Source organism: Thermobia domestica, chromosome 14 (assembly GCF_964235325.1).
Source record: "Thermobia domestica chromosome 14, izTheDome1.hap1.1, whole genome shotgun sequence".
Lineage (NCBI taxonomy): Eukaryota > Metazoa > Arthropoda > Insecta > Zygentoma > Lepismatidae > Thermobia > Thermobia domestica.
The window spans coordinates 37,830,039-37,902,127 of NC_137467.1; the positions used below are offsets into that span (position 1 = coordinate 37,830,039).

The 72,089-nt window shown below is 35.3% G+C and overlaps 1 protein-coding gene across 3 annotated transcripts; it reads right to left on the bottom strand.

Annotated features, from left to right (window-relative positions):
- Positions 1-2,606: 2,606 nt before the first annotated feature.
- On the bottom strand, positions 2,607-42,254 carry LOC145669634 (uncharacterized). Of its 3 annotated transcripts, none has more exons than XM_081737872.1 (2): positions 41,681-42,250; positions 2,607-14,417 (listed from the first exon to the last, which is right to left on the bottom strand). In XM_081737872.1, the coding sequence occupies exons 1-2, from the start codon at positions 42,031-42,033 to the stop codon at positions 12,911-12,913; spliced, it is 1,860 nt and encodes a 619-aa protein (XP_081593998.1). In that variant the 5' UTR covers positions 42,034-42,250; the 3' UTR covers positions 2,607-12,910. The 3 variants fall into 3 exon arrangements, with proteins under 3 accessions (XP_081593998.1, XP_081594000.1, XP_081593999.1); XM_081737874.1 differs by lacking the exon at positions 2,607-14,417 and adding an exon at positions 28,888-29,013 and having other exon boundaries at positions 41,681-42,253; XM_081737873.1 differs by lacking the exon at positions 2,607-14,417 and adding an exon at positions 32,893-35,025 and having other exon boundaries at positions 41,681-42,254.
- Between the last annotated feature and the right edge of the window lie 29,835 nt (positions 42,255-72,089).

Genomic DNA, 72,089 nt, shown 5'->3' on the forward strand with positions numbered 1-72,089 from the left:
TAACCATATTGCGAAGTGGTAAAGTAATCATCAGAAAAATGGACAACGAAACAATGCAGCAGGAATCAAATACTAGTGACAAAGGTGAAACTAGTGTAACACCAGGATTGACATCGGAGGATCGAATCTTGTTAGCTCTACAGCGACAATTAATGCAGATGTCTATCGAGATAAAGCAGACCATAGAACAGAAGTTCAACGAATTTAACAAGACCATGGAACAGAAGTTCAACGAAGCTAACAAACAAAATGAAGAATTAAAGCAGACCATGGAACAGAAGTTCAACGAATCTAACAAGACCATGGAACAGAAGATAGAACTGAGGTTTGACGAAGCTAACAAGCAATATGAAGAAAGTTGTCCGAAGAGTACTGATGAGCGAAACATAGATGGTGTGACGACACAGCACGTCATGGATAGGAACTATCACTCAACAAAAACAAGGAATGAGAAAAGGAAGGTAAAATTAAGTGTTAAGATGAGTGAAATTCGAGCTATGAGCAAATTCAGTGGTAAGTGTAATGAAAATGACTTTTTGCTGGCAAATAGAGATGCCACCCTTAGAAATCAACACTTCAATCCTCGATTGCACAAATCTGTTGTAGAGTTTGTTGTAAATGACTACAACGAATTAAAGGTCGTTAATCCTTTGCAATCGGAATCGAGAATAATAGCATCGATTCGAAATTTGCTTCCATTTAAATTGCAACAGATCTTATTTTCCACACAGTGTATGAGTTTCAGCCATTTATTGATGCTTGTCCAATGCTACGAAACTCAATACCATGCCATGAATCCACAATCAGGAATGGGTAAAAATAAGAATAATTCAGATCATTTGGTGCCTGTTCGGAATTTAAATATCCGAAGTGTGAATAATACAGAACATAACCTAAGCCGAGTATACTCTAGCAATCAAAATGAGCAAAATAGACAAGGTTATGTAGGGAATCCGCCTAACCTAATTAAAAATAGACAAGGTTATGTAGGGAATCCGCCTAACCTAATTAAAAATAGACAAGGTTATGTAGGGAATCCGCCTAACCTAATTAATCGAAGCAATTCATACGTTAGACCATATAGTCAAAATAGGTTTAAAAATAGACGTAATGTATGGCGAAATTCCAGAAATACAGCGAATTACGCGGATAGACGTAATTGGAGATCAAGAGATGGCACTTCATATCCAAATCAAAATCACGATGAAAGACATGTACAACATAATGTAGAACCTAATCATGATTGTGCGGTACAATGCACTTTATTAGATTCATATGCAAGTACGAATGTAACCTGATTACCGTCAATGAAATTAGGTTAAACCCATATTAGTTATAGATTCTTGTGAATTTTCATTTTAAAGTTTATGTGTTAATATCAATAATGAAAACGATTCTTAAAAATACTTGAAATGCTTAAATAGAGTTTTAAGTAGACTGGAAAATTGATTTTCAAATGATTTTTATTCTTTCTTGTTAATGTGAAGAATCATAATTCGATTCATAAATGATTAAAAGCAAAGATTATTTATATTAGATTGATTTGTGTTGAAAACTTAATTGTCAAAGATTATGTTAAGTAGAAGATCTATTCTATAAAACTAATTATTCAACGACTACCTTGAATGAAATTCTTCTTTATTATAACATCTTAGTGCTACGATGTATACCTTTAAATGCAACATCTGACTTATTTGTTATTTAATGCGCCCTTAAAGATTAATATTATTTGTAATCCACGTTTGTCCTTTACATTCTTTGAAATCGTACCTTTCATCGATTAATTAAATAAGCGACGATATTTTTAATAAGAAAATGTAATAATAATATAATGGATAATAATGAAATAAATATAATTAATTTAATTAAAAATAAATATTGATGAAATGTAAGATTTGTTTAATGTATATGTGAAATGTAATGAATAGATATACAAGGTGCGATCAAAATATGATGGACATATGTAATGTGAGAGCACTAATGTAAACGGACCAGTGGTTCTTGAAGATAAAAGCCAAGCCTACTCATGACTTTTATATTCAGTCCCTTTGTCGAGCGACATTTTTATATAACAAAATACTTTGGTTTGAGTAATATTTACCTGTACCTTGGGCAGAAAGTACTCATACATGTGCACTATACTTAGTAGAATGTTAATTTCATATTAACAAAAGAAGAATGTTTTTAATATATGTAAGATTGGTATTATGGGATAGTTGTTGCTATGGACATGTTTTATGGTTACCTAGTCAGTGAGTTTGTGTACTTAACAGTTTCAAGGAAAATATATTATAAGTTATATCAAATAATAAACCAGTTTAGCACCGTTTATAGACGTTGTCATTTTTATTAAAAAGGTGAGATTAATGGTATTTAAATATCGAAGCTAATATTTTAATGCCAAAGAAATACTACCACTTCGGATTTTTACCTCAGCAAACGAACCAGGTTTACGACTATTATTTTGATAAGTCGTTATAATTTGGAGAAAGGAAAATTTAGTGAGGGGGCAAAGTTATAAATTTGGAGAACAGAATTCCAATTGGAGAGGAGAGTAGTAAATTTCGAAGGTGAATGTTAAATTTGAGTGTGAATAATTTGTTGTGCTCTGGCCTTTGGAGAAATAGTCGTCCCTATACTGACTTCTAGGTTAGTTGGAGAATACCTTCACAGCTGAACCAGTCCAAGTTAGTTTTTGATTGATTTTGTTCGTAGGTTTACGTCAATTTCTTCACCGAACTTATACCAGGTGTGTCCCTAATGTCATTTTCAGACGAAGACACTGAGTGGCACGTGGTTGTGGAGCACCACGAAGCAACTTCAGTTGCCGTCACTGACCGCTCTTGCGCAACTATCTTGAGCAACTCTGTGTCCATCACTCGAGGAAAACATTACTTTAAATAGTGGCTTTCGAATGGGGACACTGCAGGGATTGTGAATATATATATATATAAACGAAACATGTACGCTTGATTTAGTCGCGGGTCTTTCACCGCTCCCCAAAAGCGGAAATTTTTAACACAGTAGACAATAATAATGATAAGAGAAGCTTATTTTATGCATACCTTTATTTCGTATTTGTATAAATTTTAATGAATTTTAATTTTGCATATGCTGTGAAAGAAGACTTCAATTTCTACAAATTGTTGATCTTTTTTGTTGTTTCAAATAAAGTTACAGAGAATGATGAGTTTGAGTTTTACAATATGCGTTGGTACAATAATAAAAGAAATTCGTTCTGAATTTTCATCTGTAATTGTTTATAATTCAAACACTAAGAACTTCATTAAGATTAATAAAATAATCGGATTGTTGAAATTTATCTAGACTGATATTATGACAAGGTGTTGAGGGGCACATCCGCAGAAGGGGTGCGGAGGAAGTGCAGTGCACCATACTCAACCGACTCTTCGATACTGTTTACTGTAAGTACAACGTTAAAATTCCATTTATCTTCGACGACCAATGATTGAAGCCAATAGACTTACTAAATCAATTATTATTTTGAGACTGTTTGATTTGACTTCAGTTATTATTGTTATTATTATTATTCAACTTTTGCACTTTTCTTCGTCTTGCTTATTAAATTTTCGTTCAAAGTGCGCCCCAATCCCGGGTCTAGTGCTAAACCCAACATTGCCTAGTCGTTTATTATATTTTGTTATTTTGATGTCACTTATATTAATCATCAGGTTTTCAGCAACCTCTAATGCCAAATGAATCATTTCCGGATATTCTATTATTATTATTATTATTATTATTATTATTATTATTATTATTATTATCACGTACCGGAACTTATACGTCCGTCCGTTACTCCCACGATAAATCTTGAACAAATTCCAATTTTTTATATTCTGTTTTTGCAACAGATATGTTGAGCTATTATGGTATCTGGTCCAAGTTAGTTAATGGAGGCAATTGATGAACGGAACGTGGTAGAAATCAACCATTTCCGGTTTTAACGTTGCCATTATAGAGTGAAAGCCGTAATAGATAGCGAGAAGGGGTTTCTTCAATCGATTAAGCGTTCCAAGAGTAATTTCCATGTTCATCCTTAATACTGTATTAAAACCGGAAGTGGTAAAATTCCAGCGCGACTTCCGGTTTCAATATTAATCTACACAGAGGAAAATCGATAAAAAAGCGAGAAGCGATTCCCTTAGATTCAACTTAGCGCCCTAAGAATAGTTCACTTATTCTCTCTTAACACTTTGTTCAAACCAGAAGTGGTATAAATCAATTACTTCCGGTTTAAACGTTGATCACTATCAGGTAAAAACGGTAATAAATAGGAAGAAGCTATTTTCTGTAATCAATTGTGTTCCAAGAATAATATTCCATCTCGACTCGAACCTCTTTACTAAAACCATACGTGCTATAAATCTACTGAAATTTTTGGTTTCCATATTAATTTGAAAAAAATGCTGGCGTGCTCTTCTTTATTGTCTTTACATGAATTATTATTATTATTATTATTATTAAATCATTAATCAAAGAAATAAAGGATGGAAATATGTTGTTGACAAAATCAAACATATATTGATGGGACTCTTTGTGGCTAAGTGCTTAGAACTTTGCTGTTCTTGCAGGAGCAGGGTTCGATTTCCGGTGGCAGGTACTGTTGTTTGTAGATCTACTTCCATATAGCCTAGTAGAGTAGGTGTTGAAATGAAGTTGAACTCTAAGTAATAAAAATATATACACAAAAATATTAGTAAATAATTAGAAAGTATGATACAGCCCAGTTTTCAATCTCGTTGATAACATAGGATAAGGATGCACAGTACACACATTCTTTTTTCCCTCTACGTTTATTCTTTTTGAGCACCAAAAGAAGAAGCGCTTGCTTACTATTGACAGACATTTCTCAAAGTGGAATAACTTGAGACGGTGGAAATAGTCCTACGAACTACATAAAGGGAATAGTCGCCAATTGGAGACCGAAATCTCGAACTAGGAAATGCTATATGTGTTTTTCTGCGTGTTCCATGTATTTCCACGTATCCTGGGAACACCATCCATATTTTGGGCAATAATAATTAAAAAAAAAACAGAAACGAACAAGAAACCTTGGTGTCTGCTGCCGGTTACCTGGTTCATATTTCTTATCACAAGCAGTGACGCAATTCCGTGACGTGATACGGCTTGCAGAATATCACTGTTTGCTGTTTGTATGTAGTCTAGGTATATCTTCTTCCACTTGCGTGGCATTTTTCTGAAACACTGATGTGAAAAATACTAAATAAATATAGCGCTAGCCAAGCGGAAACACGAATTATAATAAAGCTACCTAATGTTTTCACACTTGTGAGTAGAAAGGAGTAGGACAGTTTCCCAATCCTCCTCAATTCATCATGTCGTAATCCTCCGTGTATACCCACTTTTACTACTGTCACTATAAAGCTACGAACTCTGGTATTAGAATCATACAGAAAATGTTCTAAATATACTTTCAATACCTAACTCTCTACTCTTATATTAAATCCTCTACTACCTCTTCATATTGTCAAATATTTTTATAATATAAATCTCACATGATAGTTATCAGCGATGAAGGAAAATTTGACTTTACTTCTTAAAACTTGTGCACATTCAGAACCTGGTAGCAATGCTTTTTAAGTGTTGCCAACACATCTGCTAGCAACCACTATGACTTAACACAAATCACAATAGAGATATATCACTCTCCCACATCTCCAACTGTCCCAAACCTAACACTTTTCCCCTATATTTGTGTGTGCTCCCTGATACGGAATTTTATTAAAAATTCATTATCTGAAAGTGCCAATGGGGTACATATTTGGGCAAAAGATTACTTTCGGTCTCACAGCGCCTTCAGTCTTTTGATAAAGGTATAAAACAAAGATCTCTACGTTGCTTCAAGACACAAATTACCTATAAAACACCCTTTAGAAATAACATTATAAGTGAAATTATAACGTAAAGGTATGGCGCATGTTAGTTGTAGCTAACCACCCGCGCGAGGGTTATGCCCTCCACGGGGGAAAGAGAAGTCAAGGGTAATGCGAGAAAGGAGTTAGACATGGTCTAAGGGATTTCCAACATTTGATAATAACTTTATATCATAAATAAAGTAAGCAAATAGGACATCACGGTCTTTACAATCGTAATCATAATGACAGTGGAGAAAAGAAATTGTACAATGAATTATAGACACCATGATTAAAGTATTTGGATTTACATTTCATGATATTGCGTTGATGAGTGAAATATCTATGAGATGAGGTGCATTTGGATGAGACAAATGGGATATTGTGTGACGCTGAGTTCAAAAATATGGTTACATTGCTCTTTATTGAAGGAATTGAAAAAGATTATTTTGATTAATATGCATTTTAAAAGACATTTTTCTCTCTTGACTTGCTACAAGCTAGCAACAGAAAAAAGGAAATACGTAAAACCTTCTGAAGGTGACTAATGTTGCTTTTGCTCCGCAATTTTGTAGGAAGTTTACTCATAGTCATCCTACAGGATACATAATCATGATTTTGGCAACGTGACACCGCATTAATATGTTGAAATTGGTTATATAGATATGAATCTATAGATAAGTCTAGAGATCACGCTATTGAATTCTTCTGGCTGTGACAGTACACGTATGTACATGTGTGTCACGCCACGTATTTTGGGTGCGGCAGTCTCTAAGAGCCAATCAAAATGCAAAAGAGCAATAAGTTTCCATATTTGTGGAGATGATAAAACGGATGTACTGACGGATGTGAGGCTTGGGTGTGACCCTCGAGCATAATATAAAAGAACCTCAAGGTCTCAAACGGGTGTTCAGAAGTTCAGAAGTTCCGGTGCAGAGGTTCGAGACGTCGGTTGTGACCAGACAGAATCATCGTCAAAGTTTCTAAGAGTTACAAGAATACTGCCATAAGGTATGTATAATCTCTTGTTGCATCATAAAATTCAAGTTTAGAAGATGTCATGCAGTATTTCAAAATGATGTGTGTACCTACCAGAAAACTTTCAAGATTAAGAACTGTTGTCACATACTTGTATTTCATCTTCCGTTTCTTCTAACTTAAATATTTCAATATCTAGCCTGTTAATCGAACTCAATTAAGGTATCAATCTATTAAATGAACTATCAGATATTCCATTACTTATGTTGAATCACTAAATCAAATGTTGTTATATACGAGTATTACCATTTTTGTTATGTAATAAACTTACTTTTTATAAATAATGTTGTCATTCCCCTAGATTAAACCACTTTTTCCCATGAAAATAATGGTGTAATTTAAGTATATTTCTTGGTGACATCCGCTACAGAATTAGCGTGAGCAGATCTCTACATTATGGTGGAATAAAACGAGCTAAATAATTAAAAAGAGTCTGCACATCGTCACAATTGTATTGTGACGGATATAAGCTATTCTTCTCCCTTGGGGACTGCTTCAAGCATTATTCAAAGGGATGGGAAGCTCTGTTAGTGACAAAGGAATTATTGTGTAAAATATGTATGATATTGTGTGGAGGGTGATAGAGAAGAAACTTTCTGATGAGCGGAAGATCTTGATGATTCGGTGGTAAGGAATAATGATACATTGAAAAGAGGAGGAAGAGGTAGAATGACTGATGCTGTGAACGATATAAAAGTAGATATGGGCGTTGATGGAATCGAAGAGGAGTGGATGATGGGGATTGAGCGTTCCGGAAGAATTTGCGGCAAAGTTCTTCTACATGGAACCAAATATACGGAAAAGTCACGCCAGCATAGAGCTTTGGAGCAGAGCTCGGGGGTTTGATGTGGTATGGAATTCTGAGTGTGTGATGTTCGAGAACCTTAAGTTTTTGATCAAAGGGAGTAGCTGCCGAGTCCTAACGGTATGGTCATAACTAAGCACAGGTCGAAGGAAGACTATATAAGTGTTTAAGAGTAGCTTTGCATAAATATTTTGGTTGTGCCACTAATTCGTTTTATTAGATTGATTCGATTGTATGCCTTTTTGTTGATGTCCTGGACATTAGTCTTCTATCTTAGGTGTCTATCTATGGCGAGTCCTAAGTATTAACGGTTTTGGGGATTCTAAGACGGTTGTCGTTAACAGTGATGGAAGTAAGTGTGTATTACTGTGAAATCTGGAGCGTTTCTTAGGAGGCAGAAATACTGTAGTTTTGGGTTTTGGCAGCATTGGATTTCAATCGCCGTTTATTGCACCGCAGAACAAAAGTGTGTATTGTTGGTTGTAAGGCGTTGTTTACTTAGTGTATAATACGGCAAATTGCAAGAAAAGCTGTATGAGCGTATGGAAATAACTGAACATTTTGTAGGGGAAGAGGCATGTCAACAACATTAAGTAGATATAATAAGGGTGATGGTAAAGAGCCATAGATACGCCTGTGTACATAAATATAGTTTGATATAACTGTTGATTAATGTATTCGTAAGTACGGTGGCCAAACAAGAAATTGTAAATAAAACGGATATATGCGATTAGAAGGCGAAAATGTACCAGTCTTACAAGCAAACCCTAACGCTTCACCACATTAAATGCCTTCTCTAAATCAAAGAGTACCAGACAGGATAGCTAGGTGGTAGTATACTGCTTACGGATGCAGTTGAGGAGACGCAGAAGCTGATCGTTGATGCTGATTTTTGGCCGGGAGCCTGCTTGATGGTGTGGTAAAGATGTTAATGATAAAGATGAGATGAAGTCATTTGACGATATTTTTTCCTAGGATTTTGGTGAGGATTCTGTTTAGCTGTATCGGACTGTGTTCTTGATTTTAAGGAACAAGAGAAATTTGGATTATTTCTAATGAGCTGGTACATAATTGTTCCGTGGAATAAATATGACCAAGATGATTGAGCAGTATTGGTGGGTTGTCTTACATGTCGATAGATGTTATTGATTTTAGGGGCATTATAACGTTTAAGATAGATGACATTAGTGATTTGTGTGGTAGAAATGGAGGCAGTGAGTGCTTTGTGAGTAGATATGTTGTGCGCCATGTTGGGTTGAAGATGAATATGTGGTGAATTGAAGTTGAAATGGTCTACAGGAAGATAAATAAAATGCTAAGTGAATGATAGGGGTGTGAAAATCTCCTATAATTAGGAAGCAAATATTTTAGCTTTTTCTTGGTCTCTGTGCAATGTGTGATCGTGGTGTAAGAGAGGATAAGAGGTTTACTACTTAATGCGTTGAAACGCATCTAATATTGCGAAGGGAGTGATATGTCAGAAATTGTGTTTCAGGTTTTAATCCACTGTCGTAATTTGTATGCTCTAAGATAATTACATACTGTTCGGTGGAGGGCTCTACGATGCTCAAGAGCTTCGCGGTTACCTGAGCAAACATATTCTGTATAGTTTCGAGATGAGTGTTTAACTAGACTAAATTAGCGCGGAGGGATTTTAGGATGATGAGGTGATATAAATGCAGTTTGAGGGATGAACTGCTCGGTTGCGAGTTGAATGATTGCTGGTAGAGATTAGCGTCGATTAACCCTTAGAGTACCAAGCCTACAATGTTAGGTAAAGTACTAAGCGTGGGTAATTTTGACCCATTCCTTGTTCTTGTTAAAACAAATGTCAAGTTTCATTCAGGGAGTTAAAATTTCTAACGTACAATGAAGGCAATGTACCTGATCGTTCTCTATATTCCAGTAAATTTCATATGCTGTATACACTGTCAGTGGCGGCTCGTGATTCTTTCAAACAATACCTGAATTACAGTACTGTAACATTAGAAATGTATACATAAAAATACACTGTCTTTATTAGGAATAAATTCTGTCGCACATTGTACTTTAATTACACCTGACAGTCCGTGCAGAGCGGCTTGCTGGTGCAATGCGCTTTGCAAACAAGCTTGTGACATTTTACATGCTTTTGAAGTGTGAAGAATCACATGTCTTGCTAAAAATAAAACCAGATATTTTAGGGAACTGGACAAAAATATAGCAATTGTTGAGAAAGAAATGTGTAGTGCGGATGGGATGGGGGAAAGAGTGGAAAAAAGTATTTGATAAAACTTTCTACTAATCTCACCCCAATCAAAGCTCGGTAGAACGGGGAAGTGATTGTTGCAGGCAAAAGAAAAAATACCGTTTCAATAAGCATAATAATAATAATAATAATAATAATAATAATAATAATAAAATATGTTATTTTTGTGTGCCGTACCACAGGGTACCAAGGCTAGGTCAAAATGACCTAGCTACCTTTTCTGTCATTTTTTTGGGTATTTTGTGTTTATATGATTTTCGATTTCCAAAAGTAAAAATGGTTGTTAATGGAGGAATACCTAAAATATTAGCCCACTACCTCTCTTTGATATTATAGCATTTCTTTATAAAAGAACATCTGGGCCAAATTGACCCAGTCTTGGTATTCGAAGGTTAAATTCATTTTCAGTAAAAGAGGGATAGGACGCTGAGAGTGTATGAGTTTAGTAAGTTTAGTAACGAAGTATGAGAAAAGGGGGTTGTGAGACAGAGGAGGAAGTAGTGAAAACTTCTAGAATGAGTGTAATGGGCAAGTTCACCACCCAGGAGATCTAGGATGTAAATAAAAATACTGTGGGCGAGAAATGAAGTGATCATTATGTCAGGAGTAGTGTTAGATCAGGAACGGATTGGTTCTGGCAATGGGTGAATGAAGCCTGTAGTGGAGGCAGTAATAAAATTGTTAAAAGCTGTTTCTCTCAGTCTGAGCGGCTATGGATGTTAATATCAGAAGATATCAGCAATGTCGGAAATTATTACCCAGACAGCAATTTAAGCTTGCTGCAAGTTGCCACAAACTTGCTGTTGCAAGGTAAATTAGCTTGCCGCAAGCTATACTATGCAAGCCAATTAGCTTGCTTTAAGCTTGTGGCAAGCTAGTTAGTTACATCTGGGCAAGGCTTGGGGCAAGCTTGTCTTCACAAGTTAAACACAAGTCAAATTATCTCAAACGCAAGCCAAGTATAAGCGTATTCTCATCAATGGCAAGCTTTATTAAGCTTATTGCAAGCGAAACACACGCCAAAGAAGTTATATGGAACCTTGCACTAAGCGAATTTAGATAAAACAGTATGAAATCAGTATAATTTAACCGTCTGACTAAATCTATGCTACAATATATTGTCCTTTCACCTCACCAATCATTGACGCATATGCACAACCATGAAAACACCAAAGTCTTCGATCCGCTTCTGCAAAACATCAAAATAAACATAATTGTTACGGTTTAGTTGTGACACGCAACGCGCCGTTGCTTCTTACAAATATCTAACATGTTGCTATATTAGCGGCGAGTACTTGAAATTTCTATCTTTTTATATAAAAACGCAGAAAAATGTTTATACTTTAAACACAGCGTTCAGATAAAGTTTATAGTAAGCTGTAAGCTAAACTTGAAATTTATATTAAAATATCTGCAACAGTTCTGTATTCTTTCGCGAAATAAGTAGGCTCAAATCTGCTGCCATCTATGTTCACACTTATGCTTTATACGTAAATACTACAATTCGTTATGCCTCATAGTCACCGAAATATGAGTTAATAAAGAGCGATATTATAGGTACGTGGGACTAGAGTACTAGAGTACTAGACGGAACAATTAAAAAATAATTAAGTTTGTCCTTTATTCAAGCTGAATGTTAACAAGACACTAACAACGCGAACACTACCTTTTCGCCGAAAGTAAGGAGGTCAGCGTCACGTGGATTTTCCGAACAACTGAAAATCGAAAGCGCGCTGGCTTTTTACTTGAATCTAAAGAAAAGCGTCTCGCAAGCGAAGCGTGGGTTGCCCGCACTACGGCTTGCGCTAAGCAGAAATAAGCTTTTGTGTATAAGCCAAAGCGAAATAAAATCAAATAAAAGCGATGGGCAAGCTTGCGGCAAGCAAACATGCTGTCTGGGTAGACATATATTGGAATGGGAGACGAATAGGACGACCTGGTCGAACATAGATAACTGTCATTGTGACACATAAAGATTTGTAATAAATAGTTATGATTAGATGTTCTGGAATATTAGGTGGGGAGTCAATACTATAGCATGTGTAAGGATAAAATACTATGCCACGCCGCTGGTGGCGCGTCAACCCGGAAGCTTCTTATCGTGTCGAATGAGTTGATGGCAGGTAAATTTTTAACTAAGTTTAGGAGTGAGATGCGTTTTACTGATAAATAATGTGTGAAATTGTTCCTCGTGTAATAGTTGTTCAAATATGAGTATATGAGGTAAGTACAAGAGAATGTTGAGAAATAGAAATAAAAGTCATAGTAAAATACCTAGGTATATGATCACTATGAGGTAAAATAATTGTACACTTGTAGCTGATGAGGAAGGTACCCCTCATTATCGATGTCGCTTAAATTTGTTACCCTTAACTCCATTACATATGTGAAGACTCAAGAAGGGGTATATTTGGAGTCATTATTTTCAGATAAAAATTCACGTGAGGAATCGTCACTGAAATCTTCCTCGGCGTCAGCCACTTTTTCACTATGCTGCAATCCCTGTGAGGGGAAGTCAGAAGCGCAGCTCGTAGAGTAGATGCGGAACCAATTTTCCGTAATATCTCCCCCCAAATTACGAACTTAAAACTTGTCTTCCAAAACACATTTCTTTACAAAGGGGAGCTATATCATTTGAAGGACTTATTGTTTCCTTTAATATTTAATATTATTGCAGATCTGTTTTGTAGGATATTTATCGTGAATTTAAGATTTTTTTCAAAACTTGACTTAACATCTTGTGAGTGCGTCAAATCCCTTTCTATAGCCTATGTCTAGTTACATGTCTTGCCAAAGGTGATTCCAAACTAAATCCTATTCACAACCATTTGCATGTGTTTGGTTATTGAAATGTGTGTTTTAATATTGCCATTTGCCAAATGTGAACTGCCAGTAAATGCATTCCTACACTCTCCGGACTTGTGATTATTGTCCTGTGTGGATTAACATGTGTCTAACCAAATTTGAACGTCGATTAAATGCCTTACCACACTCTTGGCATATGTGATACTTTTCTCCTGTGTGGATTAACATGTGTCTAGCCAAATGTGAACGTCGATTAAATGCCGAACCACAGTCTTGGCTAGTGTGATGTTTTTCTCTTGTGTGGATTAAAATGTGTCTAGCCAAATTTGAACGTAGACTAAATGCCTTAGCACACTCTTGGCATGTGTAAGGTTTTTCTCCTGTGTGGATTAAAATGTGTCTAGCCAAATTTGAACGTAGACTAAATGCTTTAGCACACTCTTGGCATGTGTAATTTTCTTCTCCTGTGTGGATTAACATGTGTGTAGCCAAATGTGAACGTCGATTAAATGTCCTACCACAATCTTGGCAAGTGTGATGTTTTTCTCCTGTGTGAATTAAAATGTGTCTAGCCAAATTTGAACGTAGATTAAATGCCTTACTACATTCTTGGCATATGTGATGCTTTTCTTCAGTGTGGATTAACATGTGTCTAGCCAAATGTGAACGTCGATTAAATGCGCGACCACACTCTTGGCAAGTGTGATGTTTTTCTCCTGTGTGGATTAATATGTGTTTAGTCAAAGTTGAACGTTGATTAAATGCCTTACCACACTGTTGGCATGTGTAAGGTTTTTCTCCAGTGTGGATTAACATGTGGTTAACCAAACTTGAACGTACACTAAATCCTTTAGCACATTCTTGGCAAGTGTAAGATTTCTCTCCTGTGTGGATTAACATGTGTGTAGCCAAACTTGAACTTCGATTAAATGCTCTACTACACACTTGACATATTTGATGTTCTTTCCTTGTGTGGATTAACATGTGTGTAGCCAAATTTGAACGTCGTATAAAACCCTTACCACACTCCTGGCATGTGTGATGCTTTTCTCCTCTGTGGATTAGCATGTGTCTAGCCAAAATTGAACGTTGATTAAATGAATTAAAACACTCTTGGCAGCTGTAAGGTTTTTCTCCTGTGTGGATTAACATGTGTGTAACCAAACTTGAACGTCGAGTAAATGACTTACCACAATCTTGGCAAATGTGAGGTTTTTCTCCTGTGTGGATTAACTTGTGTGTAGCCAAACTTGAACGTCGAGTAAATGACTTACCACAATCTTGGCAAATGTGAGGTTTTTCTCCTGTGTGGATTAACATGTGCTTAGCCAAACTTGAGCATACACGAAATACCTTTCCACATATTCCGCAGATGTGGGTTTTCTCACCTGTATGAACTAACTTACCGCTTGACAAAGTTGAACTTTGACTAAAGCGTTTATCACTGTTTTGGTACGTTTGACGCTTTTCACTTTCCTGTGTCAGCATTTGTCTTGATAAACGTGATCGATGAAATTCTTTGCCAAACTGCGTCGAAGTATGAGATTCCTCATCTGAATGAGAAATGGCTTTCTTTAATATAATAAAAGTATTCTCTTCCCCGTGGGAAGCAAATGCGTTATCGGGCCTGTAACATATTCAACAAGGAAATGTGATTTAAGATAATGATTTAGTAGCCAAAAAAAAAAAAATTAATCATTCGCTATATTTCATGATAAAATTACGCTCAATTTGTTTTATTACATGAAATATTGAAGAACTATGAAATGGAGTACCACTGAGAAGTCTCCATATCTTTCTACTTTAAGAATAAGAGGCTGTAGTTTTTTCTTTATTATATCAAATTGAACAATCGTTTATATCGTGGCGGTCGTAAGTCTTTGACCATGTAATGGCGACTCCTTTGAAACAAATGGAGAATATCAAAATTGAATCTGTCATATCTATAGTTTCGTGTGAAGAAAAAACAAAGTTGGGAACCAAAGGTTTAAGAACAACTCAACTTATTATTAAAAATTGTACCGAAGATTATTCACTTATATCATCATAAGTGGAAAACGAAAGACGTTTTGCAACGAAGAAAAAAGTAACATAAAACTTTACAAGCTGAGGGAGAGAGACAATGTAACCAGACTAAAGACGAATCGTTTACAGCGTAGTGTTCGTGGTTCAGTGGTCTAGAAGCTTGACCAGTAATCTGGAGGTTCTTCCACCAATACACCTAAAGCAACTTTTTTTCTCTACTTTAGCAATTTTGACTGCGATTGATCGGCAATGACAGACGTTTTGTTACATTCAAATATTTGAATACTCGCTTGTTTCAATGCTTGAACTATCAAATTTTCAGGAATAATACTAGTAATAATAATAATTATCTCGTGAAATATTTAAACAATAAAAACTTATTATCGCAAAGGTCATACCATTACAAGCAGAACGTGACGTTAGGCAAAAAAAGATATTTCAGTTTTGTGTAATGTTGCCTATTAGAAGGGGAATTTCTCATCTCGATTCTAAAATATACCGAACAAAATCGGGATGAGGCCCAACATTTTAATTCGAGACGGGACAAGGCTAACTCACAATATCGTCACGCTTTGGAGATGAGAATCGAGACGAGACGAAAAGTATCGTAAACATTGCTCGTCTCGTCTCGATTCTCGAAAGAGTATATGCTACTCTTTAGGTAACAATTGCTCTGTAGACTGAATCTTATATATTATTTTGTTACCCTGTATTTCAGTGCTCACTAAATTATGGTCTGTGTATATATTTTTGTAGCAAAGCTTATAGAATTACATCTGCAAATGCACATGTTAGTTTATTATAATCCTTAGTGTTCAATGATATTCAGTTCTTTTTATTACAGTTATTTTCCTGAAAACGTACAGTAGAATATTTTCTACAGGAAACTTTAGCGGTAAATTTTCGATTAAATTTGAGTAGCTGCAGAAATGTCTCACGAAGGTGCGGAACCTCTTCCCCGAAACCTCTACGTTTAAGTAAGTTTTGCCAAATTTTAGAGCAACTTTAAAACTTTTAATACCATTATTATTATTATTATTATTATTATTACTGAAGTGTTGTAAATTTAATGGTTCAACCTGTTTCAGCCAAGTCCCGCCTAGTGAGTATTGTGCTGAACAAACACAGTGTGTTTCGGTTTTCTCCGTGTTCCGCTTCTTCTCCCTTTCTTTATTCGAATATTTCTTTCGTTCTCATCATCGACGTCTTCTGTAGCTTAGCCGGCATAACCATAACTTAAAAACAAATTTTCTTACGGGTCTTGTGAATTCAGAATCCCTACTTTCTACACGAAATTTGTCTCGAAACTTTCCGTTATACCATTTAGCTAGTTGTAGGGATGTATGGAGAGGGTATGTCCTGATGGTCCTGACACTTCTCTTTTATCCCGACTATAATGAAACTTCTGGCTAACGCTACGGCCGATTTTACAGGCTTAATACAATGTGTCCTCGTATGGAATTTCTTATCTATATTATTATTATTATTATTATTATTACTGAATATTTGATACCTCAATATTGCGTCCTACTGCAATGCAAATAAGCATACTGAAATTACGAAAATGGAAATAAATTCTTTGGACACTCTATAAGGAGGAATTGAGTTATAAGAGATACTTTGCAAAGAGAGGAAAAAGGTGTCAGCCACTGGACAATATGAAATTCGAAACTTCGTATGCCTTAACAGAAGCTAAGTAGGATTTGTCTTCATCACGATACCCTTTCAAAGTAACACCCTTTATTTGGGTAACAGACGTTGGATTATGGTTGCGTTATATTGAAATATCATCAAAACATACAAAAAACAATAGTTAGTGTTTATCAATTTTTCTTGAACAAATATATGGAACGTGTTGAAAATGGAGAAGGAAAACATTATTATTGTTTCTAGTAAGAGTAGAAGAACAGTTAGTAACAATTCAGGCAATTTTATGACTCATAGAGCTCAGGGATGACCCATTTGTATTCATGAATTGTTTTCGAAACAAACGAAGTTTTCAGACAGTAGGAATCGAGATTGTGACGTCATGTAATTAGTTTTCCCTGTGAAAGAAGTCGTTTCAACTCTAACTTGTAAGAACAAGAGAAATTGACAATTCTTCATTTTATTATATATCAGAAATATTAACATTCTAATTTATATTTTTTTCAGAAGATCCTCGAAGACAATCGAACCGCGGACCCCTAACACCCAAAGCGAATGATCAAGCCACTACCCTAAGACCGCTCATTTAAGTAAGAGTTGCGAATTGCTCTCTTATGTAAGAGTTGCTATGTAGCGAATTGCAAACATTTACGATTCCAACTTTTTTATTAACCATTAACCACTGATTTTGGTCAAGATAACCAGGGTGGATTGATTTAAATCAGTCTGATTTAAATCACGATTTAAATCAAGATTTAAATCACTTGATTTTTTTAATAAAAATCATTGATTTAAATCGAATTCCGAAATAAATTAATTTAAAGTGAAAATAAGTAAAATCCCGTTTCTGTTTTGTTATTTCGATTATGGAAATTAATAATCATAATACAATGAGACTCAAATATACAGTATAGTATGAAAACAAATGTCATGCACAGGATGATTAGGGAAAATCCCGTTTTGGACAGGTAACGGAGCAATCCTGCTTCCTTCTTTTCGTAACATTGGGTTTGGGTTTTAAGAACGTTAACTATTCAAACGGTTAAATCACTATCGACATTTAAGACGAAAATTCTTTTTTGTGTGTGTCTGTTTGCTCCTAGATAATAGGGTGTATTTAGAGGGGTCCTATCCCCTCTCCATTTTTGTTTTTTGTTTTATAACTTTAGGAGAAATTTATGTATTTCATGCTGCAAGCTAGTTCTGTTTTTTTTTTTTAAATAGGCCCCTGCCAAATATAAGTAACTTTTGTGAAAAAAATGTCATTTTGATAAACGTTGCTGTACTTTTTCCTTAATGCTTAACCTTTTAAATTATATAATTAAATTATTATATTTAAATTATATTATATTTTTAGGTGATAGGGTAGAATCTTCATTATTCTATTAAAAAGTATCAATAAGGCTTTTTACTTCGTTTTCTTCAAGACTGGAGGCATTCTAGAACACGTTACATATGCTTTCACGCCTTTCTGCGTTGAGGCATAGTGTGTGATGACGTCATGAATTTAAAAAGATGATATTTTTTGTTATGCGTATTATTATTATTATTATTATTTGGCGGGTTATATTTTGCATTCAGAAGACTGAAATTTTGCACACTCGTTCAGTGCACCCCTTAATAATTTTCAGATGTTTTCAGATCTCTGTGTGGAAACAGCGGGGTCCAGAGGGGCAAAAATGATTAAAAAAAAAAGAATATTTTTAACAAAAACAGATTTTTTCGTGATTTTCCCGCCTCAGATGGAGACATATGAATGGTACGGTTTCAAAGGCTGTTCTATTCTGAAGAAAATGATGGGCACTATGCTCCTAGGATAAATAGGGATGTCTCAGGAAACTGTTATCTGAGATCCTGTTTTATACGGGAATCTGGGGTATTTGGGGAACATTATTTTTCGCGGGCTTACTTTTGCACCTACAAGATTGAAATTTTGCACATTTACTCAGTGCACCCCTCAGTATTTTTCAGATCTCTGCTTTAAAACAGGGGAAGGGTCCACAAAGGTAATTTTTAAAAAAAAAGATCTTTTTAACAGAAAATTCCTTTTTTCATGATTTACCCGCCCCAGATACATGATGGGGACATTTGAAGGGACCCGTTTGAAAATTTGTTTTATTCTTAAGAGAATAATGAACAAATCATGATCCTAGGATAAATAGGGATGTCTGAGAAAATTTTTATATTACATCCGGGTCATCGTGGGAATGTTCTTAGCTCATTGTTAAATAATTTCCTCACCCTTACTACTCAAGATAGAAGTTGAAACTTTGTACACACGCTTAGTACACCCCTTAGTATTTCCCAGTTGATTTTGAGATCTGTGCGTTAACACAGGGGAATCCAGAGGGGATCAAATTTTTTTAAAAAAAAGTATAAAAAAAAGCCGATTATTCTCAAAATTTCCCGCTTCAGAGACATGATAGGGAAATGTAATGTTACCGTTTCAAAAGCTGTTTCATTCTAAAGAGAGTGATGTATGTACCATGATCCTAGGATAAATAGGGATGATGCTGTAGCTGCTTGACTGAAAGTCTATAATTTACGTTTAAAAGGAGCCATAATTTGAAAGGGTTAAGAAACATTGTTTGGGATTGATATAGGTTAACGATTGGGGATAATTCAAAATTCAACCCCAATACTTTCACTTAAATGACATAATTAGCATTTAATACTAATTCCTAATGCTTTTTCTTCAGTTCGCGACTTGCATTATACGAGGAGAAAGATTTGATTTAAATCAAAAAAATCGATTTAAATCAAAAAAATCAACAAAAATGATTTTTTTTAAAAAAATCATGATTTTTTTCCACCCTGAAGATAACATAGTGTAGTCCAGTGAATTCAAGATTAAATTTAAAAAAGACCCAAAGTATCTCCGTAACTTATCTCTATTTTATTCGGTTATTCTTGTTTTACAGGTGTTTCCAATAACCTATAACGACCTGGACACGAACACAGATACATCGAGGACATTTAATATTTAAAAGGCTTTCCCATCGGGAATCGAAAGTGAGACCCAGTCTAATAAACAATCTGATGTGTGGGGTGCGTGGTTCGTTCTCAAGGCAAACAAGGTTGAGAGTGACATCGTGCTCGTGGGTTTTCTCGGGATACTCCCACTTTCTCATTTCACCAATTTGTCTATCATAATTCACTTGCTTTAATCATAGTCTTCCTTAACCTAACAGGCATAATCGCTGGATATTAAAGGATTTTATTTCCAAATTGTTAACCCAAACCGATCCGAATCGAAAAAGCTGTATTTTCTATTGCTCATTAACGTTTTCTCACGAAAAAATATGTAGAAAAAATCCACGGCAAATCCCAATTCTATTCAAAGATGAAACGGTAGACTAGCAATATCTTAACCTAAAATGTAACCATTACATATTGTTTGGAACTTTTCCCAAATCTGTACGGATATTCCGGAAAGTCCCACAGTTGGAGTTGCTTATTGAATCGGTTGGTAAGTCAGTCGTGGGTCAACAGCATATCACCCACTGCGACCCACCACGACCATGATACAATACAACCCACCACTCACCAAGAACCACTGCGATCATGACCCAGAAGTATGTTTCTTGTGCACATGAAAATACAGATATGAAAGACCTAATTCTCATAAGCTGCATTTGTTTCAAAGCAGTTGCCATTACCTGGTCAAAGACTTATGTCCGTCACGATATATACGTTATCAGAGTTAACCTGGTACATACCAAAATACTTATTTTGTGCTATGTGGAATAAACATTTCATTATTATAAGTGAAAATAGAGACCCGTTGTCACTAACATTAATTATATATCTACTTTTTGTGTCAGAAACTTTGAAAATCGGAAGAACTTGTTGCAATTGCAGCAACAAAAAACTGTCGCTATGATTACAAAGAAACAAAGTGACGATATAACAATTTTTAAAATTTTGCACAAGATACGTGATTTCCGTAAGTATACAAATTTCTAGTTGCGATTTTATAGTCTGATACCTTGAGATAGTAAAATTTTGCCTATATTGATATGTAGCTACGTAGTTACATCTGATACATTCTTATTAAATAAATACTTTTGAGAAGCATAGAGTTTTTAATTTCTTGTAATTTTTATCTACTTATTTGGAATACATGATATAACGATTCCAGAATTCCACGTTAAGATAATGTGGACAACCATTAAAACCTTCGTTACTCCTAGATTATTACAAGTGCTTTTATCTTTGTGCTCTAAAGATAGAATTTAAATTTATCATAACCTGGTGTAATGTCATTCGCACAAATCGAAATATATATATTGGGTTTGGAATCTTGCTATTACAGGGTTTTTGCAAACAATGCCTCTCGAGTGTTATTAGCATCGTGAAACACTCTAGTCGTTATTGTTTTTTACTTTAAAAATAAATAGGGCGTACGAAGATAAATGCTACACTCTGAATACCGAAAAATTGAAGAAATATGTTATGCATCACATTATAAAATACAGGCAGCTAATCTGTTTAATATGTTGAGCGTCTATATTTAAGTGGCATTTTATTACGTTACGTTCATTGAAATGGGTATCATAAAGATCGGAAGAGGATTAAATTCGTACGTCAACTCTTATAATCTAAGTGGTCTCTCCTGTTAGAGAAAGGACAACTAGCACAATAGCTTTTTTACTTTTAAAAAAGTGTCGCGAGCAGCAGCGTTCTCGGAGTTACAACATTCAAGAGTGAGAAGACGAACAATCTGCATATTATACCTCAGTACAAAAAAATTGACATCAACCTAATCTGGTATTAACTACAGAAATGGCTGAATCGATTGAAATTAAATTTTACATGTCTGGAATTAGCCAGACATGTATGATGTATCTCACTTAGAAAACTTTTTATCTTTTCTTACGTTACTGTCTCTAGAATGAATATCCTACGAATAAGAGAAAAGCTATAAACCTTACGCTAAAAGCAGAGTATCTGATGAGTGGATTATGCTTGGGAGGTGAAATTTATCATGAAAAATCTTTACTTTATACCAGTGAGCATGTTATCTACGACTTACGAGATGAAAACGGACAATTTTGCGCAGATTTCATAATACATAAATTTACCATATGATATAAAATGAATATGCAATGTACAGAACTTAATCAGGCTTTGTCTGATGCACTCAAGTGATCACAATTTTGCTAGCATAAAAAAAATGTAGAAAAACTACGTTTTTAAGGGAATGTTGTGATATTAAGCTGAAAACTTCAAAACAACGTATGGACTTCTTTAGAAGAGCAACGCCAAAAACAGCAAAAAGGCTTGTTGTATACGACTTTAAAACATTACTCCGAAACAAAGTATTTTCATCATTTGTCATTCAAACAACGCCTTTATCATTTCCGAACGTTCTTCTTTACTTTTATGGAGCAATTTACTTATATGGAGAAGTATATCTATCTACTTCTTGGGAAAAAAATATCGAAGAATCACTATTTTTTCCTCGATAATTCACAGTAATATTTCCTGTTTCATTCCCGCGTTACTACAATATAATATTCAGGGAAGAACACTTACGGACACTCTTCACTAAGTACATCTACGTACCTTTAACGGCATCATACATAATATACCTTCTTTAAACACGCACTTGGAGGAACAGAATTACGTAATACTACATGACTAATGTTGTAACGAACACTGGACATTTATAAACACTTACAACGTGAAAACAACAAAATAATAATAATTAACATATGAAATAAATTTTCAAGAAAATCTTTTCCCGACTTTACCATCGGATTTCGAAGAAAGTATACATTTTGTTTATACTATTACAGTCAAAATATGTTTTCTTCGCATAAATGCGTGCTGAAACTAGTCCGCATCTCAATAAAGTAGGAGTTAAAATCAAGTTCCTGCACAAATCCTGAACCAGGGACAATAAGCATAAGCTTGGTTCTGGTTGTATTTACTGTACTATCTGTGAAATTTCAAAGTTGAAGTTAAGCATTGGTTTTCTGCACACTTTGTTGCAGAGGTAGCACCCTCGTGATCAGGTGTTTGTTTCGCTGGTTACAAAAAAGTACAACATACTGAACATACGTTCGCAAAATTGTGAATGAAGGCCGAAAGAGTAACTCAATTGCAAGAAGCGTGACCTTCATTTGAAGTTTTCATAGTAATTTTCAATGTGTAATTTTAGCAGTAATAGCTTAAAAAGTAAAATATATATTCCACTTTAAATTTTAGTATACATTCAAGAATAAACGAAACTCATTCACCCAGTGATTAACCAAACCCGAAGTCCCACAACTCATAAATTTAACTTCTCGACTGGGTATCATCCCACACTAAACCATGCCAACTTCGATCATTATAACCCATTCTTAGAGTATCGTGTCCTATAATATTATCTTTTCGTTTTTGACACACCAAAATTTTACAAAAGTTTTACAGTTCACAAGCATATTAGTGACGCAAGCGACGTGACACGCCTATCGTAGACATACCGATTTCATTATTTGTGTAAGAATGTGATGTTTTTTATTGTAAATGTTAACTAAATATATAGCACGTAAAATTTCTTTTCCTTCATCTCACGCTACGTAAGTTATTCAAAATTTAACATCTTTTTCCTGATTGTTAATAACCATCTTTAACTCTTTCAGCACTGACCTACACAATTGTGCAGGTAGGTAGAATCACCAACATACACAATACCGGCCGAACATTATGTTTACAATAAGGTAAATATAATGAAGAAGTTCAAAAAGTTACAAAATTCGTAAAATATATCTGTTTATGAACAACTGATACGGTGTTAGTGGAATGTGTGAAATAACCAACGTAAATGTCGGAATGGTAAAATCTTGTACTGGTTAAAACATACAATATTGGCTCGAAAACGAACAAATAACAGCAGTGCCTAGTACTAAAATAACATTTCAAATCAGGATAAAGGTTAAAATTCATGCCAGTAAAAAAGAAAGTGTGAAGGTGGCACACTTTTTATTAATCATTCACGTAACTTCTGCCAAATATCTGTTAAGTAGCTACAACTTTTTTATGCATGGCTAAAAGTATCAACCTGGTGGGGTTTATTAAACATTTTGTACAATACCCAAAATTAAACAAGTGAATATCGTTTCACAATCGACTTAAAAATTATGCGAATTCAATATTCAAACATGAGGTAGTACATCTGTAACAATATGTTCCCATATATTAACAAGATCGAAGAAGGAATCTGTTCCTTGGGCGCTAGATCTATCAAATATCTATTGCTAGTTATCCGTTACTCTTTCATTTCTATAGAGATAAATGTTGAAAAAACTTTTAATTTGAAGCACTTCTAATCTGAACAGAAAGCTAAGGAAGAAGACAGAACGTATCGTTGGGACGCTGACCCGATCGCAGAAGAGCTGCTCGACAGCTTATACAGTTTTTCTCTATGAAAATTCAATAACAGGATTACTAATCTTTTACAAAACCACAGCTGCTACATACCTGTTATTATTTTCGTTTTATAGCGATAAATGTTGAAACCGGAGACGGATAATTTTAACCATGTCCAGTTGGAATTGAATTTCAACGGAAAAAATGAACATACTTTTTGAATGCAGAATCGATTACAAGCAACTGCAACGTGATAGATTTAACATTCTTCCTCTAATAAAATAAGCAATAAAATTGGATATAATAGTAACTTTGAACTACTTCCGAATTGTCGAAAAAAATAGTCGTGATATTACGCCAGATTCGACACCAGTTATAAAATATGTTAATTTTAAACTTTGTTAACGAAGCCTCGTATATGGAGGAGGACACTGATCACATGAGTGCTGCATTTCTGGTGACCGTTTCTTTATATCTGACTTTCGGGACAATCAATCTCCACCTACGCACTGCTATAACTAAAAGCTAATAGGACGATAATTCCGGTCCCGATGCTAGGAGTGAAAATCGGGATTTTCCCGGCTGACCATATACAAGCTTTGGTTTGCTAAAAGAACCTTGAGTGCTTTGCACGAACGCCTGGTCGTTGCTCGGAAGGGCACACACGAAGGCGAGTGGGGTGCATTGTTCTAAAGTAAACACACATTATACTCTTATGAGTGCTCCCCTTGTACGGATTGAGCTTCGCAAGCTAAATCGCCGTTTGCATGCGTGAGGGCCGATTGTTTTTAGTTTATCATCAGTGATTGTACGATATTTGCATACTCATTCGTGTAAAATATTTTTTTCTAATATTGTGCAGAAATCAGTAGTGAAGTGACTAGTACATATGTGTTAGCACCTTAACATTCGTTTGTAATTTCAGTTTTGTGTGACAAACTCTGGCTCCAAATCATTGAAAAGGAAGGAATAATTGTGCCAGCTTGTACGATCGTTTATTACTATCAGCAAAGGACTCCAGCGGACCCTTGGGATTATCCGACATGGAACGTCTGATATTGTTATAAATGCAACGCTCCTGAAGGAGTTGACCGGTCGAAGATTATTTTGAGTACGTGAAATCTTAATTTATCAATTGTGCCAGACGGCCATCTGTATTAAAAGAAAAAAAATAAGATAAAGGTGGAAATAAAGAAGTCGAAACGGCCGTAAACATATACAGTAAAAGCTACTTGTGCATTTTTAACCTTTTGATGTTCTTTTAATTTGTATGAATTACATTCAGTATTATTAGATTTTCTATACAGTTTAACCAGGTTTTGTGATTTGCACCGCAAGATAATTTTAGTTTTTTAATATGAGCTTAATTTGATCATTTGCTCACTTTTCAATTTTTACGGTATCTACGCTTAGTCTAGCCTTGTTCCCAGCTTCGGTTTATGACAAAACGTAGGTACGGAAGTAATCGTGATTTGCCGTAGCAAAGCTGGGATAAACGGAATAAACAAGTGACAGAGAGAGAGAGAGAGAGAGAGAGAGAGATGTGAAAACTTTTGGGAAAAAAGTGAAAATCAATATGAGCGTTACGATTATATTTACAAGATTCTAACAACGGCAAAAAACACGATTTCACGGCCACAGGAATAACCCATGCAGTCAAAAGAAAGAAATAGAAGTGTAAAGATATTTGACCAAAACTAGCTTCAACTAACCACTGGTAAATAAAATTAAGATATCTACAAGAAATGCAGAAAACAAATTATTAATAACAAAACAATATGTTTTGAGAATTAAATATAGCTTGTACCAGGCGATATTTGAACGCGAGTTATTTTTAAAATAACACGACATAGTTCCGATGTATTCCTGCGAGAGCTTGCGCATATTATTTTCGTAGTTTTATTTACACTGCACGAATATTACCTAACGAAGCTACGAAATGTCATTCCCGCATGGATTATCGGTGAGGACACCTCCTTGAAGAGGTAGAACTGGTTTCGTAGATTTATGGAATCAACTTTCTAATCATCCTTAAGGAAGTAGTGTGAATATCGTAAATTTGGGAGATCCTTCTTCAAAGCATCGGTTTCTTCCTGTTCCCCCCAACCATAGGTAGGTGGGCAACATGGAAATTATGAAATTTTTCTCTACCATGGAAGATAAGTTTTAAAATTTCATAACGTCTCTTCTTCGTAACTGTCTACATACTATATCCTTGGTCTTCGTTTTCCTGGAATTCCTATTGCATTTCCCGCTATCAGCATGGTGATAAAATCGGAGTGCCGAATAAGGTAGCCAAGCATGCTTTTTCTTTTTTTACTATTATTTTCATGATCTGTTGTCCTTCATAAGCGTCCCTTAGTCCTTGCTCATTTATTTTTTTTTCTGTCCATGTTATACGCAACATTGTGCGCCAATACCAAATTTGAAGTGCTTCTATCTTGGATAGATTAGCTTTCCTCAATGCAAGTCCTCGATTAATCCTACATTTATGTAGACGCAACAGTAAGTTCTGAAGATTGTGGATTACCTTTTGCCTGATCTTGATCTACAGATCCAAGGTTTTCTTTCTGAAGCCACATGTTTATCCATAGACATCTAAAAACAGTAAATAAAATTAAAAATTGAAATGGAACCGGGGGCAACTATATGGCAGTGTGCAGTTATATGGCTGTTTTGAACATACGCCTTAGATTGTGTGTGAGACTCATTCTAAATATTCTCCGTTCCATTCGCCTACAGTTTGTTTTTTAATGAATTAAGCATTGTAAATTATGTTCGCTATTGATTTTAAAAGCGATTTATTCCGTAAGGGAAGAGAAAAACCCAAACAGAAAGATGGGGCAGGAGAGAAATCCAGACTGTCTATGCTTAAGAGTTAAAATTTTGTTGTTCTGTCCATCTTTCTCTGTCTCGGCATGATGCACATTATTATATTCATTATGTTTGCACTAATTTTCATATCTTAGAACTCAACCTGAATAAATTTATCCTATCTATCTAGTGCTTCTCTAAGTGATGTCGAAATATTAATTCTTTCTTGCTCCAATTGGAGAAATATCCTTGCGTGTCATGGTCGGTGTCCAGCTATAAGACATACACTGAAACAATTCACCTGGATGAAGGAGCTACTATTTCTTAGAACGCCAGCCTCCTTAAATGTTAATGGTTAGCTGACTAGGACAAGTAATAAAAAATTGGATTAAAAAGAAATAGGTGAATATTTAAGAATTAATTCTAAAAATTCCGATTAGTAATGTACCTAGAAACAATCATCAAAAGAAAATGCAGAACATGGGGAAAATTAACCATAAAAGGAAAAATTGAAATAATACATTCCGACTATTAAAATTAGGAAAGGTAGAAGAGAATTACACAAAGAAACGATGGAAATTGTTACAGGTCATGGATCCTGTAATTTTTATACTAGAAGAGTAAACATCAAATATAACTAACATGTTACTGCATGGTAGACCAAACGCCGAACTAACCTATCGGCCATGGGTTTACGCTCCCTACAATCAACGGCTTTTGGGTCAAATATAGTGAAATGCCACATGATCGTTTTTCTGAAGTTTGATTCCACAGATATAAAATAATCAATCTATGTGGGCTACTCTAACTTTGAATTATATTATATTCAACTTTTCAATTTGGAATTCATGCTAAAATTTGTACATTTAAATATTTGGTTCTGTAGCTATATTTTGCACATTACAGGTTGGTAGCATTGTTATCCTGGATGTGTATATAAAATTGCCTTCTGCCAATTTTGATGACTCACTATGGTACCTGTGTTTCGAGCAGGTGTGTTTCCAAACCTAGTAAATTATTTAGAAGTAGCTATCATTTCGCTGCGATTTTTTTTTTTTTTTTTTTTTTTTTTGAAAGAAGAACGTAAGATGAATATTGTGTAGAAGCTGTACCGTATACTGTATGAATAGTGTATACAGGCTGTACCGTATAAGAGATGTAAAGAGTAGCTACCAACCTTATCTCTCAAGATTTGTGTGTTTCTAAGACTCTTGGAGGCAATGGTTTCATGGTAAATTCAAGGTCCAAACATAATAGTGTCTGGAGGAAGGTAAGATCATTATGTCGTTTCATTAAGTTTCTGGTTTCAAGTTTGTTAAAGTTTAGTTCTGCGCTTAAATACAATTACTATTGATGCGAATACAGTATATACTGGACATTTCTGACTGGGTATATACTAATCATTTCACTCCGTTTGCTTGTTTCGAAATAGTTCCGCAGCTGTGCTAATGATGACACTACGAAAGTAGTACCCAAATCGTGTGCTGTCCTATCATGATATTATTGCCACCTTGCATACAGTTTTGATATTTCGTGACTTTTCACGTCACACTCAGTTAAAATGTAAATTAGTTGATTAACAAATTGTTCATTATCATAAACCAGTAATAAAAATATAATTTAAATTACTTTCACGATTCTCATACTACTTGCGTACAAAATAGAAAATATCTATGTTGCAAGTGCTATGTTGCTACTTGCTAGTATCCTATGAGCTTTGAGCTCTCTGCAAGTGCTAATCAAACAAATGTCAAGCGTGAAATATTTTGCTGGTAAATTATCAGTATTTTGAGAACCTTTAATTTCAAAATTGACTTCGAAAAAATCTCAGCCTTCCACTTTTTCGCCAACTGGTAATACTACTTGAAATGTAAAATTTAACTCTAAATTTTGAGGCTTCACTCGTAAACTGCCTGATTTTATATGGAATAGCTCAGCGTTTACATCTTTAAGTGAAAAAATATGGAACTGTACAAAAAGGCAGTATGAAGTATGATAAAAGCTATCAATACACACAAGTACTGACAAAATGGTAGAAAACTCATATCTTGGTGGAATTCAATCGAAAATAGTGTGAAAAAAAACTTTCAAAAATTGAGAAAAGGTTCAAATTAAAGAAAGGGAAATATACGTGGAAACACAAAATATATCAAAAAGCTGATACACAAGTAAACTATAAACAATTAGCACCATAACCTTCTCGTCACTCTTGGTTCCTTGTACTCTTACGTTCCTGCACTTTCGATTGGATCATGGAATATATTCCCCCGTGTAAGAAATAAATTAAAAGTGGACAATAGTTTTTCTTAAAGCAGTTTATATCTTTCTCTCATAAAACCTTGGATTCATAGCCATGATCGTGCTTTCCTAATGTAAACCTGCAATCCAGAATGAAATTCAGCTTAGACAGTGTAGTTTTCTATGCTATTAAAATATTTTGTTTGAAAGGCGGGATGTACTTAATAATTTCGTATTTACAATTATATTCCTAATCTGGACTGTACAGAGCTAATCTATAAATAAATAACGCTTCCCTGGCATTTTATGAGTACATCTCATTAACCCAAAATGAAATTTGACTTAACACCGTTCTGAAATGAATTTAAATAATAATGATGATGTCAGGCTACAGGAGTTCTATATATAAGAACAAAAAGTACATTAGAAAATACAGTTCTGAAAAGCACTGCGAGAACATTATGTGATAAAATGCTGCTGCCTCTTAACAAAAATTGGAACTATCGTTACTCAGAAATCGATTAGTAGTCATAATGACCACCTCCCCTTAGAGGAAAGCTAAAAAAAAAAAGCCGACGTTGGGCACATTTTTAAAGGTACTAAGATTCAATTCTGTCAAAAAACATACTTAGCATAGTTATTTTGTATTGATAAATCTATTCTTAATCTTCTAATCCAATGGTTTTCTTAAATAAAAAATACAAAATCCTGCGGGACTTGTATCTTGGGCCATTCTCACTTGACTAAAATATAAAAGCAGAGTAACAAAATTTATTTCACTCAAATAATAAGAAGTATCTTGATCTTAAATTACATTCTCTGCAATTAGAAGCAAAATAACTGGCAATAGCTGATAAATTTCGCAATATGTTTCAAATAGAATGGTTGGTAAATTTTCCAAAGTTTGTTCCTGGGTTACTCTTACAATCGTCTATATTCTCGAATAAGATCTCAATTCATTTCACTCGCCTAAAAGAAATGAAACAGTCTCAAATTATACCACCCGCAGATTAGGAGCCGTTCTGATCACCACATTTCAAACAAGTTTAATGCTACGATCAAAATTTCTTTCTATGTTTGTCAGTACGGACATTAATGCTTCCTTCTTCATTTGAAAAATAAAATACTCACGAGTGACTTGCCTCTTATACTAGGAGTAGCAGTATGTCAAATATATACCTCTACGATAGGCTCAGAGCACCGCAAAAAAAAAAAAAAAAAAAAAAATCGAATTGGAAAGCGCTTGAAATAGAACGAGTTGAAACTTTCTTTGTAGTTCCCAGCTAAAGATATTCTTACAAATTTCTAAATTGTAGAAAGCACGCTCCTAATTTGTTAGTTAACTACTAAAACTGAAAATAAATAAATTATTTATTCCGTAAAGTTGGTTGTAGAATAGCTGGAAAGTAAAAGGTACAAATCCGAAGTCAGGAAAATATTTCCAATCCTTCTTCTTGAAATATTATAAAACTTGTGGTTGGTAATAATACTTTTTCCGCTTCTCAACACCAAGGATATAATTTGCAATCGTCTTATCCGTAATAACTGAAGGAAACACATTTGTTGCTATATGATACAATACAAAACATACAATTATGTCTGTATGTAACAGAAACTAAAATCATCCATTTCTTCTATTTTTATACCTACTCTAAATTTTGACCTCTCATTTACGCGCTCTGAGGGATTGAGTTGGAGTTCTTTCACTTCAAATCACATTATCGCTACCCGATGAATGAAATAATTAGTTATCATTTTCTACAATCTAGGAAGGGATAATAATATCCTAGGTAAGAGCTATACAATAATACCCAATCGTTTTATTTGTAACATGTTCACAATTTGGATCTATTAATGGCGTGCGTTCTGCTTTTCACCATAGGGGTTATAATTTGGAATCACACCATTTAAAAGACAAGTGAAATGACTAAAATTTTCGAGGGCCTTACAGAAAGAATGGGCCTAGATATGAATCAAACAATTTCTTACTTTCTTATTTGAGACCCTGAATATTCCAGGGTTTTCTTCCTGGCCTACAAAATCCCGGGAAGGTATTTATTTCCATTTCTTTACTTTATCTTCCAAATTATAAGAACAATATGACTAATTACTTTATTTTAGTATATTATGACTTACTTCTAGTTTTTAAAGAATTAGGTCGTTAAAAAATCTAAAATTATTTGACTGTACTTTATATAACTAATAATATGATTTTCTTAAGTTCCATTTCCATTTGAACTAAAAAGTAGGGTAACTGTTTAGTATAGGGGCTAAAAACTAGCAAAACGTAGGACAATTTACGGAACAAAAGAGTTGATAGTAATGTTCAAGTACTCAAGAAAGTATCGAACACAATTTTTTAGGGCGGTAGGGAATTTGCACAAACCGTAAGTGTAAGAGAAATTGGTTTATGTGAGAAAAGGAAATGAATTGCTGGTAACGAAGATAGAAAACAAAGAGCCCTGCGGGGCTCTATCCCGACTTCACTCGCTAAAGCTCGCTCGGCAATGCCGTCTGAATTTAATGTTGGTAACGTAATTTAGCATATGAAGCCATAAAACAACCGTATCAGAATAGAATATCGCGAAAAGTAGACGCATATGATGGCCCACCAAAGATAAACATTAGCCAAAATAGCAAAGTACTAATTTACAAATGATGAAAAGGAAACATTTTGTAAAATAATGTAGAATTACGTAGAAATAGAGATATAGCACTATTAATAAACCCTGAAACACTGTTAGATATAGACGTCGGTCTGTCTCCTGTCTCTGACTTGAATTTTTGAAGAGGTATTCAGACTTCACTTGCATGTGATTTAAAGCATGACATTTCGAGAAATGGGCAGGAAGAAAGGTCGTGTGGCAATATTACATGCAAAATTCTAAAGATAAGAATTTTTCTTGCAAATATTGTGAACATACATATTTATGCCTAAATGTTGACAAAACTGTGGGACATGTGTCTTCTGGCAATTACCCAACCTAATTTGTTTATAACATGTAAAATTTAATATGTTTATATCAGTAGTAGAGTCAAGTTTAGAAAATCCATTTACATGTAAATTTAAACTTTTTAGCGGTTTGAAAGTATGTGGACTTACTATACCATTTTTGAAACACATTTTCTTTCGTAGAACATATTGTAAATAAATATCCATTTATGCGTACTCTCTAAATATAATAAAATATTAATAAAATAGCATAACATCGTTCAGAATATACATTTTAAAGACTCCTCTGGGGACAACTGTAATAATATACTGTGATATAAAAACGATTTTAACTTTGAACTGATATATAGAAATAGAATGCAGTTTATTTGTGATTGTTCATAAATTCCCAAAAAAAATCTCAATCTTGGGAATCTTCCCGGGAATATTCCCGAAAAATATCTTCCCGGGTTTTTGTCCATCACTAGTCTTGTCATGTTCTTGTCATAGGACAGTTTGTGCATGTGGATAAAGCATTCGCCGTTGTTCGAATTCCTAACGCGTGCCATTGGTGCACGTGGTCCCGACTTCGATTCCCGACGTAAAATATTTAAAATTAATATTACAATCAGTTACATTAATTAATTACCCGTCATCAGCGCAGAAGTTAGAGGGAAAAAAGAAACAAAATCTATTATGCCAATAGTTTCGAGTAGCATGATCTTAATTATATCATATTTTAGTTAAATTCTCAATTGCATAATAAATTAATATCAGTATAACATATGTATTGTAGGAAAGCTGTGAAGTGGTACTATTTTACTTTTATTGGAGACACGGTGGCTGAGTTGTAAAGCTATGCTGGTTCGTTTAGCTTCCGTCAAGCGGGTTTTCTAGTTGAAGAACAAAAACGTGTACCTGGGTTTTCGCGGTATTCTGACGTTTCCTCCCACTTTTTTCACTCTACCGTTCATTCATTGCTGTCATCACCGTCTGCTTTGGTGCATAATTAAGTAACATTAAAGTAAAAGTAATAGAAACTAGAACACCTTCTTCTTAATATATAAAATGATTAGCGCGCTGGCCGGATTCGGGCTTACAAAGCATAAATCACATCTGGCCTGAGCAGTAATTTTTAAATATACAACCATATTTCTCGGGGACTAGCTTTGTAAATGTGCTTTACAACGACATTTATTGGCAGTTCCTTCAGGAGGACTTTCAAAGCACAACTGCATAATTAAACCTCTAATTGCTGTAAATAAAAATACAACTTTCAACAATACAATACAATACAATACAAAAAATACAACTTTCTTTGTAATTTCCACCTAAAGATATTCTTACAAATTTCTAAATTGTAGAAAGCACAAACTCCTAATTTGTTACAGTCAACTACTGAAAATGAAAATAAATAAATTATTTATTCCGTAAAGTTGGTTGTAGAATAGCTGCAAATAAAAGGTACAAATCCGAAACAACTCGGGAAAATATTTCAAATCCATATTGTTGAAATATTATCAAACTTGTGGTTCATAATAATAGTTTTTCCGCTTCTCAACACAAAGGATATAATTTGAAATTGTCTTATCCGTAATAACTGAGAGAAACACATTTGTTGATACATGGTACAATATAAAACATACAATTATGTCCGTAGATAAGAGAAACTAAAATTATCCAATTCTTCTATTTTTTTACCTACTCTAAATTTTGACTTCTCATTTACGCGCTCTGAGGAACTAAGGTGGAGGTGTTTCAATTCAAATCACGTTATTGGTATCCGATGAGTGAAATAATTAGTTATCATTTTCTACAATCTAGGAAGGGATAATAATATCCTGGGTAAGAGCTATACAATTATACCCAATCGTTTAATTTGCAACATGTTTAGAATTTGGAACTATTAATGGCGTCCGTTCTGCTTTTCATTATAGGGGTTATAATTTGAAATCACACCATTTAAAAGACAAGTGAAATGACTAAAATTTTCGAGGGTCTTACAGAAAGAATGGGCCTAGATATGGATCACAAACAATTTCTTACTTTTTTTATTTAATTGAGATGTGTTTCCAAACTGTAGTGTTTATTGAAGTCATTTTCGATTTCGAGCGTTGAATGTTTTAAAGATTATTATAAATATTTTTTTACATAACTGGAATCATTATGTATTTTCCACGATTAGTCAATAGGTTATGATTATTAATATACATTTTTTGGTATATCTTTTTTATGTTATGTTAAACAAATCATACACATTGCGAATTTTTTCCGCAGTATTATGGAAAAATTCATATTATAGTACTGTACAAACTTGTATTTTACCATGCGCCAGGCGAAGTAGCACTAGGTTCAGGCAAAAAAATGTGCATACAAAAAAATTTTGAAATAAGAAACTGATAAGAATAAATAAGAGGAGCAAAAATCTTGCGATTTTAATGTCTTTTCCGGTACATTTCTAATTCCTTCTCATAATCATAATAATAACTATTATTATAAAAATAAAACAAAAAAAATACCAATGAGAAGCACCTACTGCGCTAGAAGACTATGGATTCGATAGTGATAGCGGCCCTATTTGATCACTTTCTCATCTCTACTTTTCCTAATATTTTGGGGTCTTTCACGTCTATAGTACCCTACTCCATAATGTTAGTTATAAGTGTGTATTACCACTAGAACGGCGGCTGGGTCATTTTTGACCCATTTCTAACTGTACGTTTTAACAACTTGTCTATTTTCTTATGAATCGGATCGAATTTTTGTGATTTTTACTCGTTCTCTTGAAGAAATATTTGTACTAAGTATTACTCTTATCCACACTTTGCCTTTTGAAATAACAAACAATTATACTAGAACGGCGGCGTGGGTCAATTTTGACCCAACTCTTTTGTTAGTGATATTTTGTTGCATTGTAGTAACACTGCTGGCTAGCGTCTTTATCTTGCGACCGTTCTTTCTCCTAATGCTCTCCCATTCCACTTCGTGTTCAAGACCAGCTCCTCAGCAATTTTGTCAGTTTAGTTGGAGTTAGTAATACTTTAGAACGTCTGTTGATTATAAGAATCTCATTATTTTCGGACTGAGAATCCCATTATTTCAAGCACTCATTGTGAGTAAGAAACTGATGACACTGGATGAAATACTTGCAAATTTCAATGACATAAGTGAGGCCGAGTCTGTCGCTGAATGCCTTGGTATTTCTTCAGATGAAGAGTACCTGCCGAATAACAACGAATATGATGATTCGGATGAAATATTGAGAGGAAGAGATGAGCACCGAAAACCATACTTCTGCAAATAAGCGTCGTAAAATAGGTGAGACTATTATTATTATTATTATTATTATTAAACACAAATTATATGTCTTACATCGTAACAAAATATTCATAATAATTTCAATCATTTTAACAAAAAAAAAATTGTAAACAATTTGCATGCTATTGTGAAAATATATAGCTAATGTGTTTTTGTGTTGGTATCACTATGTTGAAATGTTTATGAGAAGACGTTTATAGCACAAATAAATAATAATATATAAACCACAGCCATATTCGATCCACTATTGGATGAGGCCTCTCTCTGGAGGGAGGACTTGGTCTACTGCTCCCACGCTGACCAGACGGGTTGGGAGAAGAAATCCGAAGCTCTCACTGTGATCACCACTATATGGCCGCCCCGCTGGTCTAGTGGTGAACGTGGCTGAGTACGGATTGAGGGATCCCGAGCTGAATTTCCGGCGCTGCCAAGAATCCTTTGACTACTAGCCTGTGGCGTAACCAGAAATTTCAAAGCTACCGAAACCAAAAAGTTTAGAGGTCTAAATGGGAGACAACTTACTTTCTCTTATGTTTGTATAAATTATATTTCAACCAAAGAAGTAGAATCTCTAAAGGAGTTGTTCGAAAGAACAGGTAGTTTACCATACTTTTCATGTCAGAGCTTTCATGATTAGAACCTATCAAATCTTATTTATAAAACAATCACTCTATACTGACTTTTTCTGGTTTGAACTACTGCAAGTTTACGACTGTGTATGCTATTTTAGGTTACGTCAGGTTATGTGTTTCCACAAATTCTAAATAGGGAGAGGAAAGTTATAGAAATGCATAGATGCGTATTACAACCATATTAGTAAAATATTTTTTTGTGTAATACGTCACGTTTTTATTTGTGAACAATGTTTTTGTATGACCCTTCTCCTTGTAGAGGAGTGATTGAACTTTGTTCTGTGTAAGACTGCAAGTTTAGATGTGTGTAGATTAGGTTAGTTTAGTTCAAATAGGTCATGCACTTGAACAAACTATCTAAGAATAATAACTATATAGGAATTAGAATGATATATAACATTACTATATAATAAACTGACATTGTATATAATACATTCAATAATATAAATGTAATAATATTATATTCATAAAAAATAGCGTTTCTTAAATTTGTATTATTGGCAAAAAAAATATCAATAAATACTAAGCCAGACTTCGAAGAAATTTTTCTTTTATTGAATGAAAGTCACTTTTTATTATGCAATAAATATTAGTGGTTTAGAATACAAATATTTAATAAAAATGGAATGGGTCATTTTTGACCCACTCCCGCCGTTCTAGAGAGTATCAAAAACATCCCCGTTCTAGTGTTAACTAGCTCTTATAAATTAGTATACGAATCGAGCTTCATCCTCCTAACGTGATGACAGGGAAAGATAAAGAGTAAGTTAATAACATCTTTAACACTTCCTTTTCCCAAGTTAAGGTAAACCAAATAATGATATATAACCTACCGTTTAATCAAAACTATGATGTCTTGCATAAAACTACTTTGAAGTACCATAAGACGGGGTTACTTTGCACAAAATTTGAAAAGAGATTCACAGTACTCTGTCGGTAAAACCATGAACAGTAGAGAAGAAGTCTCAATTGCCACCGTAAGATAGAACATGTAACTGTATTTCGGCTATAATGTTTGCGGTTAATTCAGTTCAAATTACCGGGAAAGTTTGTTCTAGTAGAGGTAAAGGCTGCAAAGTCACTGTAAAGGATGATAAAATTTAACAGATATCATCTATAAGAATTTCCGTCGAAGTTAAATTAGTTCCGTAGAATACTACCCTGTATAATGGGACTTCGATGCAGTAGTTGAAATTGAAATGCGAAACGTTATAAAGTCATAAAAAACGTAAAAGTGGGAGAAGGCATTTAAGCCTTTACTAGGGGTTAATTTGCATCAGTGCAAAATACCGCTTAGACAGGAAATTATTACCACTGGAGCCTTCCTGTGTTTTAAATTTAGGTAAATTTCCTATTGAACGGATTGCTTGTTAGAAAACAAATAATGAACAGTGGCAGATTCAGAAAAGTAGTATGAGAGGCGCTTCATTTAATAATACTTTTAAAATAATCACTAGACTTTTGGGGACTGGGCTTGCAGCTTATACACGTAGGAATCACTAGCAATAGATTTTTAGGCAAATCTTTACTTTGACTCAAACAGTGACTGCAACGATTTATCTGATCCGGTGTCGGAAGCAGTTTAGGAATGATTCCGAAAATGCTCCAGTTTGCTCCCGGAACCGGATCAGCTGAATCGGTTAGTTACTGTCCGAGTAAAACTAATGTACAATGTTAAGAATTATATTATAAAGACAAGGGCCAAAATGTTACTAAACACCATTTGTAATCAATCCAGGTGAAGTGGTGACTATCAATATTGATATCTATATGGGAATTACCACCCCACCCACACCCTACTCAAGCACCATAAAAACATCCAAAAAAATAATATTTAGTCAAACCACTACTATAAAGCTAACGTAAGAAGGACAAAAATTAAAAAAAAAAAACACTCATCACTAATTATAAGTCAGTGAAGCATGACAAGGAAAAATAAATTACATTTCACCAAGATAATGAATGGAACAACCAGCAGCAAAACAAATACTTTGCCAAATACTCAAATGCAAAGCAAATCAAGAATAAAAATAATATCAATTAAAAAACGAAAGCACTCGCCGCTTCACCATACCAGAACTCTCATGAGTAATGAACTCATAGTTTCTGATTCCCGAAAAAGTAAAATGGCAGGAACGCATGCGCAATACTCAACTACACATTACCTTTCTGCACAGACGTCGATTTATTAAAGCGAGCAAACTTGTTATTATTACAAACAAGACTAACCAATAAACGCCCACTTTTACCATACGTCGGGAATATCTTCAGCGTTCGACCACAGCCATCACAGGTTTTCTCTAACTCAATTAAACCACAGTGTTGAATAGCGATATGAGTTAGTATCCGAATCTAATACAAACTTATTTATAAACGACAAGTTCAAACTCTTTGAAACGAAAATTCAGTTACGCGCTCACCGCATTCCACCAGCAACAGCACACGCATACAAGCAGACAGAACATGTGACGTCACAGTAACAAACTGCCATATGAGTGTACAGAGACACAGTAGAAAAAATATGAACTACCACCAATCTCTGAACTAAGACGTCACACCAAAGGCATGAACAAGTGACTCACGCAGAAACAGTTCCAGGAAGTGACTAAACCTGTAAGAACCGATTAAAGTCACTGTTTGAGTCTAATTGTAGACTTGCCGTTAAAAAAAAATCATGCAATTTTGGGTGGGTTTCAGCCTGAAAGTTACAAACCCCGTAAATCTTAAAATGATTAGTGTTCGGATCATATTCTTGGACAAAGGGAATAACCAAATCAAATCAGTTTACAATATTATTTTTTCTGTTCGTCAGTTGGCACTTTTGTGGGACATATTTTAAACTATTAGAATGAGGTTTCAGAGTCGATACCAGAAAATACATAATTTCCTTTACAAATATCGATAATTCAAAGTAAGTACTGATACCGATACCATCATTATAATATCAATGTTAATAAAATGCATGCAGTTTTGTGTAGAGTGTAAAATGTTTGGTAAGAGTGCACTTTATGCCGAACATTCATTGGAACCGATTCCTCGGAACACTTCAGAGATCTGTTCCCAAAAATAATACCATGAATCGAAGCAATCGAAAAGTAAATTCTGCAGAAGTTTTGCAGACCACCTTATAAGCAATTGTAATCTAACTTCATCAGCAAACTAAGATATATCATAACAATGATAATAGATTACGATTGCTAACCAAATGATCTACCACACTCATTAAGAATTTACTCTTCAATTACTAAGTACAAGGGCAATATCTTTGAGAACTGACTCTAAAGTCTTCGGAGAAATCAATTCAGGTAAAACGGTGACTATCAATTTTGAGATCTAAATGGGGGGCTACTCGTAAAGAAACTTAAGAACTCGTAAAGAAAACATCGAAAACCACAATAAATAATAAAACCACTACTATAAATCTAACGTAATATAGAAAAATTAACAGCAAAAAAATAAAGTAACACTCACCACCATGACGAAAAAAAAAAAACCCACGTACCCCTTCCAACAATCAGTAATAATCAGGATTAGTACATGCTTAGAAATAATTTTTAAAAGAGAATCAGCACTGTGAGAGTTCTCACTACACTCACTCAAAACTATCTCATTAGTTTCACAGCATACATCACCGACTATCCACCTTTGCCTACAGCGCATTTGACCGACATTAAATTTGCGTCTACCGAACAAACTCTTTTCAATGTTAAATCAATCCACACAATATTCCGAAACCATAGGAATTCAGTTCAGTATCACAAACATGTTTAAGCAAAAAAAAAATAATATCAGAACAATCAAACTCGCAAAACGGTCTGTTCAAATCCTGGACAATATTACAAGAACGAACCGACATCGAAATTAACTTCAATTGGCACACTTCACTACCTTCTCTTTCCTTCACCAAAGTAACACCAGTTCAACTACCAAATTCAAACATACAGCATGATCACTCATTAGTACGTAACAACCAATCAGCGACGTCAACACAACCAACCAATCACAGCACAAGAGACTATATCACTGACACCGAGTGCTAAAACACCAAAACAACATTCTCAACAAAAGGAATAAAAACGATTCCGTACCTGTTCCAGTGACTGTGATTCTGTTTCTCCAATGCCACTTTCAGTGACAAAATCACTTGTTCGGCATAAACTGCACTCTAACCAAATGTTTAAATACTGAATGAAAACATTGCACAGTAACGTATGTTCAACATACTTTTTTGTATGTTGTTGAAAGGAACCCCACGTATGAAACGTTTCACATTTTAGTTTCAAGAATTGCATCAAAGTCCAATTAAACGCACTAGTATTCTACGAAAATCACTTAACTTTGACGGAAATTCTTTTAAATTTAGGCTGTTTTTACAGTAACTGCTTTTCATACCACTACAACAAACCCTCCTGGTAATTAGAACTGATGCCAAGCCCAAAATTATAACCAAAATACAGTTACATGTTCTATCTTACAGCGTAGTTGAAACTTCCTGTTTACAGTTCATGGTTGTACCGACAGAGGACTATGAAACTTTTCATATTTCGTGCAAACTAACGACCGATGTGCAAATTAACCCTGTGTTACGGTATCTAGTAACCACTGTAAACGAAATGGAGTATCAAAATTCAATGTGTCAAATCATGACACGGGACTAGAAAAAATGTTTGGGAATGAAGGAATCCATATAATTAAGAAATTACGTCCCTAATGTATTGTGGTACTTCGGAACACAAATATGCAAGCAAAGAAAGCATTTCAGAATGTTACCTATAAAAAACTTAGGAACGTTCAAGTACACATTCAACACGCAAGACATGTAAGTTTATCCTAAATACAGTATTTTGCGCTATCCTCGTTTACCAACATTCTGCGTAATGCCCTAATCTGCATAGCAATCTTCTATTTACTGGACATCTAGCGCATGCTCGTTATAGTTGTTTGTACAATAATTCATATATCATGTACGTTTACTAAGCCCCTAAAGTGATCCTATATTGAGAAATGGAGGTCCATACCCTAGAAATGATTGCTGAGAATATAAAAAGTCGACTTCCTTGAAAGAAATTAGTGCAGCTATGAAATGGATTTGTGTATGAACCTCTACAATTAATGAACATCCATTGTTGGTAAAAATATTCTTTATTTTGTATTTTGCTAATGTCGTTCTAAGCCCTCCGGAGAAATGAGGCTAGACCCATTTGAGTTAAGTTCACCTCTGGTGCTTGGGGTCCCGGGTTCGATCCCAGCCCCCGCCAAGTGAACTTTGTGGTGGACAAACACCGTGCTCGTGGGTTTTCTCGGGGTTCTCCCGTTTCCTCCCACTTTCTTCATTCCACCATTTCATCCATTACTCATCATCACCGTCTTCTTTAGCCTAACCGGCATAACCGTGGGACGTAAAACTCAAAGATTTCATTTCATTTTTTTTTTCCATTTGAGTTAAATCCTGAGTAAAATTACAAACGTTCATAGTTTTTGTTCCAACATAATACATTCCACGTTTAATTTGGAAAATTTTAGGATGAATATCATTCTCGAGATTTCTTATTTTACAAAAGACTGTATATAAATAAAAGAATATCGTCGAGCACCTATATTTTAAATATGTGTAATCAATAATAAAAGAATCATTTTTTTATGAAGATATAAACTACATAAGATTTGTATGAGTAGTAGTTTATATCTTGAAAAAAAATATATTCCTTTATATCTTGACAAAAAATCGATTTCTTGTTATTATTTGGTATACATATAGTGTATGTGTGCCACGCCATTTCCAAATTGTAGATTTATTAACTTACGTTCGAGATATCTCCCATACCTAAATACTTCTTGTGAAGCATTTCCTTTAACCAATTTTCCAAACCCATGTAACCGTATTATCAATCTGAACCAAGTCCTATATGAGAAATTGAACATTACCTTTCTGGCCGAACTGAATTTAAATTTTTTGTGGTTAATTGTTGGGAGTCATTAGAGTACGACGCACAAGTCTCCTGAACCACTATTTTTCTTCGCGTTTCTATATTACTTTCTAATGCAGGATCTGATTCTGCAAATTCTGATTTCAGCATATCAACGGTCACTTTCACATCCAAAGCTGTACCCTTGTCTATTGTTTGCTCTCCTTCCGTTGTAGATAATATTAACTCTTTGTTGTCAGTCATCAGTTCGAATGTCCATCCTTTCCCTTCGAGTGGATCTTCCTGAGGTAAGTCATAAACAATTTCTTCTTTACACATCAATTCCAACTTAACAGACGCCTCACCAGCCATTGTGAATTCAAATGATATAAGAATTTAACACTGTTCTTATACTTCCCTTATATTGTTTGCCAGTGTTTTAATGAAATGATTTACGAGAACTTTCAGAAAAGTAACTTTAATTTTTCCAATCTTTTTCTTCTGCGGTTGCGTATTTCTTTCGTTAAAGTGATTCAAGGTTAATAGAATGAATAAAGTTGGGTTATATCGGTAAAAAGACGCTGATTGGCTGGTGAAATGACGTCACTGCAGGAGCAGCTAGGATGGCGAGAAAGTGTAGAGAAGCAGACACGCGAAGCGCAAAGCCACAAGCAACACAAGACTAGGTTTGCACAGGAAATAAACAATAATAAATAATTTTAAATAATAAACCTACGTGTCTTTTTCTGCTTAGTTGTAGGCCTCACTGTGGCTGAGGCATGCCTAGTCGAGATTTTCTTTTATGGGCATTTGTTGATTTTAGAATTTTGTTTCTATTATTCATGTATTTTATGCGAATGAACATCGTAGTTCTTACATATATTTTAATTAAATGTTCATTCATATCAGGATACTTTTCACTTATTTTCGCGGTTACTCTTTCTACAATGTTTTTTTCACCGGACATAGTGCTGGTACCATTAATGTCATTGAAAATAAGTTCAAAACCTTTCATTTTTGACATCCATTGCTGGAACGAGGAGACCACCACGCGACAGAAACTCGATCCAACCTTCAGATGCTGTTGTTGATTTGGGGTTTAACGTCCCGTTCAGCAGCGAGGCTATATGAGACGTGGACCTACTGATTAACGTGGAATCCGAACCACCTGAGCTCCCGCGGGGAATCGAACCCGACTCTCCCACGCCAAAGGCGCGTACGCTAACCGCTTAGCCACGGAGGAGCTCCCTTCAGATGCTGTACCGGGTTTGGAAGAAAGTACATCTTTAGATAGTGTACCCATTGATGTGTCGTATTTTCTTCCTTGATGAGCGTTGTATCCAGCAAGAAATCGAAACCCTTCCACTGAGCAATCTGTCTGTTGTTCAATAGCCGGCAATTCGGTAGGTGTTCTGTCATCTGATACAAAGATATTTTCGATTTCCGTTTCGCCTTCAATCATTGACAAGGGTTGTGTCATATCTGGTACAATTCCTTCTAATAATTTCGATGTCAAGAAATCTCTATCATCTTCTTGCGCTATACGAACTTCATTTGAAAGAGGGATTTCGTTTATATTTTTCCCCATAAGCAAAAGCCGCAAACGGTGTTTAAATTCGATTGGTGTCGGATGGTCATAGCCCATGTAATCAAAGTGGCTGGGCCAACGTTAAAATATGGTTGCATTGATCTTTGGTGACAAAAGCAACGTTGGTCCAGTGTTCTTTACGCGGTAACTAGCAACCAACCAAGTCCCAGTGTTGGTCCAACATCATTTTACGTTGGAATAATAGTTGAATTCAACCAACCTTTTTCCAACAGTGGGTCATTGTTGATTTTAGGTGTATATATATATATATATATATATATATATATATATATATATATATATGTGTGTGTGTGTGTGTGTGTGTGTGTGTGTGTGTGTGTTTGTTTCTGTGTGTGTAATAATGGAAAGTAAAACAAATATTAAAGCACAAGAAAACAGAAATACGTAATTTAGATATATTTTTCATGTTGAAATTACCAGATTTTCACGTCTAGGTTCATACTGTGGAAGGTAGGAGGCAGGAGTCATTCCCACCCAGAATGCATCAGGTGAACCGCCAGACGTCCGCCAAGCAGTGGATTCCGTTTGCTGGATTTCGGTAAGTTTTCATGCAATTTCATAATTATATGTCATTGTAGATATGTTCAGTAGCATGCCTAACCTATATATAATAAGTGGTTGTAGTTTATTACGCAATCAAAACTTTCGGTGTACATAAATTCCAGTGCTGTGCTCGCTAGGATTATAAACAAAGCGGCAGGTAATTCTATTGATATATGATTGCCCATAATAGGTGTACGTAAATTTAAAAACGGGTAGAGCAATGTGGGAAGCGTTGCGTTAGCTGGTCCCCCTTCCTTATAGGTTCGTTAAATTTATGTGAGTTTGTTTCAGAAGTGGTAAAATAAACACACATGGTGTCAGTAAAACTTGCAAAACTTTACCGTGAGCTACGCACGATATGCGCCGTTAACGCGATTGTACCAAGTAATTTCGGAACAGGTTTGCTTTATTGAGTACGGTATCTTAAAAAAATGCGATAATAGGTCAGATTAGCTCCTGTCGCACATCGTCGGCTATGGTGCAAATCATCGTTATTTCATTGCCAGTGATGTGCATAGTGCTAAAAAGGGTGGTATGCAGTGTGCGGGCATATGAGTACAAGGACACACATAATTTTGACAATGTGTCCTTGCGCGCAAAACAAAGCGTTGGCTATTGTGCAATTATCGTTATTTCGTTGCTAGTAACGTCCAGAGTTCAAAAAGGAGATATAGTGTGTGGAGTTTTGAGTGCAAGGTCACATTGCCAAAAACGTTTATGTGTCCTTTTACTCAAACACATACCCTCTTCACCGCCCTTTTTAGCATTGTGGACATTACTAGCAACAAAATAACGATGATTTGTACCATAGCAATGCTGTATGAGGGAAGGAGCAATTCTTGTAGTATTTTACATTAGCCACTTCCATTGTATATGTAGCTTATGATACAAATCAGTGTTATTTTGTTTGCTAATAAATGTGAAAAACAGAAAACTCAAAGAACAAACCTCAAAAAGGCTGGGAGGAGGTACCCCATGTTACGAGCGCGCTATACACAGTCCCGCTACTCCCAAATAACGCTATTTGGTTATTAATCATGTCCACAACCGTACAAGCATCAGTAACTACCTAATTGGTGTTAGTTTACATTAGCCTCTTCTCACCCTTGTACAATGCTAGCAGGCGTGAGGCTTTTCAGCGATTGGAGTTGCCAGTCAAAATGATCTGCATATATTTGATTACCACAGCCAACTCTGTGAAGGAGAGAAGATGGGTCATAAGTGTCTCATAAGGGTGGGTCCTTAGAGGGCGGAGACGCGGCAAGGTGACGGACGTGCTTGTGCACTTTTAACACGTTCCTTTCCTTCCACAATGAAATTATTGATCTTTGTAGGATAATGGACATAAGTAATAACCAAACAACACTGTTTGGAAGTATCGGTACCGCGTATATGGCACGCGCTCTTAACCCCCCCCCCCTCACAGGTGCCTTTATTGAGGTTTGTTCTTCAGGTTTTCTGATCTTATCATTATTAGTACCCGAAATAACATTGATTTGTACCATAGGTAACACTGTATGAGAGAAGTGGCGGCCATTGTGCACAAGTTGGGGGCCAGTTTTTATGACGACAATTGTGTTATTTTCTTTACATATTTTGTCGTTTCCTTCTTTCAAAGTTATGTTAGGATAGGTTAGGTTAGGTTCTGGTTGTTTCACTATTTCCTACTTACCTTCATGATTTGTACAACTGCTCAGTCTCTCTTCCCACATACGTAAGCACGAAATTTAATATTGAAATATCGCACGATATACAAGATTCGGCCATGTAGGTACTTATTCACGGCTATATCGTGATTCACTTTCATTTGTTTATCTTATTTCTCGATAAATTCGTTCAATTTTTGTCACAACTCACTGACAGTTGAATTACGATTCAGTGCTATTCCAGCCCAATGATAACATTTGGAATCACTAACTTTTTATAATCTTAAATCTAATATTAATTCATGCAGTTTCCCCAGGTAATCATAACACTCTTCTTTCGGGTCAATCTCATAATTGGTACCTCTAGTTACTCGTGGTGAAGCAAAACAGAGGATCTAGGACGTGGCATCATTGCAACAGGAAATACTGTGGACATATGTTTTCCCAACACACACGAAAAAAAAAATTCGGGCTGGAAAGGGTTAACACATTTCTCCTGTAAATCTTCCTATTTTTGGCTAAATTTGGCCCCCAACTTTTTCACGAACTCCGAAGTGGCTAACGTCAAATATTACCCAATCGGCTACATTCTAATAATATACCAACCCTGTGAGACAAAAAACAAAGTTTCTTGTAGGGAGTGATTGGGCATGCAATGCGCGCTCTTAACACGGGGGTGATTTTCCTTCCAAGTGCATTTATTGATTTGTGTGTGTGTGTGTGTGTTTTGGATTCTAGACAATTAGTTATCAAAAGAGAGAGAGATAATAGCGGCATAAGCAACACTATATGAGTTACTAATCGTAACAATTATCGCTGATTGTTAACGGCCCATTTTCAAGTACATTGGCAGCATTGAGTAGCTACTAAGCGTTTCGTACGATAGAACTAATGAAGATTGCAATGTACACAATTACCGCAAACTCGGCAGTTACGTTATTTGGTTCTCCCAGACTTCATGTTAGATAAAGTTAGGTTAGATTGCATAAAAAATGTATAATGATGATATAAGGAATGGTTATAGTAATGTTTTGGGCCTTGTGCTAAATGAAATACCATATTTAATGTCACACACAGGAAGGGGGGAGTTTTGACAGGGGTATTCCAGGCTACAAAACGCTAAATTGGTCAGGGAATTTCAGAAACATCTCCCGCTCGCCACCTTGTGCTGTATTAACACATGAGATACATAATGTATTAAATTCACTACAGCACCAGTACTACAGTTCAATTTGATATTTATGTCTACAATCCACATAGCAAATGAGCTGAACATGTGCGTCGATAAGGACGAGGTTCGCGTGTTAGAAAAATTGAGATACGTGAGTACACCAGAAATGGGGTGATAGGAAATAAGTAAGATTAGTAATCTTCACATTAGAGAATAATAATGTTCGTATTTCACACAGTTATAGATGAATTTAAAAAAAAAATGTTTCGCAAGAACAATTTTAATTAAATGGACATGTTACAAAATATAGAATTATTTTCTTATCTAAATTCTCCACAAACATACCTATGAGATACGTATGAATTAGAAATGAACTTTTACACAACAGCTCACTAAATAAAAAGGTTTAAAAATTTGTTTGGTTAATCCATCTTAAAATTTGAGAAAGCTTGGTTGGTTTGTATCAAAAATGTTTGAGCTTATTTCTGTGCGAGAAATGCTTTTATTATTATTATTATTATTATTATTATTATTATTATTATTATTATTATTATTATTATTATTATTATTATTATTACCTTTGTCCATCCATAGTCTAGTCTGAGCTGTTGGGCACAAGTCTATCTACATAAAAGACGGAATTCCCTTGAAATCTTCGTGACAAGCAAACACGACAATTGTTTTTTATTGAACCGCATTTCCTGTACGCGAAGTAGCAAAAATCTTATAAAACAAAACAAAACAAAAAAGAAGTTTTGGAAAAACTTGCTTTATTCGACAAGTTTTCAACCGGATTAATTATTCCCGAAATTCAGAAAGCCAGTAATGTAGTAACTTGTGTCCCCGGTGGTTTAGTGAATAAGATTGTGGGCTTCTAGTCAAGGGGTCCCGGGTTCGATTTCCGTTGGGGACAAGGAGTTCGGATCTCTCGTTAAACTGAAAGTCCCGTCCTTAGAACGTCTTTATCCTATGGAAGCCAATGGCAAACCACCATGTGTTCACCTTTCGCAGGGACCTTGGCCCCGAAAGACCTGCCTTCGGGCAGAATACCACATTATCATCAGAAGTAACTTAAATTATCGAAATGTTAAGAATGAAGAATGATATTAAAGTATTGCAAATAAGATAAATCAGAAGATTTTAAACAAGGGCATTTCTCGCTTTTCTACAAGTCTTTGCAAGAGAAAAAAAACAGCTATTTGAGAAACGGTACTGTCCTGTGAAAATCAGTACGTCTGTCCACCCTACTCTAACCACAACCCCCCTCCCCCCGCAACGACCTACAGAATGCCCAATTTGTTTTAAATTTGGTTTCCGCACCTAAGAAAACACGCCCATTGGGTTTATCTGTCCAAGTTATTACACTTCAACTATATGTATTCAGAAAAGTTGAGGTACCCAATAAAGTAACCGTACTAAAGTTATTTTCTCTTATCATAGGTTAAGCTCATTTTAATAGTGTACCCCGTGGATGAGTGTATCGCTTGTCACTTTGTAATCAAGAGTCCTGGGTTCGATTCCCGACGGCGGTACAAGTGTTTCAGACCCTACTTAAGCTGTAATCCCGTCTTTAGGACGTCATCATACCACGGAAGGCAATGGCAAACTTCCATGGGTTCACATTGTCCAAGAACCTTCGGCTCAAAGGACCGCCTTCGGGCAAAACACCACATCCTTATAAGGTTTTGTCGAGACTTTTATAAATTGTGCAAGTGTCCAAAAGTTAGATGTTGGAAATTTTTAAAAATTGTTGTATAGAATCATCTTAGCACATACATGTTACGGTTAAAAAGTTAAAAAGGTGAATTTTAGTATGTTTTAGAATCTTTTTAAAATTTATTTTTACATGTACTGAAATAGCATATACAGATTTCATATGGTTGACATTTGTGTCAAACAAAATGTCTCGGACTAGAAAATTTCTTAAGTTTGAAGAGGTTTCGGGCATTCTAAGAAAATATCACTTCTTCCCGAAAAATAAAACATTAAAAACGGAATTCAGTGTCTTCAAAATTGAGTATATCTCCTATAGAATACTAGTAACCTGAAACTCACAATTTGCTCCACGACTGTAAGCTTAATGAGTAATAAGAAAAGTACTGTAGGGTTGCTGGGAAATATATATATGTTAGAAAAATTTGCGTTTTTGCGTACACCTTAAGTTCATGAAAACAGAATTAAAGACCATGCTAGTTAGCTCTGTTGAATTCCTATTCGGGAGATCATGAGTTCGATTCCTACGGCCGACGATCCTAACCTGGTTTTCCAGAGCTTCTCTCAGTCCTAGCAGGCAAATAGTGAGATGGTACCTGACAAATAGCGCTGGTCGGCCCCTTTTTATAGTTAATGTGGCAATGTATCTAGTGTAAAATGGCATTAAGGCATATCTCGTGTTTGTTAAATTAGATAAAATCAGGTGGTATGATTTTTCATTATATTTCTTCCTAACCACCCATAACACTAATGGACTCACACATTTAGACCCTATTATAGCCTCTATCTCGTTTAAATGTGTAAATAAAGTTCAGGTAAGCAGGAAAATATCCCCGTCCCTGTTTCGTCCTCCATAAAAAGTTCAATCAGTGTTCCCACTGATCTGAGAAAGTCGCGCAATTTGAAGTACGGGTTTATATTTCTCAAACCGTTTTTAGAGCGTTATTTTGCTACAGCAGGTTTTTCTTTTGATTCGACTTGCGACGAGCCACAGTTTTCATATTTCCACTTTAAATTAGATGTAACGGCATTTTAACGCCGAGTACACATGTACAGATAAAACTGTACTTGCATAATCAACTTCTACTCGGAAAAATAGACCTATGCTTTTTTTTTTTTTTTTAAAGTCCAGGAATTGTGTAAATAGTGATTTGGAAAAGTCGGGTAATTCGCGGTCGACAAATCAAATAACTGGGAACGCTGACTATTATTTACACTGGTATTTTAATTATCGTCTGTTTTTCATTAAATATCGAAGTTTGGAATTTGAAATAAAAATATTAAAAAAACAAGGCAATATATATATATATATATATATATATATATATATATATATATATATATATATATATATATATATATATATATATATATATAGGGTGGGCCATTTAATCAATCCACGGAAATATCTGAAAAATGATAAAACATAGAAGAAATTTTTGAAGTACACGTTATATATTGCTAAGGGGGAAAACCATTCTGCCAAATGTACACCTCCCTGCCTCCCGTAAATGGGGGCAACGGGGGGTAACTTTGAAATGTCAAATGGAAACATGGGTCGAGTAATACCTCGTTCGAAAGGCCTTAGAAAACTAAGTAACGCTGTACCAAAAGATGTTTCATAGTGTGCACCAGTTTCAAAATGGCCGCCATGATATGGTTCGGAAACTCCAGTACCCGTAGTATGAAAACCATGGAAGGTAAATGAATGGAACAAAATTGAAATACGTAAATATCATAGGCATATCGAATGGTGTGATCCCTGTGATCCCAGTGGCCTCCCTAAAGGGATCTTGGGGGCTAACTTCAAAATTTCAATGTCCGACCGGACAACGGTTCGGGCGTACGCTTGACTTACCCAATGCTGTTTGGAAGGCAGACTTCATGGATAGAGAATTGGTGCACTGAGTTAATGCGGATGGCCACAGTTACATTTTGATTAACTATTAGCACTCATGTCATATTGTGAGCTTGAGGGACGAAACGGTGTGTACGTATATCCCCGAAATGCTTTCTGAATAACCAGCACGCATTGCAAAAAGGTTTCTCTTTTTTTAGTCGCTACAACATCATCCTTACAAACAAATATTTCAACCACCATGCCTATTTGTAAGCTAGCCTTAATTTGCGAATTAAAGTAGAGTTCTCATTTGAACTTTCACTGTTACTTTCCACCCCACTCACATACAAAGCGCAGGGAGAGATTATTTTGCAGGACTTGGATTTCTCTCTGTACATTATGGCAATTTTACTCTAATATTTTTATCTCTGTTGTATTATTCTCGAGCCTTGGAACGCCTCCGTGGTTTTCTATTTAATTTTCGTTATTTTCAATTTATGTCTAACCGTATTCATACTATGGGCACTAGACGTTTTCTTAGACACAGTCACCATGTCTTGGCGATCATTTTGAAAACGGTGTCTCATGTCGAAAATTTTCTTACAGAAGCTGTTTGATATTAATTTGTCTATGTAACGTGGTGTTACTCGCCTCAAGTTGCTATTTGAAATTTTCAAGTTGGCCCCGGATACCTTTCAGTTGGCCCTTGGAGTCACCCAGACAACACCTCCCGATGTGCCTTACGTCAGTTAGCTACTCCAGTTTTTCTTCTGTTGATTTATCTCCAGTCGCTTTCATACTACAGGTACTAAACCTTTTCTCAGACACGGATACTATGTTTCGGAGGCCTTTTGAGAACACTGCCATTTCACCTTAATCGTTTTCTCCTGCAATAGGCCTATGTTTGATTTTGCAAGATTTATCGAACGAGGTACCACTCGACTCATGTTACTATTTGAAATTTTGAAGTTAGCCCCCAAGACCCCTTTAGGGAGGCCACAGGGATCACACCATTCGATATGCCTATGATATTTACGAATTAAATTTTGTTCCATTCATTTACCTTCCATGGTTTTCATACTACAGGTACTGGAGTTTCCGAACCATATCATGGCGGCCATTTTGAAACTGGTGTACAATATGAAACATCTTTTGGTACAGCGTTACTTAGTTTTCCAAGACCTTTCGAACGAGGTATTACTCGACCCATGTTCCCATTTGACATTTCAAAGTTACCCCCCGTTACCCCCATTTACGGGGGGCGGGGAGGGGTACATTTGGCAGAATTGGTTTTCCCCTGAGCAATATATAACGTGTACTTCAAAATTTTTTCTGTTTTATCATTTTTCAGATATTTCCATGGATTGATTAAAATGGCCCACCCTGTATATATATATATATATATATATATATATATAGGCTATATATATATGAGTATGTAAAGACGTATTTTTGTACTTTTCAGTGCATACATTTCTAATTTTTTGTGCAGATCCTAGGTCTAGTTATCACAACCTTGAAGTGATTGTTTAAATATGTCATTATTAGATCAGTTCGTTTGAGCAATTGAAGTTGTAACACCTTGCGATGCGGCTCGTGCCATATTATGATAGGTTTAATAGCACTAGTTTGCCCAACACTTGGATAGACGTATTTTTTCAGTTCGGTTAGATTCTGAAGCTAGATCATGGTTTGAACTCTCTCCCTTCGAACTGATCATAAATTGATCGAAAGTGATTTCAGATTGACTGGAATGATAATGACAATCATTAACGTATTTGATTGTTTCAGGGGAAAATGAAATTGTCGTGTCATGTTGTTGAGTTTAAAGAAGACAGTGGCGGAGGCGTCGGGATCGTACATGAGTCTTTGCTGACTCCCAGGAAAAGAGAGACGTATTGGCCACCTCGCACGTTAATGTTTAAATATAATAATCTCTTAGCGGAGAATAGTACGCCTACGAAAGATTGGCCTCTACACACCATAAAGAGGTTTTTCTATCACACAGGTTTGTTCTCATTGTCTTTGTCACCGATATGGAATAACAAAATGTAGATGTTATTGAAAAAAATGTTAGTTTGTTTAGTGAGATAATATTAACGCGATAATCTTCGTAGCTGATCTTGTGTCGAGTCGGCCCTGTGCCCTTCTTTTGTGCCCGAAGTTTAATGTTCAGTTGATATTCAAATTTGTAGAGAATGAAACGTAATAGCCCATTACCGGGTTCTGTTCGTGCGTGTTTGCTATTTTCTTTATCACTGAAAGAGTTTTATTGATAAATGTATAGGAGGCATTTCATACGAATTTACCAGAGGTATGTTGCTTCATAGTCACAGATTTGGCTGATTTTTATTTTACTGAAAGCTAGTGTTATATAGGTAACAGAAAAACAATATGAAATTATTCTAACAGATACTGCAGAAAACACAGGGTGTTCAAAAAGTAATGAATCTCCCCTAATTGGTCGTTTCTAAAACACACCCAAGAACAGGAAAAAAAGCACATCTCAAAAACTATATTTGGACAATTATATAATGATTTTGGTTTTATTTGAAAGCGAAAAACTTGCAGTTTTACGTCCCACGCTTATGCCGGATAGGCTAAAGGAGACGGCATATTTGAAAGCGAATGATCCGTGTAAACTAAAAATGGAGTTTTTGCATGTTAAATGCAAAAAATCCGAGAAAAATATTCAGCAATATACTAAAAATATTGCCCCAAATTACATCCGAAGTGAGACCTTTTCTAATGGTGAATCCCGAGTGGTAGAACAAAATAATTTAGTACATCACATTATCTAGACATACACAATAACATACACAAAACATAACAGACAAAAAAAATTAAAAAGGTAATCTCTCTAACAACTGTTCTTAAAATTTCTAAATGCGAAAGCAAACAACGGGTTAAATATTATGAGTAAATTCACAACATCCTAAAACAAGATATCATGAGCCGTCAAGAAAAATGTATATCAAACCGTGAAAATATAGGGCAAAAACGAAGCCTGGGGTCCGTCCGGACCCCAGGTATCTGTTATAAAGTTAAAAAGTACCTTTTGAAATATTCAAGGTCAAATATTATGTTACATGGCACGGATAACAAAATCCTGTTTAATATCATTATGTTTATTTTTTAATGAAAGAGTAATGTTTTGGCTTTAAAATAAGCCCTACACATTGTTTGTGCCGTACCTATAACCAAAGTTATGCAAGGTTTTCTTCGGCCTTGCATGTTAAAATTTACTTAACATTTCAAGGTTGGCAACTCTGCAACATGAAAATTGTACGTTACTGAGAGCTGTTATTTTGAAAATACTCTTCTCTCATAAAGTACTTATTATATCAAAATTTCATTAAATTTGAAGATCGCGTATGTTTTTTTGTAATTTGTAATGGTAGTTCTAGCCGTGGATTGCACTCTGTCTGTGTATGTAAATGCCATCAAAAAGTCAAGTTGATGCCGCAAGCCACCCACATATAAGATTATAATGGTATACTCGATATATTAGTTCCAGAGAGACGAGAAAAAAATGGTCTTTGCTGAAATATGGACAAATCTTGTGCTTCAGACTGCAACCACGTAAGGGTATAGTAAAATTATAATAATTTCATTCTCAGAAATAATACCTTTTTAATTCCTTCATATGTTATTGTATATGTCTTTATAATGTGATGTACTAAATTATTTTGTTCTACCACCTGGGATTCACCATTAAAAAAGTTCTCTCTTCGGATGTATTTTAGGGTACTATATTTTGTATAATGCTGAAGATTTTTCTCGGATTTTTGGGATTGGCTTACACAGATCATTCGCTTTCAAATAAAACCCAAATCATTATAACTGTCCAAACAGTTTTTGAGATCTGCTTCTTTTCCTTTTCTTGGGTGTGTTTCAGAAACGACCAATTTGGGAAGATTCATAACTTTTTTGAACACCCTGTATTTTCTGCAGTATCTGTTAGAATAATTTCATATTGCATGTCTGTTACCTATATAACACTAGCTTTCAGTAATATAAATATCAGCCAAATCTGTGTCTATGAAGCAACATGCCTCTGGTGAATTCGTATGGAATGCCTCCTATACATTTAACAATAAATCTCTCAGTGGCGTGCCGTGACTTTTCTCACAGGGGACTAGGTTCGAAGAGAATGTGTGCTGTAGAGTGGAGGTCCTGAGTAGTATTGTTGACACCAAATAACACAATTTATATGTTTCTGTAAACGCTTCTTCTACCAAGCCACTTTCTTTCAAGAAATGGATAATTTCAGTCACAGTTTTATTTGAAAAATCTAAGAGTCTGTAAACCTATATTAATTCACTCCGCAAATTGTTAAAATTAAAAAAAAAAACTCCCGTAAATTGATTTAAGGGTCAAAAACAAGCAATCAGGAAATCGAGATTTCAGGCACTGAAAAATCTAACAGCTCAAGAAATTGTAACTCACTGAGATCTTGAAATCACAGTATCAATAATGTCATTGAAGAGACGCACATATTTAATTTCTGAATCTGTTGAGTCATCTACTTTACATCTTTTATTAGAAGGTTCCCGTTGTCATCCAATTCTACTTTTCTATAAGTCTTCAAAATCGTTTCTTGCATTTCTAAGTTGAGATACCATCTTTTGTACCTTTTGGATGCAATATTTCACATCCAAGGTTTTACTTTAAAGAATGTTGAATAGTATATCCATGCGGAGAAATGCAAAATCGAAATCCTTCAATGATAACTCTCACAGTTTTTCTTTTTTTCTTTTTTGTAGTCATGAAAGCTTCGGTGTCGCAATTGTCTGAATCTTCTACAATGTTCTCAGAACACAGTAAGAGTTCTATTTGATTTTCATTTACTGCATTCACAATTTTGGAGTTGTAATTCCATCTTATAGTGGCAACCGTTGGAAATCGCTTAGTTACTTCTGATTCAGCAAGCGCATTACAGCGTTTCGATCAATATGAAAAGAAATTTGGAACGCTACTTATTCTAATATATATATATATATATATATATATATATATATATATATTACATTCCTTGATGTGATTAACAGACTGTGGAACAACGAGATTGAGTCTGTGATGATAGCAGTGTATGGTGAGTGCACTCAAACACCTTTTCACAAAAGATTGTAAACCGTTCAAATGTCCAGAAAATGTGGCAGCTCCATCCATAGCCTAGTGCTACAAGCTTTTGCTTACAATTAAAATGAGAGAGAATTTGGAAAGCATGCTCACTTAGAGCAGTCGCAGTGAAATCACTGCTTTTTTAGTAGTAAAATCTGCAAAACAAATAAATCTTTCACGAATTGCCGTCTTTCACGCACCGATTGAATGTTGAGAGATCATTGCAATATCCGTAGTTTTGTCCAACATTATTGCTGTAAGAAGTGTATTGTTTATTTCTGACTTAATTTTATCCAGAATTACTCACCAACACATTTAATAATATAATTCTGAATTCTGTTTGACGTTCCTTTAAACACTCCCATGCTGTGAAGGTGACAAGTCAACATGGGTGCCCGAACGAGAGGACAGGGTGGGCCTTCCTCTGGCTCACGAAAATGTATACGTAAGATAGCAAACCACGTATATTAAATACCAGAAATACCAGATGCAACATAGCAACCATGGAGATGGGTCCCTCCCTAGAAAATTTTCTTCAGGCGCCCCTGCAAGTCCATTTAGTGTCGTACTTAGAAAGTAACTGAATTACTTCAATATAATTTCCCTAATTGACAGAATCTTCCTGTTTGTTATAGCTCTTGTTTAGCCATAAAACAAGAGGAATAAATCAATCGGTTCATTAGTTCTCGGTTTGAATCAACTTCTACATTGCTTGCTCAATTAAAAATCAATTCTGGTTTCCTGAAAGTTTTCAATTTAGTTATTGTGGACAGGTGTGAATAACATTTTTCTTGGCGCAACTTGGGTTTGTGAAAATTGTTCATGTCACAAAAGCCAGCATTATTCCACACGTCCTTTTCTATGTGGAACAGAATACAAGGCCAGCAATACAGTTTGTTTCTTGTCTTACATGCAGTTAGCTATTTTGAAGCAGCAAAATAATCCGTTTTGATATTATGTATATAATCTTTCATTTTTGTCTAAATGGAAATGCTTGGAGTTGTTCTACCACTGGTTATTATTTGTTGCATTTCTTGAAAATTAAGGAATCCAATGGTCCAGAATACAAGACTGAAACGGCCGATCCCCATCCCTACTGTCCCCTATACCAATTGAAGTAATATCACTGCTTGCGCCATCGCTTTGCTGCAAGGGACTCGGTTTCTCAAACGAGTCCCCTTCCATACTTTATTCTTTGAGTCATTTTCAAAATATATTGATAATCTAAAATGTTCACACTTCACTAGATTTCTTCAAGTGTCAAGATTAATACTGTAAATTTAATAGCGTTAAAACTATTAACTGTAAAAAGCAAACGAGCATTAAATTCGCTTACGACAGAACGCCCGTGCTTAGAGCTTAGACAACATAATATGAGGACTAGCTGACTGGATCCTGTTCCCTTCCCCGAGAAAAGCCGATTAAAACCCGAGCGTTTCCGATCTCCACTTCGCTATCGCACCCAGCACACGGGCGCTGACTATAGTTGTGTCAGAACAATTGAAATAGTGTTATTTTACAAAAATAGAGAAATACAAACAATATTTCGTTTTCTTTGGTATATATTTATCACAAATACTTTAATTAAAATTCCAGGGGACTAGCCTAGTCCCCTAGTCCCCTTGACGGCACGCCGCTGCCGTTATTATTGCTAGATTGGTTGTTGTGGATTTATTCCTTAAAAATCCGTGTTGATGTTCAGATATGACAGGCTTTACATGGTTTAAAATTCTGTTATGTAAGGATCGTGCGTTTTTAGTGCTTCAAAAATACTAAGCATTGACGATAGTGCTATCATAGTTTAGGAGTTATCAGTGAATAACTCGGACGGAACTCAATTAAAATTTATCTAATTTTACATTAATTGTGTAAAAATTGAAAAACCTGAAGTTAGCCCCGCTCCAGTTATTTGGTAAAACTCCTAAACTGTGACGGCACTGACGTTAAGTGATTAGTGTTTCATGATGCACTAACAGTCGCTAATCTTCGGTGGTTATCTTACCTTTGTGGAACAATTAGTGTGAAGTTCGAAAATTTAAATTCAATCCTATCCGGACTATTCATCAAAGCACTAACGACAATGCTTAATGTTTTATAGAGCTCTAGCAATGCAGTAAGAGCTTGTGTTTGTCCCACTTTTGTGGTACAATTAGTGTAAAACTGTTTAAGTTGAAAAACCTAAAGTTAGACCGGGTTGAGTTTTCATTAATAAGTCCAAAAATATGATAGCACTAACGTTAGTACTTATTATTTTTTGAAGCGTTAAGGATGCACTATCCTTTAGCGTTTGTCCTACCTTTATGAGAAAAGTAGTGTTTTTCGATACTTTTAAATTCAGTCTCGTCCGAGTTATTCATTAATAATTCCCAAACTACGATTTCACTAAGGTTAGAGCTTTTTGGAGTATTAACGCTGTACTAACCTTTGTGAGACAATTATTGTAAACTTCGGTAAATTTAAATTTAGCCCGGAATGTGTTATTCACTTATAACTCCTAAACTATGATAGCAATCAGTGTTTAATAGGGCTCTATTAATGCACTACCCACTGGTGTTAGTCCCATTTTTGTGGCACAATTACTAAAAAAATGTGTAAAAGTTGAAAAATCTAAAATTAGCCCCGAACGAGTTATTCATTAATAACTTCTAAAGTATGATAGTACTATCGTTAGTGTTTAGTCCACTAATGTGAAATTACTTAGCACTAAACATGTAAATAGTTTTACTAGCACTTGAGAATCGTGCGGGGCTAAATTTAGACACTTAGCATTTTTAATTTTGTAGACTTCCCACATATTTAAAAGCACTAATAACTACATATAGTGTAATGGTTATGGTGTAGTGTAGTGTTAGTACCTCTTATTGCAGAACTCCAAACATTAGTGCATCAACAGTATGGACGGTAGAAAATAAAACTTACGGGAAGCTAACTATACGCTACCCATTAAAAGCATTCACGATAAGAAGCATTAATGTTCGGTCTTGATGCACTACCAAGCAATAACGAAATACTGACGATGCCACTAGAAGAGACCACTACTACATTTGAATTTCGTGAGAATTTGACCTAATGAAAAAATCCCCATGCATTTCTTATGGGAGTTTCGTGACTTACAATTGGCTATATCTACACTAATAGTGAAGCACTAACGAAACTATTTGTATTTTCTGGAAGCACTAACGATATACTAACGAATGGCACTAATCTTTTCGTTAGTGCTGAAAGTGGGGGAGCCAAGTTCACGCTGGGCCCAAAGGGTTTTTCACTTGTAGTTCCTACACTAATGAACCACTAACGTTAGGGTTGGTGCACTAAGAAGTACTAACAATGCACTAACGATTGCACTAAAAGTGATCATTAGTGCTTTTGAATTTGACGGTCATTTGACGCAATGAAAAATTCCCCATGCATTTCTTATTGGAGTTTCGTGACTTACAATTGGCTATATCTACACTAATAGAGAAGCACTAACGAAACTATTAGTATTTTCTAGAAGCACTAACGATGCACTAACGAACGGCACTATTCCTTTCCTTATTGCTTGAAGTGGGAGGGCCAGCGTGTACCATTTTTTCGGCTCTAGAGCCTACACTAATGAAGCACTAACGTCACGGGTTGGTGCACTAGGAAGCACTGACGATGCACTTACGAATGGCACTAGTTATTTCGTTAGTGCTTGAAGTGGGGGGGCAGCGTGAACTTGGTCCCCCCAAAGGTTTTTTGCTTGTAGCTCCTACACTAATTAAGCACTAACGTTAGGGGTTGGTGCACTAAGAAGCACTAACGATTGACACTAATTTTATCGTTAGTGCTCAAAGTGGGGGGCCAAGTTCGCGGACGTACTGATTTAGGCACCTTGCAGTCCGAGTCCCCCCACCACCACCACCACCAATTCTTGTTAACAGCTTTCATTCGTTTTCTCCCCAGCGGCGCAAATCGAGGGACGGGCAAGACATTTTTTTATAAGTGATGTTCAAAGTATTTATGAAGTTGGAAAACAATGCTGTGGAATATCAGGGGAGCAGAGTTGTCTTCAACATTGAGAGGTGGCTAGATTTGAGGCTTATTTCGGGGGATTGAGGAGATGAAACTCATATTACGGTAGATGAATCTGATTTCTAAGGTAAACCTGTTGTATATTACATATCAGGCTATGAAGGAGTGGTACATACATCAGTATTACAAATCAGTGCCGTGAACACATTCTGAAATCTGAATACATACATATTTATAATTGGCATGTTTCTACTTAGGCAAAAAAAAAAAAAAAAAAACACATTTCAAATCGGATTATTGGGGGGCCAGTTCCCCCAGTTCCAAGATTGGAGGAAACATGTCCCCCTCAGCACCCCGGGATGTGCGCCAGTGTTTCTCCTTATTTACGTTCCCCGTTTCTGTGCGCCAACAATGAAATACTGATAGCTCGTCACAATGCAGTTGCAGCCCGCCTTCCTGGTCTAGTGGATATCGCGTGTGCCTTTGGTGCAGAGTCCCAAGTTCGATTCTCGGTGGGACAGCATTGAACGACAGTGGATCGGATTTCACCTTAAATTGTAGGTCCATGTCTCATATAGCCGCTGTAACGGTATCATTTTACCCCCGGGACAGGTTTACCCCCGGTAAAACTGTACTACGGGGTAAAGATATCCCGGCTATAACGCGGGACCAGATTACCCCCGGGATCAGATTACCCCCCAAATAAAACACACGAAAATGAAGTAATACTCGAAATATTGTACCATATTTAAGTTAAACACCTTACAACACTAATTAGTTGCCCCACCACTTTAGTCCTTTCTCTAATTATACCCCTCCCACAAGAAAAGCGGCAAAATAGCACTCACAAAGGAAAAATCGACGCTATTAATGCTGGTTTCACTTAAAGCGTATCTACGGCATTAGTACATATACCTCTATACTAAAAATTGTCAGAACACGAAATTCATCAATTAACATAGGAAATAATGGAGGGGGGTAATCGTGTCCCGGGATCAGATTACCCCCCTAAAAAAAGAAGCAAATCAAGTGATATTCGAAATGTTGTTCCATATTTAAGTTAAACACCTTACAACACTAACTAGTTGCCCCACCACTTTAGTCTTTTCTCTAATTATACCCCTCCCACAAGAAAAGCGGCAAAATAGCACTCACAAAGGAAAAATCGACGCTATTAATGCTGGTTTCACTTAAAGCGTATCTACGGCATTAGTACATATACCTCTATACTAACAATTATCAGAAGACGAAATTCAGCAATTAACATAGGAAATAATGGAGGGGGGTAATCGTGTCTCGGGATTAGATTACTCCATATAAAAATACAAGCAAATCAAGTGATATTCGAAATGTTGTTTTATATTAAGTTAAACATCTTACAACACTAATTAGTTGCTCCACCACTTTAGTCCTTTCTCTAAATATACCCCCCCCCTACAAGAAAAAGCGGCAAAATAGCACTCACAAAGGAAAATTCAACGCTATTAATGCTGGTTTCACTTAAATCATGTCTCCGGCATTGGTACTCATATCTGTATATTAACAACTGTCTTAATACCGTGGTTGAAAAGAAACAAGTTTTTTTTTAAAAAAAAAGAACGTTTTTTATGTTTGCTCGTACTTCTTTTTAAACAAAAATCATGCTTAAAATGTTTATTTTGTTTAAAACAATAATCTAAATAGGCATATATATTACATCTTTACACGCTGACAGGTAGGGATGGGCACGAGCGAGTTCAAGCGAGTTTTCTTTGAAACTCGACAAGACTCGTAACAGATATCTTTTAACTCGACTCAAGAACTCGGCTGGAAAAAATTTGTGTAAAATCAGTTGTCCAAGTGTCAGTTACTTATGACATTTGCTGCAAGGTAATTAAAATGTTGCCAATATCCTGCATTTGATTTATTACTATACTGTATATATTACCTCGTACATTTTGTCTCAACTCGAAATTCGAGACGTCTCGTTTCGAATTTCGAGTCGAGTCGAGACAGGAATACATTTTGGACTCGAGACAGCGTTTTCTCGAGACGAGTGGAGACAGTCTTAAATCTCGACTCGACTCGACTCATGCACATCCTTACCGAGAATGACCCTAGCCAACAGCTCATCCCAGCCGAGGTGGCTCGAGCCGATGGCTCATCCCAATTGATCGGGCTAGAGCCGATGGCTCAACTGAGTGTAACCGAACGGAGTTCATGCCTCACCCTAACCGAGCCCACTGGAGCCATCGGCTCAGTTGAACCGAGTGGATGGATTCGTTTCAACTGAGCCCTCTCGTGTCGATGGCTCACCTACGCCAAGTCAAACTGTGTCGATGGCTCATCCCAATCGAGCCAGTTCGAGCTATCGGCTCAGTTGAGCCAAGTCAATCGCTCATCCCAACCGGACCGGCTCAAATCATCGGTTCAATTGAGCCGAGCCGATGGTTCATCCCAAGTAAGCAGGATCAAGCTGTTCACTCAGTTGAAGAAAGCAGAGGCAGTTGACATCATTACCCGGGTTGGGAATCGAAAACGTAAATTTTACATTGAGTCGACGAAAACTGCTACTCAATGACAGTGAGTATGTTTCATGGCCACAGTGGTGTGTCAAAGTGGAAGTATCCGAAGTTCTACAATAATGTTGCACCAACTCAATAGGTGGAGATATCTTATTAGCTATGCTTGTATTAAGTATATCAAAAATCATACGCGTGGAAGTTTAAAGAAAAACTATTAGTATAGTCTGCGCAGAGCGACTCATGTGCGTATTGTTCAGGACCGCCACAGATATAATCTCATTAAGAAGTTACAGCATAATTATATTTAAGTGAATAATTCAATAAAAAGTAGCAAATAAGATCTAAAAACTGACAGATTTTAAAATCATATATTTTCCTTTTTTTCTTAGAATTTAGTTTTTTATATCATGCATCCTGGTTATTAATCTTAATAAATTAATGAAAATATTCTAGAAGTTATAAATAACCTAGTGCAATAAGCTAATATGGTTACCAGGAGCTTGTTCTAGTCAAATTTTCTACTATGCATATTGTGTTATTTACCTAATGTGGTCAATTCTAGAACTTGCAAAACTTATAGCGTATGTTTTTATTGTAGTTATATTGCGTATGTTTTTGTTCATTAAGTACAAAATTACTTTTCATGTAAACTGAGATATATGTTATATTTTGTCGGTAGGATACAGCCAAGTAAATAAAGAAGATGATAGCCAGAAGAACACAAATAATTACAAGATCCTACAAGAAGAGGACGATAAGAGAAGAAGTACTATATCTGTAGATCATGTGTTTGAGTATTTGAAATCGGGTTGTTATCCACCAAATATGAAATCCAAAGATGAGAAAAGTAACTTTCGTCGCCAGTGCAAACCTTACGTGCTACATGAAGGTAAATTACTCTATAGAAGAACTAAGTAAAACCCCTACTGCTTTAAACACAGAAAACAACATAGTACAAGTAATACGTAGTGTTCAGCAGCGAGAGGATATTCTGAAATTAGTACACGAAGGCTCTGAATCTAGTGTGCAATCTGTAGCTTTAGCGGGACATAGGGGGAAAAATGTTATGCAGAAAATAATATCTGATAGGTATTTCTGGCCGAATTTTAGTTTAGATATTAAAAATTTTGTGCTGTCTTGCAATACTTGCCAGAAGGTAAACCCTGCACCACTGAAAGTGTTGCCTAAATTGCATCCCATAAGTATCCCCAAGAAATTAATGGGGCAGATAGGAATTGATATAAAGGAACTTCCTGAAGTCGACGGATATAAATATATTGTTGTGGCAATAGACTATTTTTCTAAGTGGTCAGAAGCTAAAGCATTAAGAAGGGAAACAGCTACAGAAGTAGCATTGATTTTATATGAAATTATATGTCGACATGGGTGTTTCAATACCCAAATCAACGATCAAGGACGAGAATTCGTCAATCAAGTGACGGAAGAATTACAAAAACTAACAGGAGTAAAACAGCGGATTACAACTGCATATCATCCTCAAGCCAATGGACTGGTCGAAAGACAAAATCGTACAATAAAGAATGCACTCCTTAAGGTGTTACGATCACGAATTAAAGATTGGCCACACGCAATTGACGGAGTACTATTTGCTCATCGTACTTCCAAACATAATTCTACTGGTTTTTCACCGTTCTTTCTTTTGTATAATAGAGAGCCTATTCTCCCCGTAGACGTTATGATGGGCCCAACACACTACGAGGAACTCGAAAAACTACAGAGTGACGACTGTGAGGAAGATGAAAATGTACCATTTGATTGCAGTACATTTAAAAATCATTTGCGGAATATAAACGCAATTCGCAGCAAAATTGAAGAGAGAGCAATGCAGAACATAAATGTTGCACAAAAGAGGGAAAAGAAATACTATGATCAGAGACGTTCTAACAATCACAATTTTGCTGTAGGTGACAAAGTTCTTCTGCAAAATTTAAGAAGAAATAACCGAAGAGGAGGTTGGGAAAAGGAAAAATGTTCAGGACCATATGTTACAAGTTCATTGTATGAAAATCAGACTTGTACACTGGCAAACGAGAAAGGAAAAAAAATAAAATCAAAAGCTCATATTTCGAATTTGAAGAAATATGTAGTTAGTAAAAACCAGAATGTTCAGAAGACGAATTTTATGAAAAAAATCAGTAGTATTGAAAATAGTGAGTGTGCAGGAAAAGAAACAAATACTGCAGGAAATGAACATATTAGCACAAAAAGCTCGAAAAATCCTGAACTGCTTCAAGAAAATGAAAATAATTATGATCTTACAAACAGTGAAGTAAATCCACATATGAGCGCAATAAACATAAACAACTGTGAAGTACAAGAGAAAGAAAAGAGTGATGATGTATCTATTATTAGCACTGAATACAATTGTGGAAGGAATTTCGATATTCTTCCAATAAATTCTGAATGGCAGAAGAAAATGAGCAGGAAGTTAAATATTCCTATTAAGTCGTATGTTGAAGATAAAAAAATTGAAAAGGTGCCTCTACGAACTTCAAAGGATCTGGAAATTATCAAAGGAGACGGCAACTGTTGGTATAGGTCGATATCATTTTGCATTACAGGAGGAAAAGAAAATCACGAAGCAGTGCGACAAGCTGTGAGTCAGTACATGAGTAGAAAGCATGTGAAGAACTTAATTGATAATTATTCTGGGATAGAGAATTACGTAACGAAAAACAATGTTTCAGTAAATGGTACATGGGCAACAGATGTGGAAATTTTGGCAACTGCTTCACTGCTGCAAACGAATATTTATGTCTACACAAAAATGCCGAATACTGAAAGGTGTGTGTGGCAATTATTTAAGCCACATGTATTGACTCCATTTAAAAGCAAACGTTCAGTGCCTCATGGGTCTTTATACATTGAAAATTCCTCTGGCTTTCATTATAATGTCGTGAAAAGCGTTGAATAGTAAATGTTTATGAAAATATTGTGTTGCATCTTAGGAACAAAACAATTGAACATGTACGCATTTCTAAGAGCTTGTTGCAATTATGGTAGTAAAAATTAAGAATTATTTTCTTAAATTTGAGCTATGTATATTTACTATTAATTAATTGAGTAATTCTAGATAAATCTGGTTGTATATTTTAATTTTGGTTCTTACGTCATATCCTTAAATTATTTCTACTGGGTGTAAAAATATTCAACTACAAACTTCGGAAGGTGACTCTTTATATCAAATGAAGTAAAGAAGTTGTAATAAAATGGGTCGAGAAACTCCTCCTTTCATTATAACCTGCCAAAAATTAGCAAAAAAGATAAGATTGTAAAACACCCTAGCTTGAAACTTATGGGATCTATCGCAAACACTTGAAGGAATTAGACAGGGATTAGTAAGCGCTCTATTTAAATAACGATATATCACAACCTCCCAATACTGGCGTAACGATTTGTAGAATACACTTTTCAGTACTAACTGAGTGCTCTTCTTGTGTGTACCAGAAGATTATAAAACGAATTTTGTGATAGAGCGTGCACTCGTTTTTGTCTAATTCCTTAAACTGCTTGCGATATTTCCCATAGTTTTCAATCTAGGGCGTTCTACAAGTAGATTTTTGTGAGTTTTTAGAGGATTATAACTGTGAAAGGAAGCGTTTCCGAAGGAAGGAGGCGCATGTTGATTAGATTTTTTTTGTTTGATATAAGGAATTGCCTGATTCGCTGTATAAGTTGTAAATTATTTCTGTTAATAGTAAATAGATTGATATTGGTTCACAATTACTGGGATCAGCGTTTGTACTTTTAATATATGACTGGTTTTAATACAGTAATCTCATACCCATCAGGAAGTTCGTATGTTCCTAAGCTTACGTTAAAGATGTGCAAGAGTTTTAATATATATTATGCTTTATGTGTTTTAATAAGCTTGTCGATAACCTATCTACATCAAATGCCACTTTTGTAGTAAATTCATTTATAAAGCTTTCAGTAATTGCAGTTAAAATATGCAGTTAGCCATTTTAGTTCGTAACTTTAAATTAAAAAAAAATATTTTATCATTTTTCTCTATGGTAACTACTTTCTATTAACACTGAACCAACGTTCATTAAGTGTTTCGACTACTAACATATGATTATGTGTATACTTTATCAAACTCCTTTTAGTGTGTAATAAATCTGATTCTACATGTTTCTTTCCAGTTTTATCTATAATGTCGATTATTATCTTCCTTATTTTGCTGTTGTTGCTTTTAATTTCTGTCAAGTAGCAATTTTTTAATACTTCTTTTATTATTCATGTAAGTTAACACTATATATACTGTAAAATTCTTGAAATTCTAAATAATTTTGGTTCTTTATTACGAAACGATCTTTTCCGGAATAACATTCAGTTGCATTTTTGTTATCCATGGTTTTATTTTGCTATTTTTACAACTTTTATTTGCACCATTAGCACAAGAATTACTTAAGCTGCTTTTCAGTATTTGAATGAAATTTGAATTTGCAGTATTTACACAAATACTCTGCATAACTTGTTCTCAATCCATTTTTTAAGTATTCGTTTAATACAGTATAATCTATAGTACATGTTTGATATGATATCTGCCCGTCTTTTGCATTGTAATTGAAACACTTATATTTGAGAAAGTGGTCAGTTAATCTTGTGTGCAATAACAGCTGATATAATATTCAGAGGTCCTTTGAATTTTTAAAAATGAATTTTACATGTCTTTGTGTACTATGTAAGTAGTGTGTATACATTAATATAACCATGATTGTATAGTATGTTCAAATACATTTCTATGCTTTCACAGTGTGTTTAACTGTCTATAGAAAATGTACGAGGTCCTTAGCGAGTGAGTGGCTGATCTACGCAAGGCAAAACCGGTTAAGTGTAACTTGAGATTTGGATAGTACATAGCAGTGGCTTAGGGAAGGGGGGCCCGGAGGGGCCGGGCCACTCCCAAAGAGGTCCGACAATGTACTTTCGTACTTTGATATTTGTAATTTTTTTATATATTTTTATGTTTATATATTTTTTGTTTGTAATTTTTCTATATGTACCTATAACAGTACTTGCCCCCCCCAAACACCCATCCTGGCTACGCTACTGGTACACAGCATTTGAGATGAAGCGTAGCACGAAAGAAGAGGTTTCTGGAAATTCGACGGGGAAGGTGGGATGGTTGATGGGGTGTCAAGTATTTGAAAAATATGATCCGATCTCCGAATTCCTTAAGGTTAGGGACTTGAAATTTGTAACTTGGATATCTGTTTTCAAATAATTTGACACTCGTCTCAGCATTTCTTGACACTTACTAGAAAGTAGGAAAAGAGGTGGAAAAAAGATGAGAACTATACACTGTAAAAATCGTTGTGTTATTTCAACGACATGCCTATGTGTTAACGCGATTGTGTTAAAATATAACACAAACAAGTGGTTAGAACAACTAACTCTCCATTCGGAGTTGTGTGTCAAACGCCGGTAGTTGAAATGACACACAACCTGTGTGTTAAATTGACACAAGTGTAGAATCTTCGCTGTTGTTTTCTGCGTGAGTGCCGTATTTAATTATAAAGGCTTATGAATTGAAGCTACAAACAAACACAGTAGAAAGAAATACTTAAACAAATCCAGGTATACATGGCGGGCAGAGTTTAGACTATCTTATTCCGAACGGTTATCGTCGAATATACACGGCTTAAAGGAGCACTCTGATTAGCCAAATTCAAAAGACCTCAACAATTTATCCCTCTACAAGCGACGTTTTCTTCATCGCTTCCCGTGGCCAAGTCGGAAGAGCACGTGGCTAGTTATCGAAAGGTTGGTGGAAAGCGCCCTTTCCCCGCCACTGCAATATTTTTTTACTTGTTTAAATGTTTCTTTTTAGACTCATCATAATGTAAACACATTACGCATATAGGCGATTTAACATATTTTGAGGGAGTAATTTTGTGGTTCATTAACGCTTACGGCACGGCTCAACACCGGTTATGTGTTAAAGACGTAACACATCCCATGTGTTAAACGCCAACACCGCGGGGTATGTGTTGAACTAACACCGCATAGTGATAGTCACGCTGGAACCACTGCCATGTGTTAAAATTGAGTTGAATTAACACAACCAATTTTTACTGTGTAATTATAATTAGACTTTAATATCTTGGGGATGGGGATTAGAATTATTATAATGAAATCTCGATATGTCGGAATTTGTGAAGTTTAGAAACACGTAATTTGATATTTCGATTCCTGATTTAAAATTATTTGATACGTATTTCACCGTTTTTGATATGTGTCCTAGAAAGGAAGAAAAGGAGGGGGAAAGGATAAGGACTGTAATTATTGTAATAAGATGTTTATATCTTGGGATCCCGTAAGGTAAAGGACATGAAGATTCTTATTTGAACTGCTTAGAAGTTTATGAAGTGCGAGGCCGTAGGCCGAACAAACGTAGAATTTGAGGTTAAATTGGGGGTGCCGGTCCCTGGTACACTCATATCCAAAATTATTGTCGCATGTCTCTATAAATATGTTGTTGTGGTAATATTATTTGATAAGGAATTCGCCCATTATTTCTTGTAATGTTGGTAGGTGAATAATCGGAAAAGACATGTATGTGGCAAATTGCATGTCAAAAGAATAGTAAATAAGAACAATAAAACGAAAATAAAACTTTCTTGTCCATTTACCAATATTTTGTACTACTCATTCTAATTTTCGTATTTATAATTCTTTTCCTATGAACTTTACCAAAAATATACATTTCCCGATTATAAACATAGTAATAGTATCAAAAGTACCCTGCTAAATCATTATCAAATTGTATTCTTACAAGAAGACAGTTATAGATATGCGACAATCAGTTTGGACATGAATGTACGAGTTAAAATTTGGTATATTATAGAATTCCGAAAGGTTAGAGACATGAAAGTTGGTATTTCAATGAGGGGCGAAGCGGTAGGTCGAGCAAAATTATAGGCGTCTGGAGGCAAACCCCCTAACCAAATGAAGGGTTTTGTATATATATGACTATTTGTGTCAGCTATAAACAATAATCATTATGAAGACTATCATGTAGTGATTGTAAAAATATTTTTCCATCCATACTTGAAATCCAATATAGCTGCTATATTGCAATCCTCTGCATTGTTGAAATATAACTGAACACCACTAGCGCCAACAAGATTTAATTCTGTTACCTTGTTCATAGCAGCTTGCTCATTAGAAATAGGTCCATCAGGTAGGTATCCAGTACTTTTACAGTACTGTTTTCAACCTCCGGAATTGTAAGTCTTTCCCCGGAGTAAATCTGAAACCACCTTTTATTGAAACCGGAGGTTGTAGTGAATTTGAACCACTTTTGGTTTTAGTAGAAAGTTGCGGGTGAAATTGAAATATATTCTTGAGGCGCTTAATTGGTTGGAGAAAACTACTTCTCTCTCTCTATTACCGTTTTTGTTGTATGGCGATCAATGTTAAAACCGGAGATGGTTTGTTTGAACCACTTCCGGCTTGAATACATGGTTCTGATAACAAACGAGTTTTAACATTTGATCCTTTATATTTAGGATAAAATTGGTGATGATCCATCAAGTAGCTCTCGAGATGTGTTCTTGCTATATGTTACAATTTCTATTGTTTTGAGATAAGTATTGAAACCAGAATTGGGGTTAATTTCTACCACTTCCAGTTTTAGTTCAAGATTAACGGATTAGATGAAATCTATTCCTTGAGACGTTTAATGGACTGGAGAAAAACGCTTCTTTCTTTTACCGTTTCTGCTCTATGTAATTCCATTTTTATTGAAACCGGAAATTATAGGGAATTTGAACCACTTTCGGTTTTAGTAGAAAAATGTGGATGGATCTGAAGTATGTTCTTGAGGCGCTTAATCGATTGCAGAAAACCACATCTCATTATCTATTTACCGTTTTTGTTATAGGGTGATCAACAGTAAAACTGAAAATGGTATATTTGAAGCACTTCCGATTTGAGTAGATAGTTGAGAAAATAACAAACTAGTCTCATAACTTTTGATCCTTTATATTTTGGCCAAAATTGTTTCTGATCCAGGAGTTCTTGAGATTTTTGTCTCCCAGACGGACACACATACATACATACACACATGGACATAGTAAATATATAAATGAGTTACTTTTGTAAACCAAACTCATTAGAAATAAATTGCATTTCAATGGTGAACTTACTTTCAGTTACCCTAGTAATATTTCATAACTAACTCTAATATACAATATGGAAAAAGTTTTGGGACGGAAAATTTCCTCAAATGAAGTTCTGCACAAATATATTCTTTTATTCTATTTTCCAAATAAATGTTAAACATCTCCACAATATCACCACTTATTTTAAGAAATTGGAGCGAGGACGTTTAGTGTGGTGGTCCGTATACTTTATTAAAAATTTACCTCTTTGACAAAGAAAAGAAACGAACTAACAGATAACTGCACGAATTATTCTTATTGGAGATTCAATTGGTTATGAGCAAAGTTTTAATATTGATCTGTTGAACCTGTTTGACTTATTTTTAATAATGTATCTTTCTACAAAAATATACTCTAATACTTGGGAAAATTTCCAGTCATCTCTTGGGGAATCTACTTTAAACTCCCCTTAAAAGAACGTACCTATACATTATTACAAATATCAGTATCTGAAAGAAGTGAGCAGCAATGCAGAATAACACATTATGGTGGATAGTAATCGCCTCAGGGTTCCTTTACTGGCTTTCCTTCAGAGGAATATAATGAGACAAAGGAATAAAGCGTCGGGTAAACTGATTACTGTCTCGAGGTGTTTAACTTAGCAGAGAACAACATTTCGAATATCACTTTATTTGATTACGTTTTGTGTGGCATAATTCGATCCCGGGACCAGGAAACCCAACTTCATTATTTCCTATGTTGATTACCGAATTTACTCTTCCGCATTGTTAGTATACATTTATGAGCACTAATGTTGGAGATATGCGTTAAAAGAACCCTTCACTAATCACGTTGATTTTTCCCTTGTGAGTGCTATTATGCCCCTTCCTGTTTGGGGGAGGGTTATAGTAAGAGAAAGGACTAAACCGGTGGACGAACTAATTACTGTTCTGAGGTATTTAACTTTATACGGAACAACCTTTCGAATATCACTTGATTTGCTTGTTTTTTTATATGGGGGTAAACTGATCCAGGGACACGATTACCCCCTTCATTACTTCTTATGTTTATTACTGAATCTAGTATTCCGACAGTTGTTAATACACAGTACCAATGCCAAATGATAGATACAATCACCAAATGTATCTATTTTTGAACATATATTATTCCACGATTCATTATTACTTAGTGATCTAAGCTTCTTTTTTCATTCCATCAATCACTGAATAAACTATTCTATAATCAACTGTTGTGCCTTGAAGACAAACCATCACAGGATTAAGAACTTTAAATATCTTAGTAGAGATATGCACTGCACCAACAACATCATAATAAGTTGTTTGAGCAAACCTTTACATGTAGCTTTAGTATCGCCATATGGATCTATGTTTATACTCGGATTGTAAAGAATTTGTATCACATCAAAACAGGACAACACAGTTCTTAAAGCATCGTTTTTATTTGCCTATCTAGTAGTATCCACTCTTTTTAATCTCTTTCTTCTGTTAACCTTTTCTTCAGACATCTTCAAGTTGTCTGTAAGTTTGGATTGTCGGAGATGACCAGAAAAGGAAACATATTCTTCATTTCTGCACAAATATCTACGGATTTTATTAAGAACTAATGCAAAACATGTTGGGGTAACATCAGACATAAAAACTCATGTACGACCCCATATAATAGTAAAACTTATGAGAACTGTATTATTATATTGCGAGAGAACATGCAATTTTCTCTATGTCAAGAGAGATAGCTACACTTATAAACAAAAATAATTATAGATAAAAATATATTTTTTTCTCGTCGTTATATAAAGCCCTATATTTTCCCGAAATGGGGGAAAACCGGCTTTAAACTCAGGGAAAAACCTAAAGATATTTTTCCGGTTTTTCGCCCATCACTAGCTCGAATATAGCAAGGTGGAAATAACACTTTCTGATTTTGATGCTTAGGACAGTGATTTGAACATTTTATTTGATAATGCAAATTGAACAAATGGAATCAGTGGTACGTTTCTTGCAATGTATCCCTTGTAATATTCATGATGTAGTGTGTTAGTTTACAAACCTGACAGAGAAGTCGTAGCTTGTTTGCTTACGTTTTACATATTCATTCCATAGGTGCAAAACCCTGACGTTGTGCTACTAGAA

Excerpts from the sequence above, each read along its gene's own strand:
- LOC145669634 (XM_081737872.1), bottom strand. The coding sequence starts at position 42,033 with ATGGCTGGTGAGGCGTCTGTTAAGTTGGAATTGATGTGTAAAGAAGAA. Across the intron at positions 14,418-41,680 it reads AATTCAGTTCGGCCAGAAAG|GCCCGATAACGCATTTGCTT; the intron begins GTAATGTTCAAT and ends AATATGTTACAG.